General features: G+C 42.2%; 2 protein-coding genes across 3 annotated transcripts in view; one reads left to right on the top strand and one right to left on the bottom strand.

The window, feature by feature from the left end:
- Positions 1–3532: 3532 nt before the first annotated feature.
- TLE5 (TLE family member 5, transcriptional modulator) lies at positions 3533–29385 on the bottom strand. 2 transcript variants are annotated; one of them, XM_060785004.2, is made up of 7 exons: positions 29091–29385; positions 20793–20890; positions 17958–18021; positions 13632–13676; positions 12853–12915; positions 11024–11098; positions 3533–6401 (listed from the first exon to the last, which is right to left on the bottom strand). In XM_060785004.2, exons 1-7 carry the CDS (start codon positions 29115–29117, stop codon positions 6183–6185), a joined length of 591 nt encoding a protein of 196 aa, XP_060640987.1. In that variant the 5' UTR covers positions 29118–29385; the 3' UTR covers positions 3533–6182. The 2 variants fall into 2 exon arrangements, with proteins under 2 accessions (XP_060640987.1, XP_060640986.1); XM_060785003.2 differs by having other exon boundaries at positions 3533–6404; positions 29091–29384.
- A 16765-nt stretch (positions 29386–46150) lies between these two features.
- The window catches only part of GNA11 (G protein subunit alpha 11), a 28993-nt gene continuing 3054 nt past the window's right edge, over positions 46151–72089 (top strand). The window contains exons 1-7 of the mRNA XM_060784999.2: positions 46151–46496; positions 59812–59996; positions 60661–60815; positions 63319–63447; positions 65905–66034; positions 69629–69782; positions 69914–72089. The exon at positions 69914–72089 is cut by the window's right edge and continues 3054 nt beyond it. Coding sequence (XP_060640982.2) covers positions 46361–46496; positions 59812–59996; positions 60661–60815; positions 63319–63447; positions 65905–66034; positions 69629–69782; positions 69914–70104 — 1080 coding nt within the window. The 5' untranslated portion in view covers positions 46151–46360 and the 3' untranslated portion in view covers positions 70105–72089. The remainder of the gene's footprint in view (positions 46497–59811; positions 59997–60660; positions 60816–63318; positions 63448–65904; positions 66035–69628; positions 69783–69913) is intronic.

A 72089-nucleotide genomic window follows, 5' to 3' on the forward strand; every position in this document is an offset into this window, starting at 1 on the left:
TGAGGATGCTTCCCATAGATGCAGGCGAAACGTCAGGAGAAAAATTGCCTCCAGAACATGGCCATATAGCCCGGAAAAACCTACAACCCATTAGCAGGGGTCTTGGACATGTTGATGGTGCTCACTATAACCTGCAATGTCATTGGAGGGAGGGTCTTTGGTGTCTCCTGAATAGTGGAAGCTAGAGCTGTTTATGGAGGCAGGAGCCTGTCTGTGTAATAAGTGGACTTATTACCAGCCACACACACATATACGTATTTTCACATTTAGCTACTAAAGACAGTGTGATTCTAAACTGCAACATAGGGCGAGGAGAGCTCCCATTGGCCGCTTGGATGACTAAGCAGCCAATGCAATCCCTCTTGGTTTCATAAAAGCTGTAATACTGCCGCTTGCCACTGGTAGTGCTGCAGAGCAATGCATTGGCAAGGCAACACCTCCCTCATGTGGTGAAACAGAGAACACATTTTGGGAGTTCTAGATTCCAATTCCTGTTCTAAATTGGAGAATTCAGATGTTCCCAAAATCTATACAAATTATAAAAGTGAAAATATGTATGTATGTGTGTGGCTGGGATGTGCCCTTACAGACATGCTCCCACTTTCATAAATAGCTATAGCTCCCACTACTCAGGAGACACCAAAGGCCCTCCCTTCCAATGACATTGGAGGTTATCGTGAGCGCCATGAACATGCCCAAGAGCCCTGCCAATGTTCTCCACAAACACCATACTGCCCACCACCCAAGTGGATCTGGATATGCCCAAATTTGAATACCGGTGGGTTGTAGGTACTGGGATTTATAGTTCACGTACAATGAATGACCACGCTGAACTCTACCAAAGATGGAATTGGACCAAACTTGGCACTCAGAGCCCCCATGACCAGCAAAACATACTGGAGGTTTTTCGGGAAATTTCACCTTGATTTGGGGGAGTTGTAGTTCACCTACAGTCAGACATCACTGTGAACCCAAACACTGATGGATCTGGACCAAACTTGGCATGCATACCCGATATGCCCAAATTTGAATACTGGTGGGTTTTGAGGAGAATTGGCCTGGACATTTTGGAGTTGTAGGTACTGAGATGTATAGTTCACCTGCAGTCATTGAGCACTCTGAATTCCATCAAAGATGGAATTGGAACAAACTTGGCACACAGAGCCCCCACGACCATAAAAAAAATACTGGTCTTTGGGAAAAATTCAACTTTATTTGGGGGAGTTGTAGTTCACTTACATCCAGAGAGCACTGTGAACCCAAACACCGATGGATCTGGACCAAACTTGGCACATATTCGAGAAATGCCGAAATTTGATTACTGGAGAGGTTTGGGCGGAACTGGCCTTCCTTTCTGGGAGTTGTAGTTCACCCACATCCAGAGAAACGGTGACCTCCACCGATGATGAACCTGGACCAAACTTGGCACACAGAAACCCCATGACTATCTCAACCTATTGCAGAGGTTTGAGGAGACGGACTCCCCATAGTGGGAGTTGTAGTTTACCCTACAGCCAGAGAGCACACTGAATCCCACCCATGATGCATCTAGAGCAAACTGATGAAGTTTCTCAGGGTTAACCTGGCATGATGGGAGTTGTATTTCACCCACAACCTTATGCATTTTGTACAATTAAAAATGGACTTTTTCAAATAACCTGGGCAACTCTGGGTACCCAAGCTAGTAAGAAAGAAAGGAGACAGAAAACAAAAACAAGGCAGAAGAAAAAGAAATGGTCACAGTATAACCAACCATCTGATTTCTTTATTTGAAAAGGCACAGCTATTACATCCTCAATACAGAATTATTATTATTTTTCTCAGTTCCTCTTAATATAGGTCAAAGGATTAATAAACACAGGAAGCAATACAAGATCATTCTTTTCATCTCTCTCTCTCTCTCTAAAGGAATATATACAAACACAATTTTTTTTTTGTCGTAAAGTTTCTTTTTCATTAAAACGGGGAGAAGGGGGCAAGTCAAGCGAAGCAGACGGAAAGGGGAAGAGCGGAGCCGCGGTTGTGTTTTTTTCGTTCCAAAATCAAAAGGGAACAACATGGAAAGAAAAAGAGAATATGTTCAAATTTATTCGGAACTTTTTTTGGGGGGGGGGGGAAGAGCAGGAAGTGGGAATGACAACACCGTCAAGAGATTTACCACAAAGTGGGACAGGTTGGAAGGCTACAGAACTAATATATTTATATATTTATATTCATATATATATAAAAATCCCGCCTCTGTGCTACCTTTAAAAACAAAGTCACATGCATAATGGGCAAACAAAGGTGCTCATCGTCCAAAAGGGTGCAGGGGGAACAGCTTTCCATTCCGAAAGGGCAACAGGTCCGCTCCGGGTTTTGAATGGCTTTCTAGGAGCTCTCCAAATGCTGACTCAATGGAGGAGTGGGTTCCGGGACTCGGAGCGCTCCTTTCAAGCCTAGAACCTGATCAGGGCATGGCTGAGCCAACCATTTGTGTAGCTAGGTTTTTTTCCCCCATGTCAGGAGCAACTTGAGAAACTGCAAGCCGCTCCTGGAGTGAGAGAACTGGCCGTTTGCAAAGACGTTGCCCAGGGGATGCCCAGATGTTTTACCATCTTTGTGGAAGGCTTCTCTTATGACCTCGCATGGTGAGCTGGAGCTGACAAAGGAAGCTCAACCTGCTCTCCCTGAATTTGAACCTCCAAACTGTTGGTTTTCAGTCCTGCCGGCACAAGGGTTTGACCCCATTGCGCCACGGGGGCTCCTATATGTGGCCAAGTATTGCCCCCTATAATCCACTAGAATGCCACATACTGATTCCTTAATCTTTGTATTCTGTCCTCCAAGATCTCCAGAAGAGCTGAGGTGACCTCTTATTTCTTTATAATTTACTTCATTTTTTAAAATCTCGTTTTCCTCCTGATATCAAAGGACTTGAAATCTCCCCCAGTTTCCCATTCAGCCTTTGGCCCTCTATATGTTTAGGACTTCAACTCGCCGAAGTCCAACTCTGAGGAACTCTGGAAGCAGGAGTCCAAAACGCCCAAAGGATGAAAGCTTGGAAACCACTGCTTTATGGGGCCAGGCCTAACACAGCGGGTTAAACTAAGCTGTAGGAAAATCCTGCCGATCAAAAGATTGGCAGTTCAAGCCTGGGTCGGGGTGAGAGCCCGCCATCAGCCCAGCTTCTGCTCACCTAGAAGATCGAAAACAGAAATGTGAGTAGATAATTAGGTACCACTTTAAGTGGGGAGGTAATAAAAAGCACCCATAAGGTCATGCTAGCAATTAGATCGGGAAGACGTCTACAGACGACAAACCTCCTCAACATGGAAGATTAAGCAACAGCACCTCCCTGTGGCCGGAGTCGAGCACAGCCTCCAGATGCCAGAAATGGAAGAAGATGGAAAAAGCCTTTACCTCTGTTTATGTATTGTCTGTCCTTGTTAATTGGATAACGACACTGAATGACTGCCGTATAGGTGTTCTGTAATCCGCCGGAGATAGAGCGGAATATAAATAAAGTATATTATTATTTATTGTGGGGGGGGGGGGGGGGAGAGAGATTTCAGCATTTTCCTTAGAAGAACAGATTGAAACCTGGTGTGGATGCACGACCCCATTGACTTGGAATGGTGGCTTTGGAACCCCACAAAAGACCGTGCAGACATTGTAGGAAAAGGATGAGATCCGGAAAGAAAATGACAAAACGTGGACTCAAATGGAAGATTTCGGAGAATGGAGCACAGTAGTGTTACAGAGCCGGCGGCAACATCTTACGACGAGCCACTGCTCTTCTTATAACCCAAAACCAAAATATTTTAACCCCATTTTCATTGCCTTGGCTGTATCCGACTGACTCCTGGGACTGATAGCCTGGGAGGCACTAGAATTCCCTGGATGAGAACTCCATAAACATTTCTCAATCCCAGGATCCAATCGCAGCACTATAATTGTGTAGCGTGTGAATTCCCCCTTAGTCTTGAATTGGAAAGACTCATTTGCATTACAAAAGACTGGCCCTGATGGGGATGACAGTCACAAAACTCTGACTGATATATCTCAATAGTATTCACATACACACACACACATATATTTGAATAGTGTATGTATGTGTATGTGTGTGTGTGTATATATATATTCATATACACATATATTTAAATACAGTCTGGGTCAAAAGAAGAATCTAGTATTGACATAAATACTAGTATTGACATAAATCTAGTATTGACATAAATCAATAGTATACATATACATATATATGAATAGCATATATATATTCATATACATATATATATCTCAATGCAGTCTGGGTAGAAAGAAACATAGTATTGATATACATATATATCAATAGTATTCATACACACACACACATATATGAATTGTATTCATACAGTCTGGGCCAAAGGAAGCATATAGTGTTGACATACATATGTATCAATAGTATTCATATATATATATATATATATATATATATGAATAGTGTGTGTGTGTGTGTGTATTCATATACATATATATTTCAATACAGTCTGGGTAAAAAGAAGCATATAGTATTGATATACATATAAATCAATAGTATCCATACACACACACATATATGAATAGTATTCATACAGTCTGGGCCAAAGGAAGCATATAGTGTTGACATACATATGTATCAATAGTATTCTCATATATATATATATATGTGTGTGTGTGTGTGTGTGTGTGTGTGTGTATGAATAGTGTGTGTGTATGCGTATTCATATACATATATATTTCAATACAGTCTGGGTAAAAAGAAGCATATAGTATTGATATACATATATATCAATAGTATTCATACACACACACACACATATATATGAATAGTATTCATACAGTCTGGGCCAAAGGAAGCATATAGTATTGACATACATATATATCAATTATATTCATATATATATGTGTGTGTGTGTATATATATATATACGAATAGTGTGTGTGTGTATGTGTATTCATATACATATATATTTCAATACAGTCTGGGTAAAAAGAAGCATATAGTATTGATATACATATATATCAATAGTATTCATACACACACATATATGAATAGTATTCATACAGTCTGGGCCAAAGGAAGCATATAGTACTGACATACATATATATCAACAGTATTCATATATATATATATATATATATATATATATATATATGTATGTGTATATATATATATATATATGAATTGTGTGTGTGTGTGTGTGTATTCATATACATATATATTTCAATACAGTCTGGGTAAAAAGAAGCATATAGTATTGATATACATATAAATCAATAGTATCCATACACACACACATATATGAATAGTATTCATACAGTCTGGGCCAAAGGAAGCATATAGTGTTGACATACATATGTATCAATAGTATTCTCATATATATATATATATATATATATATGTGTGTGTGTGTGTGTGTGTGTGTGCGTGCGTGTGTATATGAATAGTGTGTGTATGTGTATTCATATACATATATATTTCAATACAGTCTGGGTAAAAAGAAGCATATAGTATTGATATACATATATATCAATAGTATTCATACACACACATATATGAATAGTATTCATACAGTCTGGGCCAAAGGAAGCATATAGTACTGACATACATATATATCAACAGTATTCATATATATATATATATATATATATGTATGTGTATATATATATATATATATATGAATTGTGTGTGTGTGTGTGTATTCATATACATATATATTTCAATACAGTCTGGGTAAAAAGAAGCAAATAGTATTGATATACAGAAGCCTAAAGCTTACTGTTCCAAGGGAATCACTGTTATGATACTGCCACCCATAATCAAACATTAATCTGAAAAGAGGGAAATCGGAGGGTGAACGAGGAGGAAGCCATTCCTCGTCCTGCTCCCTAAGAAAGAAAAGAAAACCCATATAAATATACATGACAACCTGCAGTGCAATGGGATATTCTGGAGGTTATCGCTCGTGCGGGCTATGAAACGGTGATGGTGGCGCGCAGGGTGGGGCAGGGCAGGAGCAAGAGGCCCAAAGGTTATTGCTGCAACGGCGGGCTCTCCCTCGCCCCTTCTCCGCCCCTCCAAAGAGCCTCCGCAGTTCCGCCAGAGTGAACCCCGCAGGTTGTGCGCCTCTCCTTCCCCTCCCGGTTCCCGCATCCCCCACATCACCCCGGCCCCGTCTCTAGTCGGACTTCTCCCCGTCGTCCTCTGGGTGGGCGTCCCCGTCGTGGCCATTCTTGTCCTCCTTGGCGAGGTGGGCTTGGGAGCCCAAGGCGGAGAGGGACAGGAGGCCGGTGCTGGCGCTGACGGCCGGGAGGGAAGGAGGCTGCAAACCCACTGGCAGTGGGGTCAAGGGCAGAGCCAGCGCTTGGAGCTGGGAGAGCTGGTGGGCCTGAAGCTGCTGCTGTAAGGAAACCGAGAGAGAATCCGTCAACAAAAGAGAGGTCATTCCAGCTGCAATCCATGGGTTGCATTTCAGACAGCTATGTTCACTGGGGAGAATGGAGCAGGTGACGCCGCAGGGGAAATGCAGCACAGTATAGGTACAGAGGCAGCACAGGAATATCTGGCAACTCGAAATGAGGTAATGGAGGAAAAGAAGCACAGTATAAGTAAAGAACCAGTACAGGAATATCTGGCTACTCAAAATGAATTCAAGTCTCTTAAGGACAGATAACACTGTTCAACGGAGAAAAAGTTTCAGGCCTGAAAATAGTTGTTCTTTTATTATTTTGGGGTGCTGAAAACGAAAATGACATTTAAAAATGTATATTGGCTCTAGTTTTTATGATATAAGCAATCACATGCTCACGTATGGTTGAAAAAATGCATGTTGCGACTTACACTATGGAAGATTCTAGAATACTCTAGAAAGTTTGATGACGCAGTATTAGTGCCGTGTGCAAAAGCCAGAAAAGCCATAAGGCCAGACTTTTGAACGGTGAGGGTCAGTCAGTTGAAGACTGAGACAGTATTGTTAAACATCGTTTTACATTGTTCTTTTTACTGTAGTTATGCCTCGCACGTGTGTAAATAAAGCACTATGGAAAAAAGATATCAAGGCAAATGGACTCCGTCAATGCTGTCAGACTACTGCTGGAGCATTGGAAGAGACAATCCTTTCCTTGAATACAAAAGAAAAGTCAAGAGAAGCAAACAGGATATAAACTAAAGTCACGATTAAAGCGACATTTAAACTTTCAAACTTTTCAACTGCATTAGGCCTACTAATATAATTTCTTGCTGCACAAACATAAACAATAGACTAATTAAATCAATATTTCTCATGTATAAACTATTGGCAATATAATTTGACTAAAATTTAGTAAATATTCACGGTTTATATACATGCAGTAAGGTTAGGCGCATTATCATAATATTAACGAATTACCTATTGTGGAGAAAATTGAAATAGCTGTTGCATAAAAACCAGAGCCAATTAACACATTTAATTATTCTATTTGAATTCAGCATGTTAAATTTATTAAGAAACGGCACATTTCGTTTCCGCAACTGAGAAAAACTGAAAATTTGTAGAACAGTGTAATGAGACAGAGGAAAGACAGCACGGTATAGCTAAAGAGGCAGGACAAGAATATCTGGCAACTCAAAAGACATCCAAAAAATTCTTAAAATACGAATTAATAAAGAACCAGAGTTTTGTTTTTTTTACTAGGCATGCTCAACTTGGAAGGAGAAAAAATAAATAAAGAAAAATGATTTAATTACCTAACTACTGCAGCCTGAATTGTATTTGCTAGAAAATGGCGACTGAAAGAAATATCCCAACAGGAAGAATGGCATAATAATATTCTAGAGATAATGAGCATGGACGAATTAACATATTGGCTAACAACAAACCAAGGGTCTCTGAAGAAACGTACTAACTGAGACCTGTAAAAGACGACTTTAGACAATATAAAATAGAGATTGTTACACGAGGGGGGGAAATTTGAATGAACTACAACTAAAGAAGCAACAATGAGGGAGTTAATTACTTGTATCTATTTTTTTTTACATAGAAAGAATTACAAATGACCAATGAAGACAAGAGGGAAGTTACAAACTTTTTTCTCTTATTTTTTATTTTTATTTTTCATTATATATAACCTGTATATACTCGAGTATAAGCCTAGTTTTCAGCCCTTTTTTTACTTGAGTCAAGGTTACTTATTATTTTACTCTGTTGTTGTTGTTGTTATTATTATTATTTTCATTTCATTTATTATTTTATTCTATTTATTATTATTACATTTATCATTTTACTCTATTGTCATACATTTATTATTTTACTGTATAATTGTTATTACTACATTCATTATTTTATTCTTTTTTATTATTACATTTATTATGTTACTCTCTTTATTATTGGAAGGATATGTAAGCACATTTACATTGAAGAAGGTAAATAATAGTTTAATCAGACTTGGATAGTCTTATCTTAAATTACCATTTTTGTAAATATTCAAAAATATATAACCTAACGAATGTAATTTAATTGGTATCTATTTTTATTTTGCAATTTACCCGTAGCGGCTGCATTTCCCACCCTTGACTTATACTCGAGTCAATTCGTTTTCTCAGTTTTTTTGTGGTAAAATTAGGTGCCTCGGCTTATATTCGGGTCGGCTTATACTCGAGTATATATGGTATTTCTCTTTTTTTCTTCCTTTCAACTGACTCTTCCCTGTTTTGGGGGGGGGGGGTTAGGGGGGGAAGGCGCTCCTCCTTTTCTTTCCTACTAATTTCCTATCGACAACAATGTTCTCCCACTTTTGATGTACAAAACTTTACTCTTCTAACTCTATAAAACCCATTAATAAAAATATTACAAAAAAAAGAATATCTGGCAACTCAAAATGAATTCAAATGCCAGGTAAAGCCCACTCCACAGTGCAGGTCCAGGATTTAGCACAGCAGGTTAACTGCCAGCTGCAGTAAATCTTGTCAACAGAAAAGGTGACAGTTCAAAGCCCAGGTCAGGGTGAGCTCCTGGCCTTTAGCCCAGCTTCTGCCTACATGGAAGTTCGAAAGCAAAATGTGAGTAGATAAATAGGAACCGCTTAAAAGCGGGGAGGTATCATAAGGAAAATGCCAGAAAAATGCCAGCAATTTGATAAAGGAGGAAGTTTACGAACAAAGCTCTTCGGCAAGGAAGATGGAGCAACAGCATGCCCCACGTGGCTGGAACCGAGCACAAGCCTCCAAGATGCCAAAGATGGGGAAAAGCCTATATATACCTCTATCTGTGTACAACTGTCTTGTGAGCCGCCCCGAGTCCCTTTTGGGGTCAGAAAGGCAGGATGTAAGTGCAGTAAATAAATAAATAAACGGCATTGAGTATTTGCCATATATGTGTTCTGTGATCCGCCCTCAGTCCCCTTCGGGGTGAGAAGGGCAGAATATCAATACCGTAAATAAATAAGGAGGCAGTACAGGAATATCTGGCTACTCAAAATGAATTCAAGTCTCTTAAGGCCAGAAAATAGGGCAGAGGAAAGGTAGCACAGTATAGGTAAAGAGGCAGTGCAAGAATAGCTGGCTACCCAAAATGAATTCAGGTCTCTTAAGGCCAGATCATGGAGCAGAGGAAATAATAATAATAATAATAATAATAATCCTCTACTTATACCCCGCTACCATCTCCCGCAGGACTCAGTGCGGCTTACAAGAGGCCGAGCCCAAAATACATCAGAAACGAAAAACACAATAACAACAATACAATACAACAATAAATAACTCATAGCAAAGCAAAACAATAACAAAAATATCACAATGCTTAAAAAAACCTGTGGCAGGGCCAAATGTAATGATTAAATTTTTTTTTAAATGCTGGGCATGTCCAGGTGAAAAAGGATGGATAGTTTGGGGATAAGTGGGCATGCAGACAATTCTAACTCTCTCGTAAAGTGCATTTGGGACATATTGCTTGGGATTCCTTAGTCTGGGAAGGCATAGTGGAACATCCATGTTTTCAAGCTCCTTCTGAAGACTGCCAGTGTTGGGGCATGCCTGATGTCCTTGGGGAGGGAGTTCCAGAGTCGTGGGGCCACCACGAGAAGGCCCTGTCCCTCGTTCCCACCAATCGCGCTTGTGATGCAGGTGGGATCGTGAGCAGGGCCTCTCCAGATGAACGAAGAGATCATGTGGGTTCGTAAACGGAAATGCGGTCACGTAGGTAGGTGGGTCCCAAACCGTTTAGGGCTTTGTAGGTAAGCACCTGCACCTTGAATTGGGACCGGAAAATGAACTGCAGCCAATGGAGCTCCTTAAACGGGAGGGTTGACCTCTCCCTGTAAGGAGCATCAGTTAACCACCTGGCAGCCGCCCGTTGAACCAACTGAAATTTCCGGGCCGTTTTCAAGGGCAGCCCCACGTAGAGTGCATTACAGTAGTCCAATCTGCAGCAAAGTATAAGTAAAGAACCAGTACAGGAATATCTGGCTACTCAAAATGAATTCAAGTCTCTTAAGGCTTGTTGTGGAAACAAGGATTGGTGATAAAGCTTCAGTGGAAACCCGTTTTCCCCGTGATAATAACTCTCACTTCCTGCTGTCTCAGCACTGTTCTTAACTATGAGTCGTTTGTAAGTCGGTGTACGGCTACTCAAAAGGAACTCAAAGTCCAGATAACGGAGCAGAGGAAATGCAGCTCAGTACAGGTAAACAGGCAGGACAGGAATATCTGGCTACTCAAAATGAATTCAAGTCTAGATAACAAAGCAGAGGATGTGCAGCACAGCATGGATAAAGAGGCAGTACAGGAATAAAGTACAGACACCATGTTTTAAACACAGGAGGCCATCATGGCGAAGGCTACACTTATGGGGACATGATGCGATTCTTGAACTGCTTAGAATTTATATAGCCATTTATTGAATTTGGAAATATTTCTCCTTGGGTTCCAATAGCTGACAGATTCTGTTTGCAAGAAAAGGGACTTCCTCAAGCTTTTGGGGCGATCATTTCTAATGATACCGCACCCCACAGTCAATACCCAATTCCCGTAAGGAGGGCTACTGACCCGGATGATGGAGTTCAGCTCTGGAGCTGTCACTTGCTTGGCTCGCTCGATGGCTCCCAGGACCTGTTGCTGGTGCTGCAAAAAGAGAGAAAAAACAACACTGAGTGGCATATACTCTGCGGGAAAAGGAATGCATATAGGATTTAATAAGCAAGGATGTGTTTTGATATATTTATTGCTAGTATTTATGCCCAGTTGCCATCATGTCATCGTGGTGGAGGCGCAGGATGTTCGCAAATTTGTCAGGGCATCCGATTTTTTGGAGGATGGTCCAGAGAGCACTGCGATTCAGTGTGTTGAATGCCTTTGCAAGGTCAATGAATGCCATGTACAGAGGCAAGGATTCTCAAGAGGATTTTCCCAGCAGGGGTTACAAGGGAGATACTGCGATAGTTTCCACAGTCTGTTCTTTCCCTTTTTGAAAAGGGTGATGATAGTGGCATCCTTGAAGTCTGCAGGGATTTTCTCAGTCACCCACACTTTTTTAATGAGCTGGTGGAGTCGTTGTGTCACCTCAGGTCTACCCTCTTTAAAGACTTCAGCAGGGATCCCATCAGGTCCGCCGACTTTGTTATTTTTTGTTGGCTGATGGCATTGTAGATGGCCATCAGCCAAAACTGGAGCGGAAATCATCTATCGGACAAATGGCAAGCTATTTAACCTCAGCAGACTGAAAGCCAAAACCAAGGTCACCTAAACATCTGTTATAGAACTCCAATATGCTGATGAAACGTAGTCTTTGCGCATTCAGAAGAAGACCTACAAGCCACTCTAAACTCCTTTGCAGCAGCATACGACAAGCTAGGTCTCTCACTGAACATCGAAAAAACCAAAGTGCTCCTCAAGCAGACACCAGCCAATCCTTCTGCAAGGCCAGAAATACAGCTTATAGGTGCAACATTAGAAATGTTGATCATTTCCGCTCCCTTGGCAGCCGTCTCTCCACAAATGTCAACATTGAGGCTGAAATACAACACTGCCTGAGCTCTGCGAGTGCAGCATTCTTCAGAATGAAGCAGAGTGTTTGAGGACCGGAACATCCATAGGAAGAACAAAGTGCTTGTTGATAAAGCCATTGTTCTCCCAACCCTGCTATATGCCTGCAAAACGTGTACTGTCTACAGTTGTCCTGGAATGATTCCATCAGCGTTCCTTCTGAAAACTCCTGCAAATCTCTTGGGAAGACAGGCAGACAAATGTCAACGTGCTGGAAGAAGCAAAGACCACCTATGCCAACAACTCCTTTGGACTGAATGCCACGTTGTCCAAATGCCTGATCACCATCTCCCAAAACAGTTATGATACTCCCAACTCAAGAACAGAAAATGGCATGTTGGTGGACAGGAAAAGAAACTGAAAGATGGGCTTAAAGCTAGCCTTAAAAACTGTAGCATAGGGACCAAGACAGAACTAGGGAGCCCTGGCCCTTGAGTGCTCTAACTGGAGGTCAGCTGTGACCAGCAGTGCTGTGGAATTTGAAGAGGCACAAATGGAGGGTGAAAGGGAGAAATGTGCCAAGAGGAAGGCACGTCAAGCCAACCCTGACTGGGACCACCTTCCACCAGGAAAAAAATGCCCTCACTGTGGAAAAACATGTGGGTCAAGAATAGGGCTCCACAGTCACCTATGTATCCGTCACTAAGATACTACACTTGGAAGGCCATCATACTCTGACAACGAGGGATTGCCTAAGCAAATAAGTACATAAGTATATTCCCAGTGTACCCCAGGTGCCATTGGTTGAGTAAAGGAAGTAACTCTCTTGAAGATCCCCAAACCCATAATATTTTCAAACATGGGGGAAAACAACAATATAAATAGAAAATTACCTCTTGGGAAAGGTAGGGCAAGACCTGAGCACAGATCCCATTTAACCGCTTGACAATTTCAGCCTGGGAAAAGGGAAGAGAGAAAACATAGTGTTTCAATTATATTTATTATTATATTGATGTACATGTCGCTGTGAGTCTCTCTTTAGAGAGAAAAAGTGGGGTATAGATAATAGTAATAATCCGCTTTCTCTCTCTCAAAAGAGACGCCAATGATTCAGAGGGCCGGGCTTTAGTGCAGCAGGTTAACCAACAGTTGCAGTAAATCTTGCCAATTGAAAGGTTGACAGTTCAAAGCCCGGGTCGGGGTGAGCTCCTGGTCTTTAGCCCAGCTTCTGCTTACTTAGCAGTTCGAAAGCAAATGTGAGTACATAAATTGGTACAATGTTCCTCCCATAAGGAAATTCCAGAAAAATTCCGGTGACAAGGAGGAAGTTTACGAAAAAAGCTCTTTCGGCAGGGAAGTTGGAGCGACAGAACCCCCTCCCACCATGGCCAAAACCGAGCACGAGCCTCCAAGATGTCGAAGATACAAAAAGCCTATATTTATGTAGGGCGAAATATAAATACTGTAGATAAACAAATAAATAAATATCTGAAGGACCACACAAGCCTTTTGGCAGTTGACAGGATTTCAATGGGTAATCCCGCTTATATGGGACTTCTCCGCCATAGTTGCAAAGAGCAATAATGCCCTTTTTCAAACTCTGCTGGGAAAGGGATGATGGGGATGAGTGACAGCGGCCTTCAAACCAGAAACCCATCAAGATGGAGCTCACCTGTTTGTGCATCTCGATGTTGAGCCCATAGGACATCTCATAGTACTAGAAAAGGAGGGGGAATTGGGATTTAGAAGAAGAAGGAAAGAAGGGGGATCAGCATAGGATTGCAGCATCAGATCCACCCACTTGCCTTATTTTAATATCAAAGCATCATACACCGTATATATAGGAAATAATATACACCTCATAACTGGCGTCCAATACAACAGCATGATACAAAGTATATACAGGACCCCTTTGTGACTTCTGGCCCATCTTTTATCGAAGTGTGTGCATGTATGTATATATATATGTGTGTACGTGTGTGAATATGTGTGTACACACACATATGCATATACACACACATATAATATCCAGTATGTACATGTGTGCCTCCGGTGGTGCAGCGGGTTAAATAACTGAGCTGCTGAACTTGCTCACCGAAAGGTTAGCGCAGGGGTCCTCAAACTTTTTAAACAGAGGGCCAGGTCACAGTCCCTCAAATTGTTTGAGGGCCGGATTATAATTGGAAAAAAAGCATGAATGAATTCCTATGCACACTGCACATATCTTATTTGTAGTGGAAAAAAAAACACTTTAAAACAATACAATAATTAAAATAAAGAACAATTTTAACAAATATAAAATTATTAGTATTTCAATGGGAAGTGTGGGTCTGCTTTTGGCTGATGTGATAGGATTGTTGTTGTTGTTGTGTGCTTTCAAGTCATTTCAGACTTTGTTTGACCCTGAGCGAGGGCCGGGTAAATGACCTTGGAGGGCCGTATCCGCCCCCCGGGCCTTAGTTTGAGGACCCCTGGGTTAGCGGTTCGAATCCAGGAAACAGGGTTAGCCCCAGTTTCTGCCAACCTAGCAGTTCGAAAACATGCACATAAGAGTAGATCAATAGGTCCCACTCCAGCGGGAAGGTAACGGCGCTCCATACAGTCATGCTGGCCACATGACCTTGGAGGTGTCTATGGACAACGCCGGCTCTTCGGCTCAGAAATGGAGATGAGCACCAACCCCTAGAGTCGGACATGACTAAACTTAAATGTGTGGCGAAACCTTTACCTTTTATACACACACATACGTATATACACATATATTATATATGCACACATATACACAAATATATATACTCATATTATATATATATATACACACACACATACATACATTACATATACACACACATTATATATACATAAATGCACTGGCTTAAATTGTGATTGGCCCTAGAGCAGTGATGAAACAGATAGAGGAGAAAACAGATAGAGGAGAAGGCATCCCTCTCCCATTAGGTGTTTCTCCTTCTTTCAAAAGGGAGAAGCTGGCACTTTCCTGGGAGAGATAGGAGCCATTAATTTCCCTCCCGGCCCTTATCTCCTCTCTCCAGGGGAGGCCTGCATCGCTGCAGCGGGAAGGATCTTCTTGCGTCGGCGCTAATGACTCCTTGATGGCGGAAAATAAAAACCCATCAAGCTGGAGCCTCTGGGCCGTGGCAAAGGCAGACGCTGCCGGTGGCACTGACCTAGGGCGGGATGCTCCAAGGAGACAGAGGCAGGCTTCTCTCTCTGCTCTGAAGCGTGGCCGCATTGCGCTCGATGGGCTCGAGGCAAACCAGACCATGACACCGGACTAGGGATGAGCCAGGCCTGGGCAAGTCAAGGCAGCAAACCATTTTGCGGAATTGATAACACCTTAGCCCTGAAATTTCCTCCTCCTTTCCTTCTCCTTTATTTCCTCTCTTCCTCCTCCTCCATCTCCTTCTCTTCCTCCTTCATCTTCTTCCTCTCCTCCTTTCCTTCCCAACTTCATTTTCCTTCTTACTGCTTCCTCTCCTCTTTCTCCTTCCCTTCCTTCATATCTTTCATCTTATAATCCTTTTCCTATTCAGTCATCTCCTTCTTCTTTCCTTCCCTACTTCCTCCTTTTCCTTCTCTTTCTCCTTCTTCATCTCCTCCACTTCCTCCTTTTCCTTCTCTTCCTGCTTCCTCTCCTTTCTCCTTCACCTACTTCATCTCTTTCATCTCATCATCCTTTTCCTTCTTCATCTCCTTCCTTTCCTCTGTTTCTCCTTTTCCCTCTCTTCCCCCTTTTCTTTCTTTCTCCTTCTTCATCTCTTTCTCCATTTCCCCTTTGTTCTTTCATCTCCCGTTTCCTCTCCTCTTTCTCCTTCATCTCTTTCATCTCATCATCCTTTTCCTTCTTCATTTCCTTCCTTTCCTCCGCTTCTCCTTTTCCTTCTCCTCCCTCTCTTCTCCCTTTTTCTTCTTTCTCCTTCTTCATCTCCTTCTCCATTTCCCCTTTGTTCTTTCTCTTCCTGTTTCCTCTCCTCTTTCTCCTTCCCTTCCTTCATCTCTTTCATCTCATCATCCTTTTCCTTCTTCATCTCCTTCCTTTCCTCCGCTTCTCCTTTTCCTTCTCCTCCCTCTCTTCTCCTTTTTTCTTCTTTCTCCTTCATCTCCTTCTCCATTTCCTCTTTGTTCTTTCTCCTCCTGTTTCCTCTCCTCTTCTTCTTCCCTTCCTTCATATCTTTCATCTCATCATCCTTTTCCTTCTCCACCTCTTTAATCTCCTCCTTTCCTTCCCTACTTCCTCTTTTCTTTCTCCTGTTGCTCCTCCTCTTTCTCTGTCTTCATCTCCTTCTCCATTTCCTCATTTTCCTTCTCTTTCTCCTTCCCTTCCTTCATCTCTTTCACCTCCTTATCGTCCTTTTCCTTCTCCTCCTCTTCCCTCTCTTCCTTTCCTTCTCCACTTCCTCCTTTTCCTTCTTCTCACTCTCTTCCCACTTTTCCTTCTCTTTCTCCTTCTTCACCCCCTTCCTACTTTTCCTTCTCTTTCTGCTTCCTCTCCTCTTTCTCCTACCCCTCCTTCTTCATCTCTTTCATTTCCTTATCTTCCTCCTTTTCCTTCTCCCTCTCCTCCTCTTTTTGTGTGCTTTTCATGTCATTCGCAACATATGGAAATGACTTGAGAGGTCATTTGGCAATGGCAAAATCTTTGGGGGCGGGGTTGCATGTTTGCCATTGCCTTCCCTGAGGCTGAGAGAGTGTGACTTCCCCAAGGTCAACGAGTGGGTATAGATTAGCCAAGCGAGGACACAAGCCCTGGTCCCCAAAGTCATAGTCTGGCGTTCAAACCAAAGGATAATTATCTTAATGTCACTGATAGCCATCGCCAGAAGGGACAGAGAGGTTCATTTATGCTGATGATTGTGCCACCACCGCTCAAGCAGAGAGCGTTGAAATAGTTGAACAGAAGCTCTCCAAAGCTTTAGGTGCTCTTACTGCCTATTACAGGGAAAATCAGTTGATTCCTAATCCATCTAAAACAAAGATGTGTGCTTTTCACCTTAAGAACAGACAAGTATCCTGAGCTCCGAGGATTACCTGGGAAGGAATCCCACTGGAGTATTGCAGCACACCCAAATACCCGGGAATAACCCTGGACCGTCTTCTGACTCATAAAAAGTACTGCTTGAATATCAAGCAAAAAGTGGGTGATAGAAATAATATAGTATGAAATCTGACTGGCACAACCTGGGGGTCACAACCAGACACAGTGAAGACATCTGCCCTTGCGCTTTGCTTGTCTGCTGCATGTTACACATACCCAGTATGGAATACATCTCACCAAATTGAAACAGTACATGTGGCTCTTAATGAGACATGCCGCATTATCACAAGATGTCAACGCCCTACACCACTGGAGAAATTATACTGTTTAGTCGGTATTGCACCACCTGACATCCGTTGGTCGGGAAGTAGCAGCCAGTAATTAAAAGACCAAGGCAGTGACATCTCCGGCTCATCCTCTGCTCAGATATCAGTCAGCACACCAATGTCTTGAATCAAGAAATAGTTTTCTAAGGTCTATAAAGATACTCGCACAAACACCTTAGCAAGCAAGAGTCCAAAAGTGGTAGGACTCAGTGGCTGAGACTGGATGAGAAACCCCCTCCTGGGCACACAGGCAATGACAAAATCTTTGGGTGGGTGTGTGAGTGTTTGCCACTGCCTTCCCCTGAGGCTGAAAGAGTGTGACTTCCCCAAGGTCACCGAGTGGGTATTGATTACCCAAGTGGGGACACACACCCTGGTCCCAAAAGGCATCGTCTGGCATTCAAACCAAAGAATGGCTCTCTAATCTTACTGCATTTATTTCTCAGTTTGGGACTGAAGGCAGCTTAAACCAGGGGTCCCCAAGCTATGGCTCATGGCCTGGTTGTGGCCACTCACCTGGTCCCTGACCTAAACTTGAGACTCAAGTGTCATCCGTGGCTCCTTCCCCATTGTTCTCCCCAATCACTCCCTCCCTCTTTCCGAGCACGAGGCTTACCATCACGTAATGGCGCTGCATTTCCGACTTCTCGCTCGCAAGTTTGTCACATTCCAGCTTCAAGCTGCAAGGGAGAGAGAAAGAGTCTGGCCATCTGTGAAGACATGTCTTGCCTTCCCTTTCCATCACAGGAGGGAATGCCTCTTCATTGTGCCAGGAATTCCTGGCACTGGGAGGCAATGCAGGCCTAGTTTAGAATTACTATCATTGGAGAAGAGGCATTCCCTCATAGGAAGGAATGCCTCTTCGAAGATGTAAGCTGCATTGGGTCTCTTTAAAAAGGTGGCATAATAATAATAATAATAATAATAATGATGATGATGATGATGTTAATATGCCTTACAACCAGCATGTTCCCCTATACAAAAAGCTTGTATTTAATAGTAACTCTCAAGCAACAAGAAACTACATTTATGCAGTATCTACCAATCCCCCGGTTTGCCATGGATTAACTGAGAATCTATTCTATTATTATTATTAATAATAACAATGATATCGTATTGTCGAAGGCTTTCATGGCCGGAATCACTCAGTTCTTGTGGGTTTTTTCGGGCTATATGGCCATGTTCTAGAGGCATTTCTCCTGACGTTTCGCCTGCATCTATGGCAAGCATCCTCAGAGGTAGTGAGGTCATTGTTATTATTATTCATAATAATAGAATAGATTCTCAGTTAACCCATAATTGAGAGTCTGGTGATAACAATTATCAAGTAGACTCTCAATTAACCCATGGGGATTGGTAGATTATTATTAATGATAGTTATTAATAATAATAATTATAATAGACTCTCAATTAACTGATTACTGAGATGATGATGATGATGATGATGATAATAATAATAATAATAATGAGAAGACTCTCAGTTAACCCATGGGATTGGTAGATTATGATTAATAATCATTTATTTATTTATTTATTTACCATATTTATATACCGCCCCTCTCAACCCAGAGGCAACTCGAGGCAGTTATTATAATAATATTAATATGTATCATTATTATTAATAATATGTATCATTATTATGGGCCCCCTGGTGGCATAGCGGGTTAAACCACTGAGCTGAACTTGCTGACTGAAAGGTCGACGGTTTCAATCCAGAGAGTGGGGTGAGCTCCCACTGTCAGCCTCGGCTTCTGCCAACCTATCAGTTTGAAAACATGCAAATGTGAGTAGACGAATATGTACTGCTTTGGCGGGAAGGCAAACGGCGCTCCATGCAGTCATGCCGGCCACGTGACCTAGGAGGCGTCTATGGGCAATGCTGGCTCTTTAGCACCACCCCCCCAGAGTCAGACACGACTAGACTTAATGTGAAGGGGAAACTTTTACCTTTTATCATTATAATTAATAGCTATTATTATTATTAATAATAATAATAATAACAATAATAACAATAAAAGACTCTCAGTTAATCCATAACTGAGAGTCTAATAATAATAATTACAATAGGTTCACAGTTAACTTATGGAGATTGGGAGATTATTAATAAAAATTATCAATAATATTATTTTAATAGTAAAAATAATAATAGACTCTCAATTAACCCATAACTGAAGGTCTAATAATAATAAAGATTAGATGAAACTCTCAGTTAACCCATGGGGATTGTTAGATTACTACTACTACTAATAATAATAATAATAATACAATAATAATAACAATTTGCAGTAATGGTTAAGCGGCTTAACGAGATATCTGGGCAAGTAGTAGGAAAACACTGGTTTAAATAACAATGAATAGTTATAATAATTACTTAGATCAGGCGTGGGCAAACTTTCTAACTTTGGGGCTCCATGCTAGCACTCCCTGCTAAGAGAGGGAAGGAGGGAGGGAAGAGGGAAGGATGAAAGGTTGAAAGGGAAGATGGAAGGAAAGAGAGAGAGAGGAAAGGAGGGAAGAAAGAGGGAAGGAAAAAAGTGTGGAAGGGAAGGATGGAAGGAGAAAGAGGGAGAGGGAAGGAGGGAGGAAAGAGGGAAGGAATGGGGAAAGGTGGGAAGGGAAGGATGGAGGGAGAAAGGGAGAGAGGGAAGGGGGAAAGAGGGAAGGAAAGATTAAAGGGTGGAAGAAAAGGATGGAAGGAGAAGGAGGGAGAGAGAAAAGAGAGAAGGAATGGGGAAAGGGTGGAAAGGAAGGATGGAAAGCGAGAGAGGGAAAGAGGGAGGGAAGAAAGGAAGGAAGGACGAAAGGGAGGAAGGGAAGGAGAAAGAGGGAGAGAAGGAAGGAGGAAAGAGGGAAGGAAATATGAAAAGGTGGAAGAACAGGATGGAAGGAGAAAGAGGGAGAGAGGGAAGAAGGGAGGAAAGGGGGAAGGACGAAAGGGTGGAAGGGAATGATGGAAGGAGAAAGAGGGAGAGAGGGAAGGAGAGAGAAAAGAGAGAAGGAATGGGGAAAGGGTGGAAGGGAAGGACGGAAAGTGAGAGAGGGAGAGAGGGAGGGAAGAAAGGGGGAAGGAAGGAAGGACGAAAGGGAGGGAGGGAAGGAGAAAGGGAGAGAGAGAAGGAGGGAGGAAAGAGGGAAGGAAGGACGAAAGGGTGGAAGGGAATGGAGGGATGGATGGAAGGGAGGGAGGGAGGAAAGAGAGAAGGAAGGAAAGACAAAAGGGAAGGAAGGAAGAGAGAAAGGGAAAAGAGGGAAGGAAAGATGGAAGTGTGGGAGGGAGGGAAGGAGGAAGGAAAGAGAGAAGGAAAGATAGAATCGGGAGAGAGGAGGGCCTGAGGAAAGAGCCCAAGGGGCCGCATTCAGCCCCTAGGCCTCGATTTGCTCATACCTGACCTAGAACAACAACAAGGAAGGAGTAGAGGTTGGGGAGAAGGGGACAGCAAGGGAAACCTGCCTGTGATACTGGGCTTGAAGCAGCTGGAACTCGTCTTTGATCCGGTCACATGAATCCGACGTTGTGAACTTCAGCTGCTGAGGCAGATGAGAGGAACCCTAAAGGAGGAGAAACCAACAGGTTTAGCTGAAGACAACACAATCTGATCCTTCCCAACAGATGGCCCTCCAGCCAAACTCCAGAAAAGGGAACTCCCATGGTATTTGAGGAAGCATATTCCACCGTCACACAGATCTAAGGATGTTCTTCCTAATGTTTAGCTGGAATCTTTTTTCCTCCTTGCTTTTTTACAGTTCAGACTAAAACCTGGAGTGGGTTTACACACAACGAAGCCCCCAGCTATGACTTTCTGCTTGGGTTATCTATTAAACGAAGATGATTGTGTGCCTTTCAACTTACTTCCAATGTACATTGACCCTAAGGTGACTCTATCACGGGTTTTCTTGGAAAACGTTATGATTTGGGGGAGGTTTGCGGTTGCCTTCCTTTGAGGTCTGAGTGAGAGGACACTTCCCTTATTATTTCAAACATGAAACGACTTCAGTGCCGTGTTTTTAGGACACCTCCCTGAAGAGAGCCATGCCGGATATATTTCCCATTTAACCTTCTTCTATCGAGGCCACGCTTTAGTACGTTCGTGCGCACCCCCCTCCTTTCAGAATCCTTATCTATGGATCCAACCATTTATATAAATAGTTCCCAACCTTTTTTTGACCAAGGACCACTCTGATTTTTTTTGTTGTTAGCAGGAAGCACAAAGTAAAAGAAAAATAAATTGTGTTAATCTAAAAATAAAACTTAATTAAAACTTTAAACATATTCATTAAACTTCACAGTAACATGAATTAAGAAATCGATCTATCTATCTATCTATCTATCTATCTATCTAGCTTCTCTATCTATATAAATAAAAATGTAAAGTTTGTTTGTGGGATTAACATAACTCAAAACCCACTGGGCAAATTGACACCAAATTTGGACACAATACACCTATCAGGCCAACGAGTGACCATCACTCATAAAAACACTGGAAAACATAGTGGAAGAGACTTAAAAAGCCAAAAATTAAAAAAATACATTACAACGCATGCACAAAACCACATATATACACATATACACACAAAACACATATACATAGACTGGGCCACAGCAATGCGTGGCAGGGGACGGCTAGTACATAATAAAAGTGAAAATATGCATGTGTGTGTGTGTGTGTATGGCCGGGGTGTCCACTTACACAGACAAGCTTCTGCCTCCACAAACAGCTATAGTTCTCACTACTCAGGAGACACCAATGGCTCTCCCTCCAATGACATTGCAGGTTATAATGAGTGCCATGAACATGTCCGAGAGCCCTGCCAATGTCCTCCACAAGCACAATTCTACCCACCAACCAAGTGAAGATTTTCATTCAGGGACAATTCCATCCTAGATTTTCTGGCATCCCAGTGTTTCTGATTCTCCCCATTGGTGTGGAATTTGCATGACCCCGCCCACTGCCTCTTCCTTAAGCCTTTCCTGCTCTTTTTTATGGCATATCGCAAACAGAGGAATTGATCAGCAACTGAACATACTACAGAGGTTTGAGGAGAATTCACCATGATTACTAGGAGTTGTAGGTCCTGGGATGTATAGTTCACCTGCAGTCTAAGAGCGCTCTAAACTCCACCAATGATGGAACTGGAACTAAATTGGCACACAGACCAACAAAATATACTGGAGGTCTTTGGAGGGATTTATAGGAGTTTTAATTCACCTACATCCAGAGCGCACTATGAACTCAAACAAAGATGGATCTGAACCAAACTTGGCATGCAAACCCAAGATGCCCAAATTTGAATACTGGTGGGGTTTGATGGGAATTGGTCTGGCAATTTTGGAGTAGTAGATACTGGGATTTAAAGTTCACCTGCAATCAAAGAGCACTCTGAACTCCACCAAAAATGGAATTGGACCAAACTTGGCACACAGAGCCCCCATAACCATCAAAAACTACTGGAGGCGTTTGAGGGGACTGACTCACCATAGTGGGCGTCACAGTTTAACCTACAGTCAGAGACGTAGAGCAAATTTGCCCAACATAACAATCTTTCAGTACTGATGGAGTTTTTGGGGGTTAACCTGGCATGATGTCAGTTGTAGTTCACCCACTACTTTATGCATTTTGTAAAATTTTTAAAAACGCCCTTTTCAAATAACCCGAGAAACGCCAGGTATCCAAGCCAGTAATAAAATAAAAAAGAACATTTTTAATAGAAAATTAAATTTGGTTTGCATCAATGGGATTTTTGAGCTTGCACCTTCTTTACAAGTTGGGTCATCCTGGGGCTAATATTATTGCTCAACACTACACGCAGATCATCACTTACTTTCAATCGATTCCTTGACTTGTTTTTAATTACCAGAAAACCCTTGTTCACATCCATATCTGCTGGAGAAGAGCATAAGATAGCACAAGGCAACTCTTCAAATTTTAGTATTTAAAAATTGCTTTTTGACACCAAAACCCAGCAAGAGTATCAGATTGAAATACGTCCTTGCGGCTTCTATCATTTTGAAATTCTAATTGTTCTACTTTGGTGGGCTTCGGGAAGCAGGCCTTGGGGTTGTCGGAGGCACGGGCCTTCTGCCTGATCCTCCTGAAGCAGATCTGTCTGCGCCTTGAAAGCAGCCTGCCGTTGCTATTGACACAGACCATGGCGCTGGTGGTGATGGGCGTAGTGGGCTCGTACCCATTGTTAGTGCTAGTACAGAGCGAAGGGAATGAGGAGGGTGAGGAGCACATGGTGCTGGGCACTGCGTGGGCCATCATGCACAAGGACCTGCTCCAGACGCACTGCTGCTGGGCCCGGCAGGCAATCTGCTCATGCTGAGTATGGCCTTCTGCTGCCTGTTCAGCATGATCAGTGGCACTTTGGTGCTGATGCTGGACTTCTTGAAGCGGTGTTGTGGAAAGTCCTTGGTGCCTTTGGCCCGCGACTTGACAGCGATGGGTTCACAGTGATCTCTGGCTGTAGGTGAACTACAACTCCCCCAAATCAAGGTGAATTTTCCCAAAAAACCTCCAGTATGTTTTGCTGGTCATGGGGGCTCTGAGTGCGGAGTGAGGAGGGCAAGAAACACGTGGTGCTGGGCACTGCATGGGCCATCATGCACGAGGACCTGCTCCAGACGCACTGCTGCTGGACCCGGCAGGCAATCTGCTCATGCTGAGCATGGCCTTCTGCTGCCTGTTCAACGTGATCAGTGGCACTTTGGTGCTGATGCTGGACTTCTTGAGGCGGTGTTGTGGACTTGACAGCGATGGGCTCACAGTGATCTCTGGCTGTAGGTGAACTACAACTCCCCCAAATCAAGGTGAATTTTCCCGAAAAACCTCCAGTATTTTTTGCTAGTCATAGGGACTCTGAGTGCCAAGTTTGGTCCAATTCCGTCTTTGGTAGAGTTCAGCGTGGTCATTCATTGCAGGTGAACTATAAATCCCAGTACCTACAACCCATCAGTATTCAAATTTGGGCATATTATGTATGCATGCCAAGTTTGATCCACTTGGGTGGTGGGCAGTATGGTATTTGTGGAGGACATTGGCAGGGCTCTTGGATATGTTCACGGCGCCCACTATAACCTGCAATGTCATTGAAGGGAGGGCTGTTGGTGTCTCCTGTGTAGTGGGAGCTGTAGCTATTTGTGGAGTGAACACCCCAGCCACATAGACGCATACATATTTTCACTTTTATTATGTGTTTTATTATGCGTATAGATATATAGAAAGATAGATAGATATATTATAACCATAGTATTATATATTACTATGGACTATGATTTCGGGACTATGTGCTTTGTTTTTAACTGCTTATTTAAATGTATTCAAATGCACAATGTAATTTGTATGTTTTTTTTTTAATTTTTTAATGCGGCATTGTCAATGTGTAAGCTGCTCTGAGTCCCCTTCAGGCTTGAGATAAATAAATAAAAGTTTTGGTTCTTGTGGACCACTGGTGGTCCACAGACCACAGGTTGGGAACCACTGATCTATATGGCTTTGAAATATCCCCCCTCTGATCCCCCAAAAGAAACCCTCATTTTATATATGGGACGACAATGTACACAATGTTGTCCATCTCCAGCCTCACTCCTTTGCTCTCGGAACTCTTTTTTATCAGCTCCATTTCCAGTCAAGCACAAAATTGATTCAGGACAAGGAACTGAATGCTCTCTTTCATGGGAAAGCGTGATTGGGAGCCTTGCCCAGATCTAGATAAAGACTACCATTCCCATCATCATCCTAAACAAGTGTCACTTGGGGATGACTGTAGCACGGACCAACAAATCCACTCCTCCAAGTGGCAACTGATGTCTGACAGTGGAGATTGCCTTGGAGGATGGAGGGCCGGGCATCTTTCAAGACAGCTTGATTTGTGTCTTCCTGGACTAGATAGCCTCTGTGGCCTCTTCCAACCGGAAGATGGCATGCTTCGTGTGAAGGAAGAGGCTGTCAAAAGTGATTTACCAATTCCGGTATGGTCTGCCGATTTTGCCAAGGCTCATCGCAGAATAAGAATTACTAATCGAGGTCCAGATCTTGGATTTAGCACATCTAACGTGATTGATGGCAGTACAGCGGATAAACAGACATATGGGATCTGGATTTTTGCCTGATTTCCCCTCACCCCATCGCACGTCTCTGCCCTAACCAGATGATAAGAGGCACATTCTGGTTCAGAGGTCAAGGAATCATGATCCAGGCAAAAGAGAGTATGGGAACCAAAGGGCACCTGAGCTTCACGTCCCTTTGCTGCCCCAAACCCCAACCTAATCACAGTATGGAGTTTCACCTCGAAAGGCAACACCAGGGCTTCTTAAAAAACCCTGACCCTGCTCTCTCATTGTACTGAATCCTTCTTCAAAGCACCCAGCCCATGGCTCTGCCACAGGGGCCTTTATCCTGGCACCCCAATCTTGTTCTATGCAGGACCCCAAAGCTAGCAAACCTCTTCCCCACAGCACCTCCAATCTCTCTATTCCACCTCAACACTCTCAGTGTACACTGAGGCTACCCCAATCCTTTCGCTCCCATCCCAAGGGTCCCCGCTACATTCCCTAGCCGCAATGCAACCTTTGTAGCTCTCCCTTGGCACCCCAAAATCCTCCCTAAGGCCCTCCCCATGACCCCCAATTTCTTGCTTCACTGAAATCCTCTTTCTTCTCCCTCCTGGGCCCGCAACACTCTCCCCAAGGCCCCCCCAATCCCTTCCCCAGAGCTCCCAACCACTAGTCTCATTGCAATCCCTTCTTCTCTCCCTCCTGTCCTTCCAAGATCGTCTCTAAGGCACCCAAACCCAGGGCCTCCCAATCCCTAGCCTCATTTCAATCCCTTCTTCTCTCCCTTTTGGACCCTCTTGGATCTTCCCTAAGGATGTCCCAATAGCTTTCCCTAAGGCCCCCAACTCCTAGCCTCACTGCAATCCCGCCTTTTAATTATAATTATATATTTTATATTATGTGTAATGTTACTAATAATATTACAATATAATGGTATAGTACAATATAGTAATATATAATAGTGATATTGGGTTTTTTTTTCTCGTGTCAGGAGTTGAGAAACTGCAAGTGGCTTCAGGTGTGAGAGAATTGGCCATCTGCAAGGACGTTGCCCAGGGGACGTCTGGATGATTTGATGTTTTTATCATCCTTGTGGGAGGCTTCTCTCATGTCCCCGCATGAGGAGCTGGAGCTGATAGAGGGAGCTCATCCGCCTCTCCCTGGATTCGAACCTGCAACCTGTCGGTCTTCAGTCTTGCCGGCACAGGGGCTTAACCCACTGCGCCACCAGGGGGCTCCCCAGTGATATTGTACTATGCTAATAATATAATATATTGTATGTATATATATATTGTAAGCCGCTCTGTGTCCCCTTTGGGGTGAAAAGAGTGGCATATAAATGCCGTAAATAAATAACTAAATCCTCTCCCTCTTGGTTCCTCAAGTTCCTCCCTAAAGCCCCCCAGGGCCCCCAACCCCTACCTTTATTGCAATCCCTTCTTGTCTTCCTCCTGCCCCCCTCCATCCTCCCTAAGGTTCCACAAAGCCCCCAATCTCTTGCCTCATTTTAACACCTCCTTTTCTCCCTCGTGGACCCCTAAGACCTTCCCAGGGCCCCCAATACCTTGTTTCATTCAATGCCTCCTTGTCTCCCTCATGGACCCACAAAATCTTCCTCAGGGCCTCTCAACCCCTAGTCTCATTGCAAGACCTCCTTGTCTCCCTCCTGCCCTCCCCCCGCTCCACAAAGATCCTCCCTAAGGCACCCCAAACATTTCCCCAGGGTCTCTAGTCCCTTGCCTAATTTTAATTCCTTCTTCTCTCCTTCCTGTCCCCCCAAGTGCCTACCTAAGACACCCCAAATCTTTCTCCAGGGCTCCCAGCCTCTAGCCTCATTACGATCCCGCCTTGTCTCCCTCCTGTCCCCCCAAGATCCTCCCTAAAACACCCCAAAGCCTTCCCCAGGGACCCCAATTCCTTGCCTCATTTTAATCCCTCCTTCTCTTGTTCCTGGACCCCCAAGATTCTCCCTAAGGACACCCCAAAGCCTTCCCCAAAGCCCTCCAATCTCTTGCCTCATTACAATCCACTTTTCTCTCCCTCTTGGACCCTCGAGATCTTCCCTAAGGACACCCCAATTGCTCTCCCTAAGGCCCCCAGTCCCTAGCTTCATTTCAATCCCTTCTTATCTTCCTCCTGTTGCCCCAAGATCCTCTCTAAGGACACCCCAATATCTCTCCCTAAGACGCCCAACCCCTAGCCTCATTGCAATCCTTCTCTCCTTTCTGTCCTCCCAAAATCCTTCTGAAGATACTCCACACCCTTCCCCAGGGCCCCCAATCCCTTGCCTCATTTTAATCCCTCCTTCTCTCCTTCATGGACCCCCCAAAACCTTCTTCAGGGCCTCCCCAACCCCTAGCCTCATTACAATCCCTTCCTATGCTTCTTGGACCCCCAAGATCCTCCCTAAGACACCCCAAACCCTTCCCCAGGGCCCCCAATCACTTGCCTCATTGCAATCCCTCCTTCTCTCCTTCCTGGACCCCAAGATCCTCCCAAAGGACACCCTGATCTCTCCCTAAGGCCCCCAACCCCTAGCCTCATTGCAATCCTTCTCTCCTTTCTGTCCCCCCAAAATCCTTCTGAAGATACTCCACACCCTTCCCCAGGGCCCCCAATTCCTTGCCTCATTTTAATCCCTCCTTCTCTCCTTCATGGACCCCAAGATCCTCCCAAAGGACACCCTGATCTCTCCCTAAGGCCCCCAATCCCTTGCCTTACTGCAATCTCTTCTTCTCTCCCACTTGGACCGCAAGATCCTTTCTAAGGACACCCCAAATCTGTTTTCCTAAGACCCTCAACCCCTAGCCTAATTGCAATCCCTCCTTCTCTCCCTCTTGGACCCCAAGATCCTCCCTAAGGGCACCCCAATCTCTTTTCCTAAGACCCCCAACCCCTAACCTCATTGCAATCCCTTCTTCTCTCCTTCCTGGACGCCAAGATCCTCCCTAAGGATACCCCCAACTCTTCCCCAGGGCCCCAAATCCCTTCTTCTCTCCTCTTGGACCCCAAGATCCTTCCTAAGACACCCTAAAATCTTTTCCTAAGACCTCCACCCCCTAGCCTCATTGCAATCCCTCCTTCCCTCTAACTTGGAGCTCCCAAGATCCCCCTAAGACACCCAAAACCCTTCCCACTTGGAGCCCCCAAGATCCTCCCTAAGACACCCCAAACCCTTCCCCAGTGCCTCCAATGCCTTGCCTCATTGCAATTCCTCCTTTTCTCCCTTTTGGACCCCCAAGATCCTCCCTAAGGACACCCCAATATCTTTCCCTAAGACTCCCAATCCCTACCATCATTGCAATCCTCTTCTCCTTCCTGTCCCCCAAGTTTCCCCTAAGACACCCCAAACCCTTTCCCATACCTTTTCATTGCAATCCCTCCTTCTCTCCTTCCTGGACCCCCAAAGCCTTCATCAGGGGCTCCCCAACCCTTAGCCTCATTGCATTCCTTCCTTCTCTCCCTCTTGGACTCCCCCCCCCCCAGATCCTCCCAAAGACACCCCAAACCCTTCCCTTATTGCAACCTCATCTTTTCTTCCTCCTGCCCCCCAAGACTCTCCCTAAGGACACCCCAATCCCTCTCCCCAAAGTCCTCAACCCCTTGTCTCATTGCACCCCCTACTTTCCCTCTCCTGATTCCACCCAGATCCTCCCCCCCCCCACTTTTCTCCCCCCCCCCCTCCCCCCGCCTTACCGAGTGCCTGCTTTGGGGAAACATCATGGCAGGGGCCTTGGGCTTTCCCGTTCGGCTGCGGCTGCCTTCTGGGACGGAAGAGGATCCGACGGAGGCCCCGAGGAGGAAGAGGAAGAGGAGAAGAAGGCGGTCGGAGGAGAAGAGGGGGATCAGGAGGGAGGTGGCCCCCCAAAGCCCAAGATCCCTTCGCCTTTCCTCCTTCTGCTCTACCTCCTGCTTGCCTTGCCTTTGCCTCCTATTGTGTTTAATGGCGGCGCGGCCTCCCCTCCTGCGGCTTTCGCAACAGCGCCACCTGCTGTTCCGACACCGCAGCGCCGAGCGCGCTCTCCTCCCCCTTTTCCCTCGCCAAACTACAACTCCCAGGATTCCACAACTTTAAGCCATGGGCTGTTCAAGTGGTATCTCAACTGCATTCATTCTCCAGTGTACACCCATTAACACCCAGTTTCCCTTTGGTTGCTAATGGCTAATTAATGTGATTGTAATACAGATTGCTATAACAAATATAATGCATAAAATAAATAAATAAATAATAATAAATATTAAATTAAATATTAAATATTATTAATTGATTTTTAAATTAATTCAATTCATCTTCTATCTATCTATATATAAATGCTCTGTGCATAATGAGTACCTTAAAAACAAAAGAACCAATGAACGAAATCACACCAAATTTGGCAACAAAACGTCTCACAACACAAGGAGCGACCATCACTCCAAAACTTATGATTTTGTCATTTGGGAGTTGTAGTTGCTGGGATTTAGAGTTCACTTACAATCAACAATGATGGATCTGGACCAAACTCTACATGAATACTCAATATGCCCAGATGTGAACACTGGTGGAGTTTGGGGAAAATAGAATCTTGACATTTGGGAGTTGTAGTTGCTGGGATTTAGAGTTCACTTACAATCAAAGAGCATTCTGAACTCCACCAACGATGAAACTGAATGAAACTTGGCACACAGGACTCCCATGACCAACAGGAAATACTGGAAGGGTTTGGTGAGCATTGACCTTGTGTTTTGGAGTTGTAGTTCACCTAAAACATCCAGAGAGCACTGTGGACTCAAACAATGATGGATCTGGACCAAACTTGGCACAAGCACTCAATACGCCCGAATATGAACACAGATGGTGTTTGGGGGAAATAGACCTTGACATTTGGGAGTTGTAGTCACTGGGATGCACAGTTCACCTACAATCAAAGAGCATTCTGAACCCCACAAATGACAGAATCAGGGCAAACTTCCCACACAGAACCCCCATGACTGACAGAAAATACTTAAGGCCATCCAATCCAACTCGCTTCATCAGGGCAAGAAAACGTAATCAAAGTCCTCCTGACAAAGAGCTATCCAGCTATACATAGATAGATAGATAGATAGATAGATAGGTTTTTTTATTTGTCGTGTCAGGACAGCCAGAACAGAAGATAGATAGATAGGATTCATACACAGAGAGATATAGTATCATAGATTTGAAAGGGACCCTTAAAGAAGAACAATGATATGTTGCATGTTCCATGGTGGGCAAACCAGACACTCTCCACATCAACACTGACAAAGAAACAGCAAGAAATACTGTTTACCCACAAGCATAAAGAAATTACATATATTAGAACACTTTCTCGTTACTTTATTTTCAAGATCACCAGACTGGACCACTGCAACGTGTGGCAGGGAACTGCTAGTATTATTGTAATAAACATAATAATAAAATATAATATACATTGTAATAGATATATGAATAAATATTATTACAATTATAATAAATATTCCAATAATACATATAATATATAGAAATACTATTAATAAAACAGCAGTTCAATAGATATTATTATAATAAATATTGTGATAATACATATAATATATAGAATTACTATTAACAATACACAGCAGTACAATAAAATACATATATTATATAATACATATATAATATATAGAAATACTATTAATAATACACAGTGTTGTTCATTTGTTCAGTTGCTTCCGACTCTTTGTGGCCTCATGGACCAGCCCATGCCAGAGCTCCCTGTTGGCCGTCACTACCCCCAGCTCCTTCAAGGTCAATCCAGTCACTTCAAGGATGCCATCCATCCATCTTGCCTTGGTCGGCCCCTCTTCCTTTTTCCTTCCTTTTCCCCCGGCATCATACTCTTCTATAAGCTTTCCTTTCTTCTCATGATGTGGCCAAAGTACTTCATCTTTGCCTCTAATATCCTTACCTCCAATACACAGTAGTACAATAAATATTTTTTATAATTATAATAAATAGCATAGTAATAAATACTATCATAATAAATATTATTGTAATTATAATAAACATGGTTATAATAAATATCATAATGCATATACATATTAAAATATATACTATAATAATAAATAGTATTATTATAACTATTTTGTAATTATAATAACTATTATTAAAATACATACTGTCATAATAAATATAAATATAGTAAATATTAGAATAAATGTTGTTGTAATAAATATAAAACATATTATAATATATAATATAATAATAAATATTAGAACAACAACAGCAATATAATACACCTCTCCATTTGTCCCCTATCTATAGAATCCGGGAAAAATATCCATCTATCTGTCAGTCTGTCCGTCTGTCCATCCGTCTCTCTATCTATCTGTCTGTCTGTGAGCCCGTCCATATCTATCTATCTATCTATCTATCTATCTATCTATCTATTCATCAATCTATTTGTCTGTCTGTCTGTCCATCCATCAATCCATCTATTCATCTATCTATCTAACCTTCGATCCATCCATTCATATGCTTATCTGTCTGTCCGTCCATCTATCCATTCGTCTATCTATCTATCCATCTGTGAGTCTGTCCATATCTATCTATCTATCTATCTATCTATCAGTCTATCTGTCTATTCATCTGTCTGTCTGTCCATCCATCTGTCTGCCTGTCCATCTATCTCTCTATCTCTCTATCTATCTATCTCTCTATCTATCCATCCATCCATCCGTCTATCCATCTATTCATCTATCTATCTATCTATCTATCTATCTATCTATTAATCTATCTATCTATTCATCAATCGATTGATCGATCAATCAATCCATTCTTCTTCTATCCATCCATCCATCTCTCTACACATCTGTGCATCCGTCTATCTATCTATCTATCTATCTATCTATCTATCTATCTATCAGTCCATCCATCCATCAATCCATCCATATGTCTATCTATCTGTTCCTCAGCCAACCTGCCCATCTATCCATCTGTCCATCCATCCGTCTGTCTATCCATCTATCCATCCATCCGTCTATCTATCTGTCCGTCCACCTATCCATCTGTCCATCCATCCATCTATCTATCTATCTGTCTGCCTGTCTATTTGTATGTCTGTCTATCTATCTATTCCCAATGAGATTTATGGATGCCACACCAACAGAAAGTTCATAGATCAGGTCTGTGCAACATCAGAGATGGCACAAGTGATGAATGAGAAAGGGCACATGTCCTTGGCAACAGCAGTCTTCCCATTCTAGATGTGAATGGGCAGGGAAGCTTGGATTCCTCCGAGACAAATGCCAGAAGACACATGCTCAGAGGCACCCTCAGCTGTTTCAAGGAGGAAGAGGCAAGATGCCCGAAAACCTCACCAAATATGTGTCGTTTCCTTGGCGGCCTCCTCTGGTTTGGCATGAAATTCCACAGATTTCAGTCTGGGAGAGGGTTAAATTCCTGGCCCCTCTCTAAAGGAGGCTCTTTGTTGCTAAAAGGGAGCCTCTGTCAGGAGGAAGCTGCCAAAAATAAATCCCATTTAATGAACAGCCTTTGTGAATTATTCAAGTCCCCCCCCCCTTTTTTTTTCTGTCCTCTTTTCTGCTTTCCTCTCTTAAAGGAGACTCAAAGTGGCCAACAAGGCTAAACACAACACAATTTATGATTTCAAATCTGAAGCCGAAATAAAGTGACGTATCGAACGATTAAAAATAAGTAGGTAAAATCACATACGCTATTCAAGGACTTCACACAGATTTCTTGCTGCTATTTGCTACTAGAGAAAGGACACTCTCAGCTAATTGGGACTCTCAAGCAAAAGAAATAAAAACATACTTTAGTACACCTGCATGACATTACATTGAGCTTATCTTTATTGGCCTTAATTTGCTTGTAATGCCTATATTTCAATATTAATATCAAGTCAATACAGAGTTTATAGTATATCATGGAATATAGTATTATTAATTAGACCTATTTTTAATAGGAACTCTCAAGCAACCAGAAACGACATTGATCCGGCACCTATTAATCAATATGGCTGCTGGTTAACTGAAGTATAGAACCGGTTAATTCAAGTATAGAACAAAAGAAGCATGGAACAAAAAAAAATAGATTCATAGAATTAAAGAGTCATAGAATAGAACCATAGGATGAAAGAGCCACAGAACCATGGAACCACACAACAATAGAACAAAAATCATAGAACCATAGAACAAAAGTCACTGAATCAGAACAATAGAACAACAGAATGATATAACAAAAGAATCACAGAATTGTGGAATGAAAGAATGATAGAAACCAGTTATCTTGATCCCTCTCATTCTGGTTTTAGACCTGGTCACGGAACGGAGCCAGCTTTGGTTACATTGGTGGATGACCTCCGCAGAGAGCTAGACAAGGGGGAGTGTGTCCCTGTTGGTTCTCTTGGCTCTCTCAGCGGCTTCCAATACAATTGACCATGGTCTCCTTCTGGACCGGCTCTCCAGAAGGGGCCTTGGGGGGACTGCTTTGCAGTGGCTCCACTCCTTCCTGGAGGATGGTACCCAGAAGACACCTTCTCAGATCTCTGGCCTTTGACCTATGGGGTCCCACAAGGTTCAATTCTTTCCTCCATGGTTTTCAACATCTACATGAAACCACTGGGTGAGGTCATCTGAAGTTTTGGAGTTGGGTGTCATCTCTACGCAACTCCACCTCATTCTTTTCCACGCCATTCCAAGGAAGCTCCCCAGATCCTGGACCAGTGCCTGGCAGTTGTGATGGACTGGATGAGGGCTAATAAGTTGAGGCTCAATCCAGACAAGACAGAGTTCCTTCTGGTTAGTTGTGAGGCCAATCGGGGTCTCGAGTGGAAACCTGTGCTCAATGGGGACACAGGTCCACAGTCTGGGGGTCCTCCTGGATTCAGCACTGAATCCAGGATGCTTGAAGCTCAGGTGTCGGTGGTGGCCGGGAGGGCTTTTGCACAGTTAAAACTTGTGTGCCAGCTGCAACCGTACCCTACACAGTCCAGGTCCTTCCTATCTTCGTAACTGCATCTCTCCTATGTACCGGCCCAGGCTCCAAGACCTGCCAGGGAGGCCCTCCTCTCAGTCCCACCTCCATCTCAAGCATGGTTGGTGGGGAAAAGGAAGAGGGTCTTCTCGGTGGTGGCCCCTCAGCTCTGGAATGCCCACCCCAGAGAAATTAGGCTAGCCCCCACACTTCAATGTTTTCGTAAAAACTTGAAAACATGACTTTTCAAGCATGCCTTCAAACAGGGTTAAATATTCATTTATACCTGAGGACCAAGCACTGTTTGACTCTGGTCCTTAACGTGACCAATATTGACACAACCATTTTATCTGCAGCTATTGCTGCATTTTATTGAGTGTTTTAATTTAATAGGGATTCTTATGCTGTTTAAAGTACATCCGTTTCTGTTATTGACATTGTTATTGTTTACAATTGTTATGTGTTTAACTGTATTTAGTATTGTGTGTTTTACAGTGTTTTACTCTATTTGTATATTCCACAGCACTATCACATGCTTGTAAGCTGCCCCGAATCCATTTTGGGAGATGGTGGCAGATTATAAATAAAGCTATTATTATTATTATTATTATTATTATTATTATTATTATTGATAGAACCATAGAATGAAAGACTCACAAAACCATATAACTAAAGAACCACAGAACTAAAGAACCACAGAATTAATTATTCATAGAACCACAGAACAAAAGACTCATAGAACTATAGAACAAAACAGTCATAGAACAAAACAATAGCAGAAGCATAGAACCAAAGAAATAGAGAACCAAAGAAATCAAGAATGGTAGAACCAGAGAATCTTAGAACTAGAAGAGATCATAAAGACTGATGTTGTATCTCAGCCTGTGATTGTGCCAAGGTTCATGTTGATATTCATTATGGGCATGATGTTCATGTTGATGTTCATGATGGGAATGGGGATGATGTTCCTGATGATGGGCCTGGGGATGAGGGTTTGCTTGGGCCTGAGTTAAGTTCAGCAGAGAGGCCTGAGCTGCTTCAGGAAGATTCACAAGGCCACATTCATGAGAGAGACCCTTCGCCGCTTTTCTCAGAACAACTGCCTGAACATGATTTGTCAGGTGCAGGAGTTAATAAGGGAGAAGATAATGAAAGCTTGGACAGAAAGCAAAGTTTTAGTAAACAGATGCAAAGTCTTCAGAGACTGAGACGGCCAGTTCAGCTACAGCAAAAAAGAAGTAACAAACCATTATCTTGTGGGAAGGTCAAGAAAAATGCTTTCCTTTCAGTTTTGGGATCTGAAAAAGCTTTATAAGGATTCACGGGAGAGAACTGCCTCAGTCAGGTCAACAATGTTATTTTATCATTGTCTTGCTTTCAAGTGCTCTGAGTTTCATGTACTGTATATACTCGAGTATAAGCCTAGTTTTTCAGTCTTTTTTTAGGCTGAAAAAGTCTACCCCGGCTTATACTCGGGTCAATGTTATTTATTATTATACTTTGTTGTTGTTTCTTTATTATTATTATATTTATTATTTTATTATTGTTGTTATTACATTTATTATTTTACTCTATTATTGTGATTGTTACATTTATTATTTTACTCTATTATTATTATTATTTTACTCTATTTATTATTATTGGAGGACATGTAAGCATATGTACATTGAAGAAGGTTAGAATAATGGTTTAATCAGAGTTCGACAGTCTTATCTTGGATTACAGTTTTATGTAAATATTCAAAAACATTTAGCCTACAAATGCCTAAATTAATATAATTTTATTGGTATCTATTTTTATTTTGAAATTTACTAGTAGCTGCTGCATTTCCAACCCTCGGCTTATACTCGAGCCAATACATTTTCCCAGGTTTTTGTGGTAAAATTAGGTGTCTCGGCTTATATTCGGGTCAGCTTATACTCGAGTATATACGGTACCAGGTTTTTGCCAAGCTCAAGATTTGTCTAAGATTTTTCTGCTATCATGGATTCAAGTGCCTAGTTTCATGGATCCATGTACTCATGGATCTTGTTTTCCTCTGAAACGTATGAACTATTTCTTATATTGGATCTTTACTTTTTTTCCCCTATTTTTACTGCTTTGCCTACATATATTCTTCAATAAACTGCTTGGTGATTTTACCAAGCTGGTGTGGTGTTTTAGGTCAGAGGTGTTTCTGCTCTGGTGTATGACACTAGACTCCACTGGATGCAGCCTAGAATCGTATTGGCTCTTTTCACTGGTACATCACACTCTTGGCTCGTGTTCTGATTGTGGTCCAATCAGATTCCTAAATCTTTTCACATGGACTGTTTTCAAGCCAGATCGAGGTATAACTGTAATGATATCCATCGTAATAATCTTGCCCCTTCCAGTAAGGGGCAGTAGAGGTGAGCAAAAACCCAACCCTCCTTGAATTGCATCTCAAAGGTTTAATTAAGCAGTAATTGCTTGCCAAACACTCTTTGATGAGAAACATCCCTCCCTAAGGAGCACTTAAATTTATTCCAGAAGACAAGACGGTAAATAAGACTTGTCTTTGGGCTCCCAAAGATAAATAATAGGCATCACGGTTGTTATCTCTGACTTGAAATAATTAAAGGCCATAAATCTTGTGTGGCAAAAGGATTTCCTTCCCCCTCCCTTTTGCCAATTTCCCTCGGCTTCCTCCCTCCCTCTGGATATTATTTAATTCCCGGCTGATTAAGGTGTAATTATTGCCCATTTACTGCTTGAGATGCAAGAAATATTTCTCCTATCGGACAAGAAAGCCTCAGAGCGGCTGCATTTTGAACTGAATTTGCCGCAATTGAAGCAATGGGCAAAAGCAGGAGGAGAGAGAAACTGGGACGTTCTGAACACAGCTGGAAATGTGCGACAGCAGGGGATTAATGGGAGCTTTCCTTCAAAACTGGGGCAGCATATCTTCTCTACTTATCCATCTACTGTATATACTCATGTATAAGTCTAACGGATCAAAACTAAGCATTTTGATATGACCTATTTATATAGAGAGGGGAAAACATAAGTATTTTTTTAGGTTTTCTGGGAACAGATTAAACGCTTGTCTTTTGACAAGACCGCCTTCTCCCGATTATTTATTTAATTATTTATTAACGACATTTATATGCCACCCTTCTCACCCTGATGGGGACTCAGAGCGGCTTACAAGTGATATGCAAATACAATATATTATATTATTACTATTGCACAATATTACTATATTGCACTATACCATTATACTGTAATAGCATTAGTAATATTACATGTAATATAAAATATATAATTATAATATCATATTATTAGTAGTAGCAGTATTATATTGTATTACATTATAATATTATCAATATTATATGTATATACAATATATTATATTATATTATATTATATTATATTATAATATTATTAGCACAGTGCAGGAGACAAGGTGAAACTGTCTTCCTGGCCCCCTCTCTAACTTTTCCAAGAGTGGATTTTTCTTCCGAGGAGGAGACTTCTCTCATTTTCTGTTGTCTCAGTCCCGTTCTATGACTCATTTGTAAGTAGAGCATAGTACACAGACTGACCTGTAGCCGGGGGGGGGGGGGGGGGTTGAGGGGCTTCAGCCCCCCCCCCCCCCCGAAATTCTCATGATGGTCCACAAGAAGGCCTTACTGGTGCATTATTTAAACTGTTATGCTTATTCATATCATGATCTAATCACCATACTCAATATATCCCATATGCATGGGGGTATTGGGGTAGTGATACTAAATGTTTGCTAGGCTAGACCCTCTTTCACTCAGACTCAGCCCCCCCCCCCCCGAAACTCAGCCCCCCCCCAAAACCCCCCTTGAAAAAAAATTCAATGGTATTGAAAGCCATTGAGAGGTCTAGTAGAACTAGCAGGGACACACTCCCCCTGTCTAGCTCTCTTCGTAGATCATGTACCAAGTCACATTCTCTCAGCCTTAGAGGAAGACAAAGGCAAATCCGCTTTGAATAAATCTTGACATGAAAACTCTGTGAGAGAGTTGCCTTAGGGTCGCCCTGAGTCTGAAATGACTTGAAGCCCCACAACAACACCACCACCAACAACAACCTGGTGACGCAATGGGTTAAACCCTTGTGTTGGCAGGACTGAAGACCGACAGGTTGGAAGTTCGAATCCGTGAAAAGCGTGAATGAGCTTGCTCTATCAGCTCCAGCTCCCCATGCGGGGACATGAGAAGCCTCCCACAAGGATGGTAAAGCATCAAACATCAGGGTTTCTCCTTGGCAACGTCCTTGCCGACGGCCAATTCTCTCACACCAGAAGCAACTTGCAGTTTTTCAAGTCGCTCCTGACACGAAAAAACAACAACAACAAACTATAGTCTGATCCTCCAACAGTCTGAAGGAGCTCAAACTGGCCCTCTGTTTAAAAGGTTTGAGAATCCCTGATCTATATTGCATTCTATGACAATGTAGATCCAAACTAAAACATTTCTGCCTCTTGATAAGAAGCAAAGGGTAACAGCGGCCTCTGCTGGACAGAAAGACAGAAAATTGAAGGAAAAATAAAATCCTAGGATCATAAAACCCGAGTTGGGATGGGACATGTAGTCCATCCATCTTCCAGTGTACTGTTGTTTTGCCAGATCAATGCTTAAGGAGCAGTCCCTTGTACAAAGTGGAAACCTTAAATCAGCACTACACAAACATGTCTGAACAATACAGGGGAGTTTCCAACTTTAACAGCTGGTCTCTCTTTCTTTACTTCCTTTTAGTTATATCCCAATTGCCTCCCAAACCCAAAGGAGCTCAAAAGAGACAGGAATAAAAGAGTAATGAAATTATTAAGTAAGATACTATATTAAAAGGGAAAAAAACAAAATTGCTTTAAGCCAGTGACAGAGCTTGAGGATCAATGAAATGTCAACGTTATCAGCAAAAGCTACATTTGCCATGCTGTTATTCCAGACCACACTGCCATATCATCCAGTTTCTGAATCCAGATTATCTGCTTTGAACTGGATTATATGGCAATGTTGACTCATTTAAGCCAAACCAGATAATCTGGATTCAAAAACGGGATTATACGGCAGTATAGATTCTGCCTAACACAGCCCTGTATTGGAACAATCTGTATTCCATCCTGATTTTGAATGGTGAGTCCGAACCCGGAACTCCCTGCCTTCAAGCTAATCTGACCTGCAGCAGGGAGTTCCTCAGCTCTCCATTGCCCCGCTTGGGCCAACAGCATGAACGTGGCCACAGCAGCAGCTGCAACTCAGAAGCCTTCTCATTCCTTTGCCTTTTCCCCCTTCCTAACATTGTAAGTAATCCCCCCCAATAAAAAGTATCAATTAATTGCAACGTTTTTCTCTCCATGGTGTTACTTTGTGTCCCTTTTACTGCCTCAAACCTTTCTTTCCATAAAACTTTCTTCTCCCGGGCTGCAGATGACTGCCGGCCCTCCTGGGATGCAATTTTCATGTTCTGGGGAGGCCGAAACTGCGTTCCCTTAAACCACGGATACGGAAACCCCTTGGGCCCCCGTATCCGCGAGTCAACAGATTGCTTCAAAAATGGTGTCATTCTTCTCCTGGGAGTATTCTAAGACTAATGGCTACCTCGGTTTCACTCCCCTGCCCCCTCCACCCCAGGAATAACCTTTTTGTCCCCAAAACCACCACCTGGAGCCCAGTTGTTCTTCCAAAGACGTTGCCTCGTTGCCAGCATTTTGTGGATGTCCAAGGAGCCTGCTGATCCTGGGGAACTGTCGCGGTCAACCTATAGGATCCCCAAGATGTTGGCAGGCCGCCTTGGTCCTTGGTGTGAAGGGATCTATAGTTCTCTCCATGGATCTCGATCTTCAGCGTTGGCAGTCAGCCCATGAGGACTCTGTGGACACTGCGGCACCTTTTCCCACTTGCCTTTTCTGGATTTTGCAACTTTGATCAACTTTCCCAAACTTTCAAGGACTTTTGAAAACTTTATAGAACTTCTTCCCCAAGTCTTATGGACTCCTTTTTCATGATTAAGGGGTGATTTGATTTTGTGCTTATGAACTTATTCTTTTGACTCTGGTGGGTGAGATGGGTATATATGAAAATTCATTTATGCTTCATTAACCTTTATGTATAACCTTGTGTATGTGTCTGCATATGAAATATGGGAAGCCATCCTTTTTGTGACCCCCAGCGTGACACCAGCCTTGGGTAGTTCATTTCCTAAGGCAAATTCCTAATGATTTAAGGTTTTCAACAAAGACTGATTGCATAACAATAATCAGGCTCTCCTTGAGTTTCGGAGCAGGACCGCTTGAGAAAGAGCCCTCTGGTGAACTGGTCATCTACCAACAAAGAAACATCCTTCCTCAAGGTAGGCCAGGATGTCCCAGCTTTCCTCCCTGTTTTCATTTCCCCTTGGATTGAGAAAATCCATAAGATAACAAGATGATCCAATATCTGAGACAAGGAAATACCAGGGCTTGGCAATCGTGCCAGCCATATCTGCGTATCTCAACCTTTCAAAAGACCCGGCCAGCTTGAGGAATCTTTTTCTTTTGATTAATCACTGGCCATCTGGACACATTATGTCATTCTAATTCAATCATCCGGATATTCACTTCATTGTTCATCCCAAGGACCGCCTTCTCTGCTCCCATTGGTCAAGAGCTCGAAGTGGCGCTGGTTTTCTGATTGGCTGAGGCCGCGCCTCCCCTCCAGCTGATGACAACAGCCAATCAGGAGAAAGCCGGCTAAGGGGCGGGGGGCGGGAAATTTAAACTTTCACAGCTCTGTTTTTCTATAAAAATGTACTACAATGTATTGAATGTATGTCTCTCCTGACGAACTATCACGGTTTGACATCCATACCAGCTGGACAAAATAAATACAACTCGGTGGCTTTTCTTCAACTTAGATTAGTTTTTATTGAGAAAAATCTGGGGAAAATTCCATTGGCTCTTTCCCTTGCTCGCCCGAGTTCCGGATCCTCTGGTGGGTCTAAGGGCTCCTCTCTCCTGGGTGTGAGCCTCTAAATTCTAGCTCGATATCATTGGTAGCCCACTAGATATGTCCAATATGTCAGAGTTTGGGAGTGCGCAGCAGAAGGATTGCTAGATCAGCAGACACTGTGTTGTAAAATAAGGACTGCAGTCTTTTAGTTACAAAAGAAACTAAGTTTACTAAGCACATTCAAAAGACACGTCTTACTACAGCGAGCTACAATTCAGGAACTAGTCAAAACGAAAGTCTCTTCACATCTGCTTATCTCTTCTTGCTGAGACTAGTTACTCCCTTCTGTTCCCAGCAAGAGCAAGCATTATCCTACTTCTCTCAAGGTTACATAATCACAGCCTCATAGAATAAACATCCTGCACAGCATTTCTAATACACAGTGGAATCCATCTTGGAAATACATAGAAGCACATTTAAAACACATACATAACTAAATTAATCCTGACACAATAGACATCTATCCATACACATAATAAAGGTGAAAATATGTGTGTGTGGCTGGGGTGTCCATTTACACAGACAGGCTCCTTCCTCCACAAACAGCTATAGCTCCCACTACTCTGGGGACACCAAAGAACGACCCTCCAATGACATTGCAGGTTATAGTGAGCGCAGTGAACATGTCCAAGAGCCCTGCCAATGTCCTCCACCAGCACCACACTGCCCACCACCCAAGTGAAGGCTTTCATTTGGGGACAATTTCATCCTAGATTTCATGTGTTTCCTCCACCACAGCCATCCCAGTGTTTCTTATTCTCTTCATTGGGGTGGAATTTGCATGACCCTGCCCACTGCCTCTCCCTTAACCCTTTCCTATTATTTTCTATGCCACACAACAGAGGAACTGATCAGCAACTGAACATACTAGAGAGGTTTGGGGATAAATCACCAAGATTTATCGGAATTGTAGGTCCTGGGGTGTATAGATCACCTGCAGTCTAAGAGCACTCTGAACTCCACCAATAATGGACCTGGAACTTACTTGGCACAGAGAAGCCCCATGATCAATGAGAAAAAAATACCGGAGGTCTTTGGAGCGATTTAGAGGAGTTGTAATTTACCTACATCCAGAACGCACTATGCATCTGGACCAAACTTGGCACACATACCTGATATGCCGAAATTTGATTACTGGAGGGGTTTGGGGAAAATGACCTTCCTTTTGGGAGTTGCAGTTCACCCACAACCAGGGAAACGGAGACGTCGGCCAATGATGGACCTGGACCACACTTGGCACTCAGAACCCCTATGACTAACTCCACCTACTGTAGGGGTGTGAGGGCACTGACTCACCATAGTGGGAGTTGTAGTTCACCCTACAGCCAGAGAGCACACTGAACCCCACCAATGAGGCATCCAGAGCAAACTTGCCCAACAGGGGAAAAAATTGCCCTGCCCTATTCTTCCAGATTTGATTTTGTTTTGCCTCTCCCAGAACCTTTTCTGGCAGTTCCTGTTATAATTTGAGACATTTAATACCAGCTGATTAGGTTACTTTATTTTTTCAAACTTGAGCCCCTGGTGGTGCAGCGGGTTAAAGTGCTGAGCTGCTGAACTTGTTGACTGAAAATTTGGCGGTTCGAATCTGGGGAGCGGGGTGAACTTCCGATGTTAGCCCCAGCTTCTGCCAACCTAGCAGTTTGAAAACATGCAAAGATGAGTAGATCAATAGGTACTGTTTTGGCAGGAAGGTAACGGCACTGCATGCAGTCATGCCGGCCACATGACCTTGGAGGTGTCTATGGACAACGCTGGCTCTTCGGCTTAGAAATGGAGATGAGCACCAACCCCCAGAGTCAGACACGACTGGACTTAATGTCAGGGGAAACTTTTACCTTTACCTTTACTATAAAATCAGGAAAAAAGGAGGAACAAAATCTGGGATTTTTCAGTGAACTGGAGCCCCACCTACACTGCCATATAATGCAGTTTGAAACTGTGCTATATGGCACAGTGTAGACTCAGCTCAATGCTGTGTCAATTCTGTATTGGTGTCTGGTGCAAGTTTTTATATTTTTGTGTTTTTATCTACATAATTTATTGTATATATTTTATGTTCATATGTTTTTGACTTTGGCCTTCAGCCATCAGGAGTTTGTTTCTTGTTGTTCTATTCATTTAGTTGCTACCGACTCTTTGTGACCCCATGGACCAGCCCACGCCAGAGCTCCCTGTCAGCCGTGGCCACCCCTAGCTCCTTTAGAGTCAAGCCAGTCACTTCAAGGATGCCATCCATCCATCTTGCCCTTGGTCGGCCCCTCGTCCTTTTTCCTTCCATTTTCCCCAGCATCATTCTCTTCTCCAAGCTTTCCTGTCTTCTCATTATGTGGCCAAAGTACTTCATCTTTGCCTCTAATATCCTTCCCTCCAGTGAGCATCTGGGCATTATTTCGTGGAGTATGGACTGGTTGGATCTTCTCATGGTCCAAGGTGCTCTCAGAATTTTCCTCCAGCACCACAGTTCAAAAGCGTCTATCATCCTTCACTCAGCCTTCCCTATGGTCCAGCTGTCGCATCCATAGGTTACTGCAGGGAATGCCATTGCTTTAACTATGCAGATCTTCGTTGCCAGTGTGATGTCGCTACTCTTCACTATTTTATCGAGATTGGTAATTGCTCTCCTCCCAATTCTGATTTCCTGGCTGCAATCTGCGTCTGCAGTCATCTTCGCACCAAAAAATACAAAGACTGTTACTGCCTCTATGTTTTCCCCCTCTGTTTGCCAGTTATCAGTCAGTCTGGTTCTCACAATCTTGGTTTTTTTGATGTTTAACTGCAACTCAGTTTTTGCACTTTCTTCTTTCACCTTGGTTAGAAGGCTTCTCAACTCCTCCTCACATTCAGCCATCAAAGTGGTATTATCTACATATCAGAGGTTGTTAATGTTTTGTCCAGCAATTTTAACTCCAGCCTTGGATTCATTAAACCCCGCACATCGCATGATGTGTTCTGCATACAAGTTGAATAGGTCGAATGAGAGTATACAGCCCTGCCATACTCCTTTCCCAATCTTGAACCAGTTTGTTGTTCCGTGGTCTGTTCTTACTGTTGCTACTTGTTTGTTATACAGATTCCTCAGGAGACGGGCCAGGTGGCTTGGCCTCCCCAGACCACCAAGAACTTGCCACAATTTATTATGATCCACACAGTCAAAAGCTTCAGAATAGTCAATAAAACAGGAGGAGATGCCATCAGGAGAGGTGGTAATAAATGAAATGTATTGCGTATTATTATTACTCTGCATTATATGGTCCGTAGAGACTGATACCATGCAGTTTAACTGCATTAAAGCAACACTGACCATAAATGTAATATAATATAACTTTATTTATACCCCACCACCATCTCCCATAGGGACTCGGGCAGCTTACAAATAGCACACAATGGTGCCATACAACATATAAAATACAATATATCAGCATTAAAACCAATAAACAATTAAAAAGACATATAAAATTAACAAGAGCAGTAGAATCAATAAAATATGGCAATAGCCATTGATTAAAGGATCCATACAATCAATTTAGCCTTCCCTGGATAAAGATAGTAGTCTGGCTGCAATCTTAAATGTTATCAAAGGCCTGCTCAAAGAACCAGGTTTTTAGCTCTTTCCGAAACTCCTTGCCTAAGTTCCCTGGGGAGGGCGTTCCAGAGCCGGGGAGCCACCACTGAGAAGGCCCTCTCTCTCATCCCCACCAACCGCGCTTGAGACGGAGGTGGGACCGAGAGATAGGCCTCCCCGGAAGATCTTAGACCTTACACTGGTTTGTAGATGTGGTCACGAAGATAGGCTGGACCCGAACCATGTAGAGCTTTATTGGTAATAACCTGCACTTTGAACTGGACCCAGAAACTTATTGGCAGCCAGTGGAGATGCTTCAATAAGGGCATGGTATGCTCCCTATACCTAGTCCCAGTTAGTAATATGGCTTCCGACCTTTGCACTAATCACAATTTCCGAGCAATCTTCAAAGGCAGCCCCATGTAGAGTGCATTGCAATAATCCATTAGAGATGTAACCAAGGCATGGACCATTGTGGCCAAGTCAGGCTTCTTGAGATACGGTTGAGAAGCAACTTGTGCACCAGCTGCGACCGTACCTCGAAAAGCCTGACTTGGCCACAGTGGTCCATGACCGTTACAGCGGCCAAGCACCGGTTCAGGAACTGAACAGCCTCCTTAGAAGAAGGTGGGAAGGAGTCACAGAGTTGGACATCATCCACGTACAAATGACAAAGAACTAAAGAACTGTCTCAATTTGTGGGATATATCACGAGAAGGTTCGATTATTTGGTGAGAAAACAATAATAAGGCCTGTGAGGTTGCCCAGCCTGAAATGACAGTGGTTGACTAGGCCTCTTGGGAGGTTTTTCATTCATAAACCTGTCAAAAATGATGAGCTCTCCTTAGAAGCCAAAAGGATACAATTGTTATTTTGGAGACATGCAGAAACTTTCATATACTGTCAAGGAGCTGGGCCTCTATCTCTCTCTGCCCCAAGTTCCCCACTGTCTCATAGTGCCTTGAGTCCCCACGACGCATGCGCGCTCCCTCTCGGCCCTGACGACACCTCCCCTCCCTCAGCAACACGCGCCTGCCAACGCCGAAAGGCCCCGCCTATCCCTGCTCTCTGATTGGCCGCGCTCCCTCCCTCGCGCCCAATCCCGCCCCTGCGTCAGAGCTCGCGCTGGGACCCGCCCCTTTTTTTGTTTGAAACACCCCCTCCCTTCTTTTCCTGAGGGGAGAGGCGGGGCATGTTGGTTGCGAACCAATCCGCGCTCCCCAGGCTGCCTCGCGCTCGCTGCCCCATTGGCTGAGCCGGCCGCCCGTCCACGGGTTCGGTTGAGCGCGAGCTAGAGTGAGTGTGTGTGTTGTGAGGAGGCGAAGGCGGTGTCGGCGAGGTTGGGTTGGCGGCGTTGGGGGCTGCGTGAGGCGGCGGGGCCGAGCAGGCGAGGCCGAGGCCTGGGGCGAGGCCTAGTCCGTTTCTGCTGGCCTTCCTCCCTCTCGCCGCTGCCGCCGCCGCCATGACGCTGGAGTCCATGATGGCCTGTTGCCTCAGCGACGAGGTGAAGGAGTCGAAGCGCATCAACGCCGAGATCGAGAAGCAGCTGCGGAGGGACAAGCGCGACGCCCGGCGGGAGCTCAAGCTCCTCTTGCTCGGTGAGGCGGCCTGTCAGGCGGCAGGAGAAGGAGGGAAAGGGAGGGAAGGAAGGCAGGGAAGGCAGGCAGGCAGGCCCCAAGTAGGTTGCTATACTAACACATACACACACATATATATGTCTTAATATCGCAACCTGTATCATATTGCGTTATCTATATATATCACAATATCATGATATATATATAATTACAATATCGTATATCATATAGTTATATATAAATTAGATATTAGCATATAGGATATTGTTTGAATCCCGCTTATATGATAATATAGTATATAATAATCTATTCGTATATATAGTAGTCATATATGTGTATATAACAGTATCAGGATATAATATAGATTATTACAATTAAATCGTAATCTAGAGGTATATATAACATTAGCATATTTATTTGTATCTTGCTGTTACGTTATTATAATATATAGTCGTCTATTGGTATACATAATAGTCATATACTGTAACGATATTAGGATATAATCTATATTACTACAATATCATATATCATCATCTATAGTTAAATATAAAATAGATATTATTAGCATATTTATTCGTACCCCACTTTTATGTTGTTATTGTATATAATCTATTGTTATATATGTCATATATATATATATATATATATATATTACAGTATTAGGATATAATATATATTATTACAATATTATATATCATAATTATTAGTATATATAATAGATATTATTTGCATATTTATTTGTATCCCGCTTTATTGTTCTTACTAGCTTGGGTACTCTGCATTGTCCGGGTTATTTGAAAAAGTCAAAATTTTAATTGTACAAAATGCGTAAGGTTGTGGGTGAACTACGACTCCCATCATGCCATGTTAACCTCGAGAAACTTCAGCAGTACTTAAAGTTGGTTATGTTGGGCAAGTTTGCTCTAGATGCATCATCGGTGGGGTTCAATGTGCCCTCTGGCTGTAGGGTAAAGTACAATTACCACCATGGTGAGTTGGTCCTCTCAAACCCCTCCAGTTAGTCATGGGGGTTCTTTGTGCCAACTTTGGACCAGGCCCATCATCAATGGAGGTCACAGTTTCTCTGGTTGTGGGTGAACCGCAACTCCCAGAAAGGAAGGTCGTTTACCCCCAAAGCCCTCAAGTAATCAAATTTCGGCATATCAGGTATGTGTGTCAAGTTTCGTCCAGATCCATCGGTGTTTGGGTTCACAGTGCTCTCTGGATGTAGGTGAACTTCAGCTCCCCAAAATCAAGGTGAATTTTCCCCCAAAGACCTCCAGTATTTTTTGCTGGTCATGGGGGCTCTGTGTGCCAACTTTGGTCGAATTCCATCTTTGGTGAAGTTCTGAGTCCTCATTGATTGCAGGTGAAGTGTGCATCCCAATACCTACAACTTCAAAACGGTCATGCCAATTCCCCTCAAAAGCCACCAGTATTCAAATTTGGGCACATTGGCTGTGCATGCCAAGTTTGGTTCAGATACATCATTGTTTGGGTTCATAGTGCACTCTGGATGTATTATTTACAACCGCCTCGAGTCGCCTCCGGGTTGAGAGGGGCAGTATATAAATATGGTAAATAAATAAATAAATAATTTTACTGTACTGATATACTGCCTTTCTCACCCCGGGGGTTTTGGGGCAAGGCGGTTTACAACATACTAATGGCAAATATTTAATGCCAACATAAAGTACACAAAGAAATGATAATAATGAATTACTACATATAACTATGAACTTAAAATCACAGAAATTGTATAGCCATTTCAAATTGTCATTGCACATGGTCCTTAATTATTCTTTGCACTACATTATTTATTAGCCAAAGGCTTGATCACACAAGCCTTTGGCTAATAAATAAGGTGAACTACAACTCCTATAAATCCCTCCAAAAATCTGCAGAATTTGTTCTTGGTCATGGTGGTTCTGTGTGCCAAGTTAGTTCCAGGTCCATCATTGGTGGAGTTCAGAGTGCTCTTAGATTGCAGGTGAACTATACATCCCAGGACCTACGACTCCTATAAATCATGGTGAATTCTCCCTAAACCTCTCTAGTATATTAAGTTGCTGATCAATTCCTGTTTGTTGTGTGCCATAGAAAAGAATAGGAAAGGGTTAAGGGGGAAGCAGTGGGCGGTGTCATGCAAATTCCACACCAATGGAGAGAGTAAGAAACATTGGGATGTCTGTGGTGGAGTAAGAGCAGAAAATCTAGGATGGAATTGTCCCTGTATGAAAGCCTTCACTTGGGTGGTGGACAGTGTGGTGTTTGTGGAGGACATTGTCAGGGCTCTTGGACATGTTCATGGTGCTCACATCTGCAATGCCATTGGAGGGAGGGCCATTGGTGTCTTCTGAGTAGTGGGAGCTCTAGCTGTTTGTGGAGGCAGAAGCTTCTGTCTAAGTAGAAACCCTAGTCTCATACATGCATACATATTTTCACTTTTATTATGTGTGTAGATTGTATATCGCTTGGGTACTCTGTGATACCCGGGTTATTTGAAAAGGGCATTGTTTGTTTTGGGGTGAAAGGTAATATCATTTAGTTAATTAGTAACACTATTTGTTAGGGGGGGAAAAGCCAGTTTTGATTTTTTTTAATGAATGCTCCCACAGGAAAATGCACAAGGATGTGGGTGAACTACAATTCCCAGAATCGTGGGTAAATCCTCCCCAAACCTCTTGTTCAGTTGCTGATCAATTCCTGTTTGCTGTGTACCATAGGAAAGGAAGGGTTAAGGGAAATGCAAATTTCACAGGAGTGGGGGGTGGCGGGAGAGAAAGAAACTCCATTCTGGAAGAAAAACAGAACATCTAGGATGAAATTATCCCCAAACAAAAGCATTCCTATGGTGTTTGGGGAGGACATTGGCAGGGGTTGGGAGACATGTTCATGGTGCCTATTGTAATCTGCATTGTCCTTTTGATGGAGGGCTTTTGGTGGCTTTTCAGCACTGTGGGTTAAAGCTGTTTGTGGAGGTGGGAAGCTGTCTGTGTAAGTGGACACCTCCACCACATATACATACACATTTTCTTTCACTTTCATTATGTGTATATTATTATTATTATTATTATTGTTATTATTATATTATGTGTATAGAAGATAGAAGATTGAAGATTATTACAATATCATAATCTATTGTTATATATATATCCCGCTTTTATGTTGTTATTATATAGTATGTAGTCCTGCATTGTTATATATAATAGGCATGTATTATTATTTGTATCCTGCTTTTATATGAGTATAATCGAGTCTATAATATATTAAATAATAATAATAATCTTTTTTTATATCCTGCCTTTCTCCCTAACAGTGGAGAAAGCGCTGTTAGGGCTCACAGCATAATACAACCCCAATCAAAGCACATTTAAGATAAAATACAAAACAAAAATCATACAAAGCATTATAACATTCAGAAATAAGATATAAATAAATATTAAACATTAAAAAGGTTTAAAACCTATTACAATTATTGTGGAGACTCCTCAACCAGTGTATTTCACTAAGCTCAGTGCAAATCAATCTTGCTGTCATTAGGAATTGGATTCATTTGTCAAAAGCTTGCTTGAATAGGTAGGTCTTCAACTGGTTCTTATATCATAAAATAATCGTATAATATTACAATAGAGTATATCATAATATATTATTATATACAATAGTTGTATATTGTTATTATATTTATTTGTATCCTGCTTTTATATTTGTATAATATAGTATTTAGTAATGTATTATATCGTAACGTAAAATATTATAGTATTACAATATAGTATATCATATATTATATATAGTAGCCATATATTATTATATGTATTTATAACCTGCTTTTATATTCATATATTATAGCGTAATCATATATAAAATATATTGTATTATAATATATAATATAATATATTATTCCAGTCAAGTATATCATAATATATTATTATATATAATCATCATATATTATTGTTAGCATATTTATTTGTATCCTGCTTTTATATTAGTATATAGTATAGTATATAATCATATATAAAATAGATGGTATTATATCATAAAATAATAGTATAATAATTACAATGTTGTATATCATGTTATATATATTAGTCATGTTATTACAACATATTTATTTGTTTCCCACTTTTATGTTGTTATAGTATATAATCATATCTTGTTATATATAATCGTTCTATATTATTGTTAGCATATTTATTTGTATCCTGCTTTTATATTAGTATAGTATAGTATATAATCATATACATAATTTATTGAATTATATCATATATTATTACAGTAGAGTATATCATGATATATAGCAATAAAGCTTTATTGATATCCCGCCCCATTCTCTCCAAGGGGACTCAGGGCGGCTTACAACAGGAAACAATGTACATAATATCAGTCATACAATCCAAAAATGGTTAAATCAAAGCAAATAAATCAAAAAAGACAAATCACAATACATAGAAGAAAAATAACGCAACATACAAACTATCTACAGACCCACCAAGAAAATCCAACAAATGCTACGTTCAGCAAAGGACAAGAGGAATCCTCTCACTTCTGCAAGAGTCTACCGTGTACCATGCAGCTGTGGACAAGTCTACATAGGGACCACCAAACGCTGCGCCCAAACACGAATCAAGAAACATGAAAGGCACTGCAGACTACTTCAACCAGAGAAATCAGCCATAGCAGAGCACCTGATGAACCAACCTGGACACAGCATTTTATTTGAGAACACAGAAATGCTGGACCACTCTCACAACCACCATGTCAGACTACACAGAGAAGCCATTGAAATACACAAGCATGTGGACAATTTCAACAGAAAAGAGGAAACCATGAAAATGAACAAAATCTGGCTACCAGTATTTAAAACTCTAAAATTGCGACACCACAACAACAGAGAGGAAACAAACAAGGACATCTAATCACCTCTCAACAAAAGTTTGCTCTAGGCATAGTCAGCCCATTGTATGCTAATCAAGGTGGTCAGTTGAAACATTCACACCTAACTCCAGCAGACAAGAGTCCTTTGTCTCACTCTGGTCATTCCACAGATATATAAACCCTTTTTCCTAGTGCCAACAGACCTCACTACCTCTGAGGATGCTTGCCATAGATGCAGGTGAAATGTCAGGAGAGAATGCCTCTAGACCATGGCCATATAGCCCGAAAAAACCTACAACAACCCAGTGATTCTGGCCATGAAAGCCTTCGACAATACATTAAATACCAATAAACATATTAATTATATAAACATCACCCATATAAATATAAAATTTTACAAGAATTAAGACATATAGTACCACTAATAGTAATATATTATTGTTATATTTATTTATATCCTGCTTTTATATTAGTGTAATATAGAATATAATAATGGATAAAATATGCTGTATTATATCATAATTATAATATAACAGTATAATATATTATTACAATATGATATCAAATTATTATATATAATAGTAATATATTATTATGTTTATCATATTTTTATTCAGCTTTTATCTCATGAGCCAGTTTGCCTCTCAAGCTAAAGATAAAATCTATACAGTAATAATACATTTGTAACATTTGCAAAGTGCAATGCTATTTTTAATTATTCAGAAGAGTGAATATATTTACATACATATATTATGATATAATATATATGATTATAATATATATCATAGTAATAAATATAATCAATATTATATACAGCAGGGGTCCTCAAACTTTTCAAACAGAGGGCCAGGTCATAGTCCCTCAAACTGTTGGAAGGCCGGATTATAATTTGAAAAAAAGCATGAATGAATTCCTATGCACACTACACACATCTTATTTGTAGTGCAAAAAACACTTTAAAATGATACAGTAATTAAAATGAGGAACAATTTTAACAAATATAAACTTATTATTATTTCAATGAGAAGTGTGGGCCTTCTTTTGAGATAGGATTGTTGTTGTTGTTGTGTGCTTTCAAGTCATTTCAGACTTAGGTTGACCCTGAGCGAGGGCCGGGTAAATGACCTTGGAGGGCCGCATCCGGCCCCCGGGCCTTAGTTTGAGGACCCCTGATATACAGTATATAATAATATATTTTAATATATATAGTGTATATTCTTATTATATTTATTTGTATCCCCCTTTTATCTTGTGAGCATCTCAATCTAGAGATAAAATAAATACAATAAGAATAAAGTAATAACATTTTTAAAAGGCCATTTTATTTTTATTTTTTTTATTCCAAAAAAATGCAATATAAATTTATGCATATATATACATATATATATAGTTGCCCAAGAATAATGGTACCTGCAAAAGTCTTTTCTAAGGTTATGTGCTTTAAAAACTACACATCTGCATTTAACCTACTCCAACTAAAAGATAGCATGTTTAGGCTTGGGCCCAGGTTCTCTCATAAGATATTGAAAGTATTTGAAAACCCAAGTTTAAATGTAACCTTCATTTATGTTTCATATGCACCTTGTACCTATAGCCTCAAGATGGTTTTATCCACAGGCTTTGTAATTCTTTCCTTGGTATAACAAAATATGAGAATATTGGAACCGCCAGGAAACAAAAGTGATGCTATCTCAGGCTGGATCTACACTTCTATATAGACCAGTTCAAAGCAGATAATCTGGATTCAGAAACTGGATTATAGGGCAGTGTAGATGGGGTCTCAGACACATCTGAGACACCTTGGAACATTTCAGAAGAAATAGTCAACCTGTTTATATACACAGGTGCATATGTGTAAGACCTACAATGCAACCACATATCCCATCTACAGAAGTACACATTTCTCTCTGTGTTTGTGTATACATAAATAGGTAATGTGTGTTTATGAATAACATCTAAGCATACAAACTCTACAAAAATCCCTGTGTGACTATGTATAACATACATATATATATACCCACCTATCTGATGCATGTCCATTTCTGTATGTGTGAATATATGTAGACATACACACAATAATTTATCCAGGTATATGTGAGTGGGCAATATATCAATATTTTTCATGAATATCCCTAGTTTATCCTTACTTTACCTATTTACTTCCTATTGTGTATTTTTCCTGTTTCTGATTTAAAATAGTATACACGCACACACTCACACAAAGTCTGGCTTTTTCCCATTCCTATATTATTCTTCCTTGTTAGGTCTTCCTGCTCTTCATCTTTTATGTGTTTGGCTTATGTGCTGTGTGTATGTGCACCTGAATACATGCACAGAGAATTAAACAGCATTTTTCAGTTTTTTAAAAATCTACTTGGATTTCGCTTATGGGGTCAGTACAGTTTCACTGCTTTCTTCATTCTATTTTTGTAAGACAAAGGTGGGGGATTCTCCTTTAAACAGAGATTGGATGGACCTTATTTGTACAGATTGAGCATCTCTTTTCCTGGATTTGAAAATCCGAAATTGCCCAGTGGTTGACTGAGAGAGTGACCCCCTTTGCTTTTTGATGGTTAAGTTTACACAAAGTTTGCAAAAAAATATGAAAAAATATTGCATAAAATTATCGCTAGGCTGTATGCATAAGGTATATATAAAACCTTGCATATACATTTATGCATGTATATGCAAATGCATAAATCCAAAACACTTCTGGTCTGAAATATTTTGGATTTTTTTTCATGTCAGGAGCAACTTTGAGAAACTGCAAGTCGCTTCTGGTGTGAGAGAATTGGCCATCTGCAGGGGACAGCTGGATGTTTTACCATCCTTGTGGGAGGCTTCTCTCATGTCCCTGCATGGGGAGCCAGAGCTGACAGAGGGAGCTCATCCGCACTCTCCCTGGATTCGAACCTTTGACCTGTTGGTCTTCATTCCTGCTGGCACAAGGGTTTAACTCATTGCGCCACCGGGGGCTCCAATATTTTGGATAAGAGATACTAAACCAGGGGTCCTCAAACTTTTTAAACAGAGGGTCAGGTCACAGTCCTGCAAACTGTTGGAGGGCTGGATTATAATTTGAGAAAAGAATGAATGAATTTCTATGCACACTGCACATTTCTTATTTGTAGTGCAAAAAAACACTTTAAAACAATACAATAATTAAAATGAGGAACAATTTTAACAAATATTATTTATTTATTTACTTCACTTGTATACCGCTATTCTCAGCCCTTAGGCAACTCAAAGCGGTTAACAACAATAATAGCAAAAATTCAATGCAGCATAACAAGGTATCAACTTATTAAATATCAACTTATTTGTATTTCAATGGGAAGTGTGGGCCTGCTTTTGACCGATGAGATAGGGTTGTTGTTGTTGTTGTGTGCTTTCAAGTTGTTTCAGACTTAGGTTGACCCTGAGAGAAGGTGGGGTAAATGACTTTAGAGGGCTGTATCTGGCCCTCGGGCCTTAGTTTGAGGACTCCTGTACTAAACCCTGCATGGAGAGGTTGGACTAAATAGCCGTTAAGTCTAAGATTCTGTGATTCTATTTATCTGTCTATATCTATTTGTGTGGTTTATTTTTTTAAAAAAACACACATTTTAAATCGAGTCTTTAAGGATTTTACCTGTTTGGAGCCCCCGGTGGTGCAGCAGGTTAAACTGTTGAGCTGCTGAACTTGCTGATTGAAAGGTTGGCGGTTTGAATCTGGGGAGCAGGGTTAGTCCCAGTTTCTGCCAACCTAGCAGTTCAAAAACATGCAAATGTGAGTAGATCAGTAGGTACAGCTTTGGTGGGAAGGTAACGGCGCTCCATGCCGACCATGTGACCTTGGAGGCATCTACGGACGATGCCAGCTCTTCAGCTTAGAAATGGAGATGATCACCACCACACCTATTTATAAATTTATATTTATAATAGAGTGATGAATAAAGAGAAATGTTTGAATCTTGTAGCAATGTATATTAACACACATAGAATTTATCCTATTACGCACCATTTTCAGTCATACTAACAGATCTACTTCAATTTTATATTCACCTGGAATCTGATAGTATGGTTCAGTTGCCATTTTCAGTTATCTTTCTGATTTCCTTTTTTAAAAACCAGCTTGAACAAATGTGTCCTGAATTCCAGAAGGATGCAATTAATCACTTACAGTGTGGTGAACAAATACAGTTATTTAAATATTATAGAAGGATATATGCGTATGTAGCCCACATAACAATTACCCAAATCTCTATAGAATAGATGGTTTCCAAAACCATTTTTGGAGGTTGGAGTTGACCATTTAGGATATATATTGTTTGAAAGCTATAGTAAGGAACTTGAGTTTCTGCCTTCTTCAGCTGATCTGAATGAACATTTTCTTTTGATTTTATTAAGAGTAGCTAAAGAAGTTAGAAGCTGAAACATCTTGTCATAAATATTTACATTATTTGGGGTTTTAAGTAATTAAATATATGCATGTGTATAGCTCTTCCACACTTATATATTCTGTCTTTTTCTTATGCTTTCATATTTCCTTGTTCGTAGTTCACATTTGTATGCTTTCCATTTATTTCCTATATGGGTGTGTCCATCCATTTTTTTATCCTTGTGTGTTAAATAAATACATGTCTGCTTTTGTATTGAATTATGTTTCCCTCATTGATTCCTGTGCCATGTTTTTTTTGTTTCCTGTTTACATTATGCATTTATGTAGATGTTTATTATTTATGTATCTTTTTAATTTGCTTTTCTATTTGCATATGCCTTTGTTGTTTATTTATGAGAGATGCTTGCTTTCCTATTAACCAGTGCTTCCCATCTATTCCTATTAGCTATTTCCTTGCTTTTCTTAATTCCATTATATATGCCTAAATCCAATTGTTAAGTCTAATTAGAGTATATCAATTGAATTAAAGAGATTTACATTCAGGTTTTATACCAATTCAGCAGCTGATTCAGTGGAGTTACTTTCATTGCGACAAGCACTTGGATTTATATGCCTGTCTTATTTGTTGTTGTTATTGTTATTCTATCTTGGATACCCAACATTGCCCAGGTTATTTTTTTTAAAGTTGTGTTTTTTAAATTGTACAAGACTCATAAGGTTGTGATTTAAGTACAACTCACATCATGCCAGGTTAACCCCGAAAACTCCCAACAGTCCTTAAAGTTTGTTATGTTTGGCAAGTTTGCTCTAGATGCATCATCAGTGGGGTTCAGTATGCTCTTTGGCTGCAGGGTAAACTACAACTCCCACTATGGTGAGTCATTTCCCTCAAACTCCTCCAGTAGATTGAGTTAGTCATGGGGGTTCTGTGTGCCAAGTTTGGTCCAGGTCCATCTTTGGTGGAGGCCACAGTTGCTATGTTTGTTGGTGAGCTACAACTCCCAGAAAGGAAGGTCAGTTCCCCCCCCAAACCCCTCCAGTCATCAAATTTTGGCATATCAGGGATGTGTGCCTAGTTTGGTCCAGATCCATCGGTGTTTGGGTTCACAGTGCTCTCTGAGTGTAGGTGAACTATATCAAGGTGATTTTTCTCCAAAGACCTCCAGTATTTTTTGCTGATCATGGGGGCTCTGTGCCAAGTTTGGTCCAATTCCATCTTTGGTGGAGTTCAGAGGGCTCATTAATTGCAGGTATACTATAAATCCCAGTACCTACCACTCCAAAATGTCCACGCCAATTGCCCTCAAAACCTACCAGTATTCAAATTTGAACATATTAGGTATGCATGCCAAGTTTGGTCCAGATCCATCATTGGTTGGGTTCATAGTGCGCTCTGGTGAACTACAACTCCTATAAATCTCCCCAAAGACCCACTCCAGCCACATACACACATATCTATTTTCACTTTTATATATATATAGATTATGTGTATAGATTTATTTATAGTCTGCCTTAGCTCTTGTTTGGTCATATACTCCATTTAGAAAAAGAGTTATTTTATATGATTAGTGTGTATTAATCCTTGCTTTTTATCATTATTTGCCATTCTGGTAATGTAATTTCAGGACATGTTGACCAATTCTATTCTGACATTATCTTTTTATGGACCTTGCATCCCACTCCTCAACCACTTATTTGTTTCCAAGACCCCCACCCCATTTTTCTACAACTAAATCCTAATAACCTGCCTATAACCCTGTAATTTCTAAATATTTCCCTCCTTGTTCCTCTGAAGATGATGATTTAAATGGTTAAAGAAACTGGGAATTGGTTGATTATAGTGGAGTTTTTCATGGTGAAGGGGGTGTTTTGGGAGGAGAAGGACAAGTCTGGGGGAAAATGGCTCATTGGCTAAGGAGCAGATCATAAATCTCATTCACTGATGTTACATAATCCAACTATTCTAGGATGCATGTTCTCTTCCCTGGCCAATAAGACTGCCAAGGGAGCTCTTCTTCTTCTTGAGAAGTGACCTCCTTCCCTTCTTTCTGTAGCCATATCATAGGGGGAGAGGCACCCTTTTTCCCCAGGCATAGAATTTAATGTGTTGACCTGCTTATAGAAAACTTACAGTTTCATCCTCAACCATGTTGGTCGTATCTCTGTTTTTCCATGTTTCTCCTATATATTATCTTGGTGGCTCTTCTTCCTGCCAGTCATCTCTGTGCGAAAGACACCCCCTTGCTTTTTGACAGCCCTCTGTCTCTGTGTGGAAAACATAATGGCCTTTTTACCACCATTCTCTCCCTGCCTGTCTACTTTTAAATGTGTCCCTCCCTCCTACATAGGACTTCCGGGTTGCAGCTGTAGTTCCTTTTGTGAGCTGCCATAATCTCCTGATTGTCTTTAGGCAGGGAAAGTGAGCACTTTCCAGTGTTAAACTGCAACTCCCATGAACCCTTCCTTTGTGGACTACAGCAGATGGGACTTGCAGGTTAGTGATGCCTGGGAAGCTGTATGTTTTTCTTGTTGTTTAGACAGGCCCCCTTTTGTCGCCCTTTTTGGTTCCATGTGCATTCATAGGGGGTGTTTTGAGTGCCTGCCTTACCTGTCCTCTGCTTCCTGCCCAAAATTACGAACAAGGTAGTTTCTGTAGGCTTGTTCTTAAGTCAAACTTGTTTGTAAGTTGGAACAGATACATTTTAAAGCTGCAACTCCAGCCAAATGTATACATATGTATTTGCTTTGGATCGCATAGGGAAGTTGAAAACCCCTGTGGTGTTTTGTTTTGCTGTCTGTGCCCCTATTTAGAAGATTTCACTTCACGTTCTGTTCTTGTCATCATTTCATTTTGGAAAAAAAAATGGCTTGTTGTGGAAACAAGGATTGGTGATAAAGCTTCAGTGGAGACACCTTTTTGCCATGATAACTTTCAGGAGTGGATTTCCCTTCCAAGGGGTAGATTTCTCTCACTTCCTGTTGTCTCATTCCCATGCTTAACTGTGAGTAGTTTGTAAGTCGGATGTTTGTAACTTGAGGACTGCCTGTAGTCTCAATGCAGATTGGGAGAAATCTTTCAAATTTGAAAGGTACAGTTTACCTCTCAGCTGGGAGGCACCCAACTAACCAGTTTGAAAGCGGCTAAATATGGTTCTGCAAGCGAGTAAACCATCATATACGTTCCTAGCTGACTCCCAGTTGAGAGACCCTGCAGTCAGTTTCTTCTTGCACTTTTGGCAACTAAATACGACCCCAGGAAACCCTGCAGTCCTTCAGATGGTCAGATGCTCTGTAGTCGACACCCTGGCTCTGCTTTCTAGGTTTGCGGAGTGGTAAGCCTCCTCTCGGCTCTGCTCTCGACCCATTTATTCACCTGAAATAACCTCGTTGGAAGAAAGAGTGCCGTGTCAGTATCTCCCTGGGTTTGTAGCTCCTCGTTCTCCAGAGGAGGACTGTGTTATCAGAACATAGAACATATTTCAGGTATCTAATAAATAAAGCAGGACTTCTTGCTTAATTTTGAAAAGAAAGGCCTTTTTTTTGTCCAGGAGACCTTATTTTCCATCCTTGACCATGCAATGTGCTTAAGAAAGGAGCAAAGTCTTGATTTTACTTTGTCATCCATTGCTTAGTCCCTTTAGGGAGATAGGGCAGTCTACAAATAATGTTTTATTATTATTATTAGTATTGGAAATAAACAGCTTTGTGTCTGCTTGTGGCAGTCTTTATCCAAAACCTGAAGGATTCAGTGTTGTGACTTAGTTCTCATATGTGTTGTAAATATACTTCTGACTCCCCTCTTTCCAAAGAGATGTCTGATACATTGCTACATGTGATTTCATATTGGGCTGGACCAATCGGAATGTTTTATGTAGTTGAAGCTCAGGAACTTATTAATTTCCTTCCTGAAATACAAAAATGTTTGCAGCTTTTACTACTTTCAGAATGTGGTCTTGGTGGGTATACCTTGCATCATCTAACTGTAAAGGCTTCCAGCTTGGCTTTCTAAGAGTGCTTTAGCACTAGGGTGCTGTCTGTCTTTCTTGCCTCCTCACCCTGTTGTCACTCTTTGCTTTTTAGGTACAGGAGAGAGTGGGAAGAGCACCTTCATCAAGCAGATGCGTATAATTCATGGCTCGGGCTACTCGGAGGAAGACAAGAAGGGTTTCACCAAGCTGGTGTACCAGAATATCTTCACTGCCATGCAGTCAATGATCAGGGCTATGGAAACCTTAAAGATCTTGTACAAGTATGAACAGAACAAGGTAGGACCCCCAGTGCACCCCCCCCCCATGATCGTACACCCACCTGCGCCCTTCCGTCTCCATCCTGGGGCCCCATGAACAATTATTTCCATCATATGTGCATCTGATGTTCTGTAACCACATTTCTTATTGGTTGGGCAAAAGATAATAAATCTGCAATACTCTTTGTCCTCCTCTGTCTGGAAAGTTTTGTTATTGTGTGCCATAGAAGCATTCCTGACTGGTAGCTACCCTGTTGCGGGGTTTTCCATTCAGGATGGGTGGATTTGGAGCTTCATTGCTTCTGTTGCATTTTGCTACTTTTTAAAAATGCGTATATAAATGTATGCATAACTCTAGCTTGCTCACACATCTTTAGTCAGTGTTACTCAGAGCAGTAGTGTTTGAACTCAGGAACTGTTGACTGCAGTCTGCAGAGAACTTCCAGGAGAGAAAGAAAAAATCATAACAAAAAGGCACAAATTTGGTGCTGGTCCCTTGCACAACAGGCGCCTCCCCCCCCCCCCCCATCATATTATTTAGGAAGTACTATCCTAACTGATGGCAATAAGAACTGGATCTTGAGCTGTTTCTACTACCAATCAAAGGAATAGCGGGATGGGTGGGAAAAGATATTCTGGTTAGCCTCTCAACCATGTCCTTCTCTTCCCACCCTAAATTGCAGGCAAACGCATTGCTGGTCCGGGAAGTGGATGTCGAAAAGGTCTGCACTTTCGAGCAGCCCTACGTAAATGCAGTTAAAACATTGTGGAACGACCCGGGAATCCAAGAATGTTACGACCGGCGGCGAGAATATCAGCTTTCCGACTCAACTAAATAGTAAGTAGATGTGGCTTCTGGGTTGGGTTACTGGATATAGGTGCCTTTGTGGTGTCATTTGGTCTTGCTGGGCTTCTCAAAGGCTTCTGGGGAAGGACTGGAGCTATTCGAACAAGCATTTGATTAAACAGTGTAATTGAACATAGGAATGGAATAATGGATGATGAGACTGGATTCTGATTTTACTGTTGAGGTGCTAATGATTGTTATTCTGATGTTAATGATTTATGTTACAATTGTTTTTAATTGCCTTATACTTGTCTCGTGATGTTTTGTATCGATGTTGTTCACCGCTTTGAGTCGCCTGAGGGCTGAGAAAAGCGGTATATAAATACAGTAAATAAATAATAAATAAATTATTTATTACTTAATCTTCTAGAGCAGTGTTTCTCAACTTGAGGGTTGGGACCCCTGGGGGGATATCATGAGGGGATTTCAGATGGGTTGCCAAAGACTATCAGAAACACATATTTCTGATAGTCTTAGGAACCCCTTTGGCAGTGAAGGCTGAAGATCTCTCTGCCTGTCCTTCTCTTTCTTTTGGAAACAGTCCATGGTGAATCTTCCCACCAAAAACTCTCCTCTGCTGTGATTGGCCACCCTCTCAGCCAGCCTCTCAGCCAAGGGGAGTGCTCTTTCTGAGACTCCAAGCGGGGAGGGGAGAGCAGGTGGGCTTTGTGCATGGTGTGCATGCACAGGTGATGGAGAGTGCAAGTCCCTTCAAGAGGCTAGAGCGAGGCTTGCAAGTCCTTTCAAGACACGGGGGAAAGTGCCAGTGCAATGTATGACTTAGAGTGGCCAAGCAGTATCAGGAGGAAGAACAGCAGCAGAAGCAGTTTATGTAATTTGTAACGCTGTGTATTATAAAAAAAGATAGCCTTTCTTTTTGTTTTTTATTAATGCTCCCATTAGAAAATGCATAAAGATGTGGGTGAACTACAACTCTCAAAATTGTAGGTCAGTCCTCCACAAACACTGCTAGTATTCAAAGTTGGCCACATTGGGTCTGTGTGCCAACTTTGGTCCAGATTCATTATTGTTTGGGTTAACAGTGCTTGCTGGATGTAGATGAACTACAACTTAAAAACTCAAAGTTAATTTCCACCAAACACTTCCATTTTCTGTAGATCGTGGGAGTTCTGTGTGCCAAGATAGGTTCAGTTCCATTGTTGGTGTTCAGAATGCTTTTTGATTGTAGATGAACTATAAATCCCAGCAACTATAACTCCCAAATGTCAAGGTCTAATTTCCCCAAACTCCACCAGTGTTAACATTTGGGCGTATTGATTATTTGTGCCAAGTTTGGTCCAGATCCATCATAGTTTCTCCCTTAAATCACTGTTAATTCCTCCCAGACTTGGAGTTCTGTGTGCCAAGTTTGATCCAGGTCCGTTATTCATGGGGGTCTCAGTGATCTGTGTAAGTCAGAGCTGAAGCAGTTGAAAGTACTGCAAATCCCACCATCTGTTTTCCATACTCTCTCCCCCCCCCAACATATTGTTTTTGTGATTAATCTCTATGCTTTAATTATGTTCAATTTGTAACAATGAAAATATACCCTGCATATCAGATATTTACATTACAATTCATAACAGTAGCAAAATTACAGTTATGAAGTAGCAACGAAAATAATTTTATGGTTGGGGGTCACCACAACGTGAGGAACGGTATTAAGAGGTCACAGCATTAGGAAAGTTGAGAAACACTTTTCTAGATTAAGTAATTTCCTTGAGATACATTAAAGAAAGGGGTTAGCTGTTGTCCTTACTGATAGTTCTCCACTGCCACCACCTTGAGGCAAATGGAACCTTTGCAGAAGTGTTTTGTGTGCTCTTTGCTGCCTTTGCATTTCTAGTTGTGCTCCTTGAGCCAAGGTAACAAACCTTTGCTTTTGTATCTTGCTCACTCGCTGAACTTTCAGAACGGCTGTGCCATGAGACGAAGCATTAAAACATGGGGAGTCATCTCTTATCTAACTCCCCGCTTGGAGGAAGATAACCTGGTATTGTTGGTGAACCTTGCAGTAGAACTGTTAGTCTTTGGTCCGGGATGGGGAACCTGTGGACTAGAACTCCCATCATCCCTGTTAGCAGGAGGACCATATGTGTTAGATTGTGGTGAAGAGGGGAGAGGGACTGGAAAAATGGCTCCACGGGGGTTTGCAGGGCTGGAGAGAAAGTTGGCATGGTTTTTCATCAAAGCTTCATGAAATTTTCACACAAAAACATTAGAATGCAAAAAAGTGAGAAAAAAACAATGTGGCTTTATCAAGTTAAAATGTATGATTTAGTTGAAATAATGAAGCTTGGTAATCTCAGCAAGCACTATGTGGAGTCCTTCATTTCTCCCTCTCTCCACTCTCCGGTATCTAGCAAAAGTAGAGGCAGTGATTGTCAAATATGGAGGTCCGTGTTGCAAAATCCTCCTGTTCTCGTGGCTGCTGTGCCATACCTGGCTACTCAGACTTCTCCCATCTTTCCCTTCCTGCTCATGCTTTTTGCAGCTACCTTACGGATGTGGACCGTATTGCCACTCCAGGGTACCTCCCCACCCAACAAGACGTCCTGCGGGTCAGAGTCCCTACAACTGGGATCATCGAGTACCCCTTTGACCTAGAGAACATTATTTTCAGGTAAGGGATTGGCCAAAGGAAGCGGGAACAGATTGCCTGACATGAATACTTTGCTTCACTTCCACTGAATGAAGAGACTTTTTGGAAACAATGGATTTGAGCAGAGGCCTGAAGGTTTGGTTCAGGGGTGGCCACTGTGGAGGCTGCACAGGCCATGAAGTCGCCTCCCAGTAGAGTTTCATTGCTGCATTTAAGAAAGTGTGATAGGTCTTTGATATCGCTGAGGTTTTGTTCCTGTGGATGCTTATGTCCCCTTTTATCCCATTCCATAGTAAAATAAATGGCAAAATAAAGGTTTGCTTTTGGGAATGTTTTAGGTGGGGAGGAGAATGCAGGTAGTTCCCAAGTGACAAACAAAATAGGTTCTGTAGGTTTGTTCTTAAGTTGAATTTGTTTGTGAATCGGAACCGGTACATTTTTAAAGTGTAACTCCAGCCAAATATATATGTTTTTTGTTTGTTTGTTTATTTATTTATTAACTGTATTTATACCCTGCCCTTCTCACCCCTTAGGGAACTCAGAGCGGTTTACATATATAGGCAGCAATTTGATGCCAATAAGAACATACATCAAATAAAATAAAACATGTACACTAAAACTATTGCTAACACATATCAAACATTGAAACCATTTATTTAAAATCATGCAGTCCGATGCCATAATTCGAGGCCATTCCAATTATCATGGTAGCAATTTGTATTCTCTTATTGCAGTGTTACTGACTGAAAGCTTGGTCCCACAACCACGTTTTTAACTTTTTCCTGAAGGCCAGGATGGAGGGGGCTAATCTGATTTCACTCGGGAGGGAGTTCCATAGCCGAGGGGCGACCACTGAGAGGGTCCTGTCCCTCGTCCCACAAACTGCACCTGCAAAGGAGCTGGGACTGAGAACGGGGCCTCCTCCTAGCTGGCTCATAGAGGGATAAATGTTCGGATAGGTAAACTGGGCCGGAACTATTTAGGGCTTTATAGGCTAAAGGCAGCAGCTTGAATTGTGCTTTGTAGCAGATGGGCAGCCAGTAGAGCTGACGCAACGGGGGGGGGGGGGGTGTGCTTCCTGTACACCACTCTGATAAGCAGTCTGGCTGCCATCCGTTGGACCACTTGAAGCTTCTGAACAGTCTTCAAAGGCAGCCTCATGTAGAGCACATTGCAGTAGTCTGTTCTCAATGTAACAATAGCATGGACCATCATGGCCAAGTCTGACTTCCCAAGGTACAGGTGTAACTGGCGTAAAAGTTTTAATTGTGCTAAAGCTCCCCTGGCCACCGCTGAAACCTGGGGTTCCAGGCTCAGCGATGAGTCCAGGATCACTCCCAAGCTGCGAACCTGTTTCTTCAGGGGGAGTGTAACCCCGTCCAGTACAAGCTGTGACCCTATACCCTATTGGGCCTTGAGACTGACTAGGAGTACCTCTGTCTTGTCTGGATTCAGTTCTGAATAGCATAGGGAAGGGTTAGCACCCCTGTGGTATTTGTGTCCCTGTTCCAAAGATTCCACCCCACTTTCTGTCCCTGTGATAATTGGATTTTGAAAAAAAATTGGCTTGTTGTGGAAATGTTTGTTTTCGTGTCAGGAGCGACTTGAGAAACTGCAAATTGCTTCTGGTGTTAGAGAATTGGCTGTCTGCAAGGACGTTTCCATTGTGGAAATAAAGCTTCTGTGGTGACATCTTTTTCCCATGATAATAACTCTTCCAGGAGTGAGTTTCCCTTCCGAGGGATAGAGTTATCTCATTTCCTGTTGTCTCAGCCTCATTTTTAACTAGGAGTCATTTGTAAATTGGACATTTCTAACTCGGAGACTGCCTGTATTTCCATGCCATGGGTACAGAATCCATGGACTATAGATAATAAAAATGGTGCCAGAGTCAGGTATAATGTAGATAGGTTTCTATACCAAGTCAATTAATAAAATCCGTTCCATATCTTTGAGCCAATTTTTTCACATTGAAATGAAGCAAGCAGGTCAGGTTGAATATTAAGTGAGCAAAACATTTTGAACTTTCAAGTGATCCTTGAAAGGTTTCTTCCAAAAGGTATCCAGGAACAACTTACCTTTCTTTTTCTTTACTACTTTCTGTCCTCCTTCCTGTGATTCCTGCTTTCAAACTGATGTAGGCAGGCAGATGCCGCTAGAATAGACTCCTATTTTTTCACAATTGACGTTTTATTGCATTCTTTATTTCAATCCCAGTTGAAACCCCAGGACCACAAGGGTGTTTTTCTATCCCCTTTGCATTATCCTCTTAATGCCCATGCGGCTCAAACCTCCAGTTAGACAGAGAATGAGGAGTGAGTGAATGGATGGGTAGCTATGTGAAAAGGGACTTCTTGGACCGGGGATTGTTGGACCGGGGATTGTTAAATAAGCGATCCCTTTATTTATAATGGGAGTTGAAATGTAACCAAATAAACACAGAATCTCATGACCTGCCTTCTCCTTCCCCCAATTCAGAATGGTGGATGTTGGAGGTCAGAGGTCAGAACGGAGGAAATGGATACACTGCTTTGAAAACGTGACTTCCATCATGTTCTTAGTAGCCCTTAGCGAATACGACCAGGTCCTGGTGGAGTCAGATAATGAGGTAAGGCACAGTTATATTTGCAGTGGGAGATGGCATGCGGAATATTACTCATTCATATTACTTAACCTGCAGCAAGTTACTCTTTGGGTAACAGATTTACATTATGATAAGGGCTGTAAATTGTCAAAGGCTTTCATGGCCGGAATCACTGGGTTGCTGTGAGTTTTCCGGGCTGTATGACCATGTTCCAGAAGCATTCTCTCCTGACGTTTCGCCCACATCTGTGGCAGGCCTCCTCAGAGGTTGTGAGGTCTGTTGGAATCTAGGCAAGTGGGGTTTATATATCTGTGGAATAATGACCAGGGTGGGAGAAAGAACTCTTGTCTGCTTGAGGCATGTATGAATGTTGCAATTGGTCACCTTGATTAGCATTGGATGTCCTTGCAGCTTCAAAGCCTGGCTGCTTCCTGTCTGGGGGGATCCTTTGTTGGGAGGTGTTAGCTGGCCCTGATTGGTTCCTCTCTGGAATTCCCCTGTTGTTTGAATGTTGCTCTTTATTTATTCTCCTGATTTTAGAGTTTTTTAACACTGGTAATCATATTTTGTTCATTTTTAAGGTTTCCTACTTTTTGTTGAAATTGTCCACATGCTTGTGGATTTCAGTGGCTTCTCTATGTAAGTCTGACATGGTAGTTGTTAGTGGTCCAGTATTTCTATGTTCTCCAATAACATGCTGTGTTCAGGTTGGTTCATCAGGTGCTCTGCTATGGCTGACTTCCCTGGTTGAATTAGTCTGCAGTGCCTTTCCTGTTCCTTGATATGTGTTTGGGTAATGCTGTGTTTGGTGGTCCCTATGTAGAGTTGTCCAGAACTGCATGGTATACGGTAGACTCCTGCAGAGGTGAGAGGATCCCTCTTGTCCTTTGCTGAATGGAGCATTTGTTGGATTTTCTTTGAGGGTCTGTAGATAGTTGTAGTTTGTGTTTCTTCATCAGCTTCCCTATGCGGTCAGTGGTTCCCTTGATGTATGGTACACAGAGAAGCCATTGAAATCCACAAGTATGTGGACAGTTTCAACAGAAAGGAGGAGACCGTGAAAATGAACAAAATCTGGCGACCAGTATTAAAAAAACCCTCTAAAATCAGGACAGTAAATAAAGAGCAACACTCAAAAAACGGGGAATTCCAGACAATAATGAATCAGGGCCAGCTAACATTAGCCAACAAAGGATTCCCTCAAGCAGCAAGCAGCAAGGCTTTGAAGCTCAAATGCCATTAAATCCTAATCAACGTGGCCAATTGCAAAATTCACACTTGCCTCCAACAGGCAAGAGTTATTTTTCCTATCCTGGACTTTCCACAGATATATAAATCCCACTTTCCAGCAGACCTCACAGCCTCTGAAGATGTCTGCCATAGATGTGGGCAAAATGTTAGGAGAGAATGCTTCTGGAACATGGCCCTGCAGCCTGGAAAACTCACAGCAATCCGGTTGCGAATTACATTGAGGTATGAAATCTCCTTTGCAACCAGATAGGAAGCCTTAGCATAGGACTTGGTTTGTGAACAGTGAAGCTGTTTTGTAAAACACGTTTGGGAGGCTTTAAAAAAAGAAATGGGTCAGGAAACCTTTTGGGACTATTTCCCCTCCAAAGTATCAAGCCTGCCCTCCCTCTCGTTTGGACTTTGGAGAGCTTCGCAGAGGGTTCCAGGCCTTCTCAGGATAAGCGTGAGTGCTGCTTTCTACCTCGAAACCACTGTTAGAAGCAGAAAATGTGTAAAGTGAATTTCACAAAGTTGGAATGGTTTTAGAGAAAAGAGAAGAGATGTTTATAGAACAGAATAGAGACACAGAGGCATGGAGCCGAGAGGGGAAAATTACAGATGGACAGAGGCGGCGAGAAAGAAAATTTGATTTCATGTATACCAGCCATGGGCAAACTTTCTAACTTGTGGGCCGCATGGCAGGCTGGAGCAGGGTGGGCAGGCCAGGAGGGGGTTCTCCCCAACCCCCCTGCCTGCTCTTTCTTCCCCTTTCTCTTCTCTTTTGGAGGAAGAAAGTGAAGGAAAGACAGGAAACATTTGGATCCCAAAAGGGTTGGCCTTGGGTCAGGATGAGATGGTGGATGGGAGAGAAAAAGTATATCCATTAGACCCTGGATTGCCTACTCCTAGAGTTGAAAGAGAGACCTTCAAAGGCCATCCAGTCCAATCCTCTGCCATGCAAGACAGCACAAAGTATTCCCAATACACAGCCTCTGTGGAAAAGCCTCCAGAGAAGGGGAGTCGACCACACTCCCAGGCAGCCTATGCCACTCTCCTGGAAGTTCTTTGTAATCTTTTCAGTCAAATCTCTTTCCATGTTATTTGAACCCATTGCTCCCTTGTTGCCATGTCTCTAGAGCAGCAGAAAATCACTTTTCTCCCTCCTTATCCTCAATGGGACACCCTTTAAAAACGTGAAACATAGTTCTCATGTTCCCTCTACCTTCTCTTCTCCCAACTAAACATCCTCCAGGAGGAAAAGAGCAAGGAAAAGCAGAAGGAAGAAAGGGATGAAGAAAAGGATGGAAGGAAAGGTGTAAAGGAATAGAAGGAGGGAGGGAGAGAAGGAAGGGATGACAAAAAAGAAGGAAGGAAGGAGAAAGAGAGGGAAGGAAAGAGGAAAGGAAGAGTGGAAGGGAAGGAAGGAGGGAGGGAGAAAGAGGAAGAGGAAGGAAGGGAAGGATGGAAAGAGGAAGGAAAGAGAAGGAAGGGTGGAAGGGAATGGAGGGGAGGTAGGAAGGAAAGTAGGGAAGGAATGAAGAAGAAAATAGAGGAAAGGAGCAAGGAAAGAGGGAAGGAAGGAGGGAGAAAGAGGGAAGGAACAAAGAGAAAGGAAGGATAAGAGAGAGAGAGGAGGGCCTGAGAAAAGAGCTCAAGGGGCTGCATCCAGCCCCCAGGCCTACTTGGCTTTGCCCATACCTGGTGTATACTCGTGTGTGTTTGCGTCAGTTTGAGACTATAAGACCCATGATCCAGAGACTGTCAAACATGGCACTTTCCTTGACACTATCTTGGCTTGTCTTGATTGGAAGACCACCCCTTAGTTACTCTGTAGAATTAAACTATTGAATTTTAATCTTCGCATTTCCTAGTCTTGATTGGGAAGTAATATGGATTAAAAATAAAAGGGGGTGCTGTACATCAAACTGGGCCACGGTGGCTCAATGGGTTAAACCGCTGAACTTGCTGACCGGAAGGTTGGTGGTTCGAATCCGTGGGATGGGGTGAGTTCCTGCTGTTACCTCCAGCTTCTGCCAACCTAACAGTGCGTAGATCAATAGGTACCACCTCAGTGGGAAGGTTAACGGCGCTCCATGCAGTCATGCCAGCCACATGGCCCAGGAGGTGTCTACGGACAGCGTAGGCTCTTCGCCTTAGAATGGAGATGAGCATCAACCCCCAGTGCCAGAGATGAAAGGAGAAGCCTTTCCCTTTATCTGTGTGTCTGTGTTCATTGTTTCTAGGCATTAAATGTTTGCCTTCGTGTCTGTATATGCTGGAATCTGCCTTGAGTGCCCTTTATAAGGTGGTAATAATAATAATAATAATAATAATAATAATAATAATAATATCATTGCCGCCTTCCCTTTCTTTCTTTCTTTTTGACAGAATCGAATGGAGGAGAGCAAAGCCCTTTTCCGGACCATCATCACTTACCCCTGGTTCCAGAACTCCTCTGTCATTCTCTTCCTGAATAAGAAGGACCTGTTGGAAGACAAGATCTTGTACTCTCACCTTGTGGATTACTTCCCAGAGTTTGATGGTAAGTAAAAACAAATTTAACGTAGCTGAGACTGGGAGAACCGTATCCGAGCGAACGGTTGTTTCAAGCTAGCCTTTCCTTCCAAAGCCAGTGTCTTCTGCATGTAACCACAGCCCCTCTCTTGTGTCTAGGCCCTCAGAGGGATGCCCAAGCTGCCCGGGAGTTCATCCTCAAGATGTTTGTGGATCTCAACCCCGACAGCGACAAAATTATCTACTCTCACTTCACATGTGCCACAGATACGGAGAACATCCGGTTTGTCTTTGCTGCCGTCAAGGACACAATCCTGCAGCTCAACTTGAAGGAATATAACCTAGTCTGACCTTGATCGGCTTGGCCATGTTTTTTTTTAGTCTTCCCTCTCCTCCTTCCCCATCTCTCCTTCCTTCCTTTCTTCCTTTTTCCTCTTCTCTGCCCTCTCCCCCCAAATCTCCTTGGGATACTTTTTTTTCGTTGTGAAGAAAGTAAGGCAAGAGAACCCCATGAATATAAAAACAAAAAATTGTACAGGAAATCTTAATTTTTAATGATGTAATGATTGCAAATTGTCTGATCTGTGAAGTGGCAAGGGGTTTTTGTTTGGGTGGGAGGGTTATGGCATATATATATTTTATATATATGGCATATCTATCACTGTTACTTTGGAGTCTCATGTCTGCCCCATGAAATAAGTGAATGTGTTTTTTTAAAGGAAACTAATTTGCTTTAAAAAAAGTTTCCAACTGCATTGGGGGATGTGTTACACTCCTCCTTTCTCTCTCTCTCTCTCTCTCTCTCTCTCTCTCTCTCTCTTTCTCATGCTTTCTTACCCCAATTCAAGATGGCTTCCTCATGTGTTGCATTGGCCCATCCTTTGCTTTCCCAATTTGGGTCCCGATGGATGCTCAGGCTTCCTGGTCCCAAAACGAGGGCTATAGAAGTACGGGGACGCTACTAGTAACCCTTCGCCATGTGCCGTATGATGCCTCTGGTGTAAATGGCTTGCGCCGGTTCGCCTTCACCCCCCTCTTTCCCACAGTTATCACTACGCATCTCTGCTTCAAGGTGCATTCACCTGTATTGGCCTCTCGGGAGAATCAAGTGCCCTCTTTTACTACGATTGCACCCACCACGCCACCTATCCATTCCTCTGTTTCTTTGTGCCATTTTTAGTCAATATAAATATAAATATAAATATATATTTTCCTTATCAATTATGAAAGTTATATTGAGACTGTGATTTTTTTTAAATTATTGTCCTATATATAAGTTTGCTACATATGCCGTACTTTTTGTTTTGTTTTGTTTTGTTCATAGACTACCAACCAAGCAATAGCTAATGCGCCTGGGGGAAGTGCCTGATTGTGCCGTTGTATTGTGTTTAGGGTGTTGTTATTGTTGTTGTTTTTAAAGGTTGTTCGCTTTAGAGAGCGCAAGGGATTTTTCCCAGTATTGCAAAGGGGGGATAATGAGTCTAAATCCTGCAGGGCGACGTTTGGCTCCAGTAGGAAGACCTGAGGTTCTAGCCCATATCTCACAAGTTCCTTTGTGTGGTTTGTGTGTGTGTGTTCTTCCATCGTTGCTCCATTGGGTTTGGTAGATACCCGCCCAAATGGGGAAATCCTTGAGGAAGGAGACCCTGTGGTGCACAGAAGGCGGCTTATGGAGGCCTCTAAAAATATGCCGATGAAGGCGTTGCAAGCGCTCCGTCTTTCACTCTTTGAAACCGTGTTGCCAAGGCTCCTGTGAATTGCAACTGCTTTGAATCCCCCACCTCTTTGAAAGGCTTTTAAAAACAAAGAACTGAAGCATTTGCACAAGTATTTAGCGCAATGTGAGCTTCTGTGAAAGGCCAAAACCAGAACTGAGATATTTGAATCAGGAATGGCTGCTGGCTTTAAAAACGGGCAAGGAAAAGGAGCTTTCCAAGATCTGTATCTGAAGTGCCAAAATGGGTTCCTGCTCTAAGCCAATGGGAGATGGTGCCAAAAATGGGTCATGTCTGGAACGCGAATGGCCATGCATGACACAGGAAAGGGGTTGTTTATTTGTATTTGTGTGTTGTTGTTGTTTTGGGTTTGTGAACAACACTAACCTGGCTTCAGAACCCCCAAGTTTCCGAGATACTGGGAAGAAGAGGGGACTGGACAGGAGAGGTTTGCGAATTGTGGGTTTTCTCTGGCCCTCGTCACAGAACACTACAAACGGAGAACACAACAAAAGGGCTGCCATGTTTCTTGAAGGGGTTCCCAGGGACACTGTTAGTAGTAGAAATCCTTCCGTGGGAAGGCAGGAGTTGGAAGTTGCGCGGGTCACTGATGTACAAAT

The sequence above is a fragment of the Anolis sagrei genome, chromosome X (assembly GCF_037176765.1).
Source record: "Anolis sagrei isolate rAnoSag1 chromosome X, rAnoSag1.mat, whole genome shotgun sequence".
In the NCBI taxonomy this organism is placed as follows: Eukaryota; Metazoa; Chordata; class Lepidosauria; order Squamata; family Dactyloidae; genus Anolis; species Anolis sagrei.

Coding starts and splice junctions, on each gene's coding strand:
- TLE5 (XM_060785003.2), bottom strand. CDS start 29,117: ATGATGTTTCCCCAAAGCAGGCACTCG. Junction 13,677..17,957: donor TGCAGCGCCATTACGTGATG/GTAAGCCTCGTG, acceptor CTCCTTTTCTAG/TACTATGAGATGTCCTATGG. Junction 12,916..13,631: donor ACATCGAGATGCACAAACAG/GTGAGCTCCATC, acceptor CCCTTTTCCCAG/GCTGAAATTGTCAAGCGGTT.